Here is a 72,089-nt window from a genome sequence, read left to right as displayed (position 1 = left end):
CATTTGTTTGATGTAAACTCTTAGTCTTATCTGGAAATATTTAAAGCACCGTGTTCTTTGGGAGCACATGAGGAATAATATTTTAACACATAGCTTTTATTTTCACTGAGCTGACATTAAGCCAAGGTAATTTTGTTCCATGTTGTGTAATGTTCTCACTTGTGATTATTCCTGCAGGTTTCTCATTTTCTTTTTTTAATCACAACAACTAAAGGGCAACAAACAGCTGCTGGAGTTATGGTTGTCAGACATTTTAGGTAGTTTTTCCCTTTGCATCAAACAGTTTGTTGAAAACACTAAACTGTGTATATGTTGAGATTGCCACCCACTGGTGAAATAGAGAATTTCCATTTTAATGAGTAACTTAGGAAAACATTTGTTTTCTGCTTCTGGAGTATGAATTTATTTGTTTAGGTTTAAAAAATATTTTAAACTTCGCTAGAAGAATAAAGAATTTTATTATTATGGAACACTTTAGAGCTCTACTGGAAAAATTTTAAAAATCATCATTTTGAAATCATTTAAAAATCTTTATTTATATCTCTTATAGCCCCTACAAAGGGATGGAAAGAAAAAAAAATCTCAGAATTAAATATGCCTAAGTGTTATCGGTGGCTGCTGTTGAGTGCTAAGATTGAGTGGGATTAAAATAATTTTTTTCCTTTTTACACTTTTATTTAGTTACATTTTTTTTTCCTACGGAAAGCTTGTATTACTTTAAAAGAAAATATAAATATGAAGAGGAAAGATAACTATATGTGTGTATATAAGTGGAAATGTTAGTCTTATAATGGCACTTTATAGAGTGTTAAAAAAAAAAAACCACTACCCTAAATCAATGCCATATTTAACTAAAAAGATACAAAAGGAACAAAAGCCTGGAGGTTGAACTGCAGCTTTCATCACTCCACTAGCACAAATTTTAAATTCAAATGCATACATAAGAATTTATTATGTGATAAAGATGCCATTTCAAATTCATGTGCAAAGATGCTTGGTTACCTCACATCATTTACCAAATACATTCCAGATGTGAAAAATTAAAAATATACAATGAAATAAGTTAAAAATATGTAAGTTAATATTTAGGCTAAGCAAAAAAGCAAAGGAAAAATTATAAAGGAAAATATTGAAAACTTCTATGTTTATCACCAAAAAAAAAACAACAGATGATAAACTGGGAAAAATATCTATAGTATACAGGACTGACAAAATAAATAAGCCTTTTTAACAAAGGTCTGTGAGCATTTGAAAGAAAAGTTAACCTTATTACTAATCAGAGGATTATACATGTTTTTAAAAGTGAAAAATTTAGCTATAAAATTGGCCCAGATTTTAAAAATGTTATAATACTCAGTGTTTTCTGATAAATGTTTCCTTTTCTGATAAAGCTTTCACTGGCATGTTAAAAGTGTGCTCCCAGGTACGTGAAAGATGATACAGACAAAAGTACTCCACATTATAAAACTATTCTGCTATTTAACATCATTCCTTAAAAAGATATTTAATACCATGGGAGAACGCTCATATAGAATTTAGATTGCAAATAGGGCTTAAGTAATAATACAATTTTATTTATGTCTGTGTCTCCAGAAGGATATTATTCCAAAGTTTTAATAGGGATTATCTATACTACCGGAGTTATTGGTGATAATTTCCTTCTTCATTCATTTTTTTGAAAACAAAAAAATTGCAAATATGTAAAACTCTTATTCAGATTCTTTTAAAATTAGGGTACAAAATAATGCCTGTAGTTTGATTACTATTTTAATAAATATAAAATATGTTATATGTACATATGTATATTCATAATTCATACATGTAGATTAAAATTATTTGGGAGTTTAATAGTGGTTATTTGCATGGTTATTTCTATGATTATGTTTCCTAGTTAGCAGTGATTATTTTCTTTATCGTTCATTTTGTAATTTATTACTGATAAACGAAAATGTGCATTTCATATATGTATATGCACATATATACATAGTCTTTAGGAAGATATTTATTGATGTGGAGAAATATTCATGAAAACTTTAGTTAAAAAGATAGAAAACTATGCAGTATAAGCAGTTTGTTCACAAATTGATCGAAGTAGAATCTTATATCTATTTGATTTATACTTGTATATGAATAGATTTTTGAAAACTTGGAAAGGCATGTCCTAAAGTTTTAATTGTGATTATCGATAGTACAGTGAATATAGATGATAGTTTCCTTCTTTATTCATTTCTAATTTTTTAATCTAGAAACAATAAAGTATACACATATACATATCAAATATATACATTGATTTGTATACTTTAAATATGTGCAGTTTATTGTATATTGATTATACCTAGGTAGAACTGTTAAAAATATATAGTAAAAAACTGTGCTGTCCAATAAGAAATACATACAACTCTTTTCTTTCTAAAAAGAAATTTTAATATTTAAAAAATTCAGTGTTCATGTTTTACTAGCTCAATGTTTAGTCTGTGCATTTATAGGTGTATAGAATACCCAAGACATTTAAAAATATTTCTTCACTGGCATTTGGCACAGTAATTAATCAGCATTTCAAACCAGTTTACACAAATTTGGATTTGTACATTCTTTTCCAGGGTGGGAGGGTAGGGAGAGTGAGGTACAGTATTTCCACTTATCAAAATATGTTAGTCCCTAAAAGAAAATTAACATCACGTGCAGGGAGCTGACTACTTTGTAGAAAAATTCAACTATTATTTCATCAAAAGAAGGTAGTTTCTTATGATTAACAAACTTAAACAAACAAGCAAACATGATATGACTTTTCAGAAGGAAACTACTTACCCAGATATTAGAATATCTCATTAACACAAGCTTGGCTTCAGCAGTAATTTTATTGATTATGTGAACTGTTAAATAGTCCATCTGCAATGCAAATGAGACTTTAAAATTAAAAACCTGACATCAATTTATTTTCCTCAAGCAACTTTAGAACTAAATTAAATAAAACCCTTGATTTGATGCAGCCATCCTTTTCTGATAAAGCTTTCAAATATCTGGCATCCTAAAAGTGTGTTGCTAGATACATGAAAGATGATACAGACAAAGGAAAACACTGTCTCAATCATTTTTTAATAAAGGAAAATATACAGCTCTCCTGTGTAGCTGCACACTGCCTGACTGGCAGGCAATACTAATATATGTCCAGAGAAACAATGATGTATCTGCTAGTCTCGCTGAGCTGTGCAGAGACCTTTTGCACAGATGCTCCTGTGTGACAGTTGGGTGTGTAGTCTGTTCTGCCTTACTTGCAAGGCTCTCACTCTAAAACCCTAGCAGCTAATTTTAAAATAGTAATGCATGGCACAGGCCTAAAGAATGAATGAAAATACTTGTCCCTGAGGCATGTCATGAGTTGATTATAATAAAAATTGCTTAATTATTTATTAGTAGCTGCTTTATAAATTACTCACTCTGGTTTTGCTGAAGGGTATAAACTGTGAGATGGGAAAGAAGAGTTAGAGAGGTGAAATTGTCAGGGGACACCATGGTTAAGGGTTTCATATACCACACAGATGCCTTTTGACTTTATCCTGTGAGTACTGTGGAAACAGAAATCTTTTAACAGGGAATTGAAAGGTCAGATTCTTATTTTTTCTGTGTGATGGAAGATGGATTTGAGTGGGACAGGAAAAGAGGCAGGTAGTAGTTAAGATGAAAGACCGTGAAAGCCTGAAGTGAAAGGTTGCAGGACAGGTGAAGAGAGGAGAAAGAACCAAAATATTTAAAAGGTAAAGCATGTAGGAAAAACATTTAGAAGGATTTGGTAGTTGAGTGAATATGGGGGCCAGAGGTAAAGCAGAGGAAAGAATTGAGTTTTCTTCCTTATATAACTGGGTAGATAGTAACATTGTTAACTGATATTGAAATGACAGGTGCTGATGCTGATTAGAAGGGGAAACATAAGTGGCTGGTTGACCTACTTTCCTAATGGATACATACAGTCACTCAAAACTTTTACAAGAGCAAATTGTATGGACAGACATACAATAAACAATGACAGTAAAATGACAGACAAAATGCTCCGACTAAATCACAAAAAGCCAGGAAAACGTAAGAACCTTTTTATGATGCTGATGTCAGGGATGTGGACAAAGATGGAACAATTTAATTGCATTAATTGCGTTTGTTATGTTGCAATGAGAATGATTTTGCTTGCTGTAATAATGAGCTCTGTTATAATAGGCATTCGCCTTGCATCTCACCTATTCATTCATTAGAAGGTTTTATTTTTCTCCCTTTTACAAAGCAAATACACAATAAGATCAAATAAATTTTGATGATTGCCAACAGATGGTGAGGGGCTCAAACTCAGACCATCTGATCTTTCGCTTTTCAATTCTTTCCGGCTGTTCTTTCTACTTAATTACGTTCCCCTCACTTCCTAATCCCTTCCATGTAATTCTACACCAAGATGGGGTCTGGCACTCTCTATTAATTTTCTGCAGCCTATACTGCTTTCTGATAAGATATTTGGTCTTTGTAGCTGTGTTGCTAATGTATCTAAACAGTCTGGTTTTAGAAGAACCTTTCAATCCTACTTGAACCATGTCTTTGCTCAATTTATTAATTCAATTTAATGTTGAGAATTTAAAACTTATTCTTATAGTTTGACCTCATTTCACATCTGACACAATGGATCAACCACCAGTAATTTTACATAATCAAAGAACTATTTTAATTGACCTGTCTTTTAAATCCTTCTCATATGAGACATTTATTTTTTTCAATCACTGAAACAGCCTTGCTAGAGTGATATATGTTTCAGTAAGAAATTTCCTTTATTACATGAATGCATCTATGCATCTTTTATGAATGAAGGAGAGAAAGTATTGCTGTAATAGGTATTTTAATGATATTTTAGGGAAGCACAGAAAGGGTAGGAATTTATGGAAACTTGGAAGGCACCTCCTGTAGACTATGTATAGTTATATAATCCATGTTTAGATATAACTGTTCTTTTCTTTTGATAGGTACGTTTTAATGTCCAGTTCAAGATAAGGAGGCTGTTTTTGTGTTCTGTTCAATAGTCCCTAATAGCAGTGCTTTACTGAAGTAAACTAATAGAATTCTGTTGATTGAAATTCCTGCATTATAAATGTGTTCTTGTGTTTCTGTCATGGTTAGTAGTAGTTTAACCAAATGCTTGTTATTTGGATACAGAAATTGCACACAAAAAACTATATGTTGTTAAGCATTTGTAATAAGGCTTAGATTTAAAGATATGATCTATGTTTTTTGAATATCATTTAAAAATAGTCAGTTTTCTTCTGATAATGGAAGTATTAAATGTTCATTTACATTTCTTTGAAAAATTCAGAAAGATAAAGGCAAGAAACCTGACAATACTCATGTCTCATTAAAGGTGATGGCTATTAAAATTTTTACATATATCCTATCTGGATTTTTAAATGCATATCTTTATAAAATGAAAAACTTTAAATAAACTTGGACTTATATAATGATTTATGTAGCTAGTCACTACTTTTAACTTATGTGAATTTTAGTCTGCATGTGTGAGAGAGAAAACAATTTAAATAGATTTTTTTTAAAGTCCTGTTTATTTTGTTCATGAGTGTATGCCCTGGAATAAGCACAAAATAGGGGTTAGGAATTTGCTATTTCCTCAGTCAGTTTCAATTTCTCTGTCTCTTATAGTATGTACATCTTGCTACACTGACTATGATTCTAATGGTAAAAATATATATTTTTCCTACAACGTGGTCAAAACTTAAGCCAACTGCTTTGATGCTTAATCACAGAAACTATTATCTATTCTAATTCTAAAATGAAAAACTGTTGAAGTTATGGTATTTGATGTCCAAACTGGAGATTTTCAAGGGTAGTCTTAACCGTATGAGATTTTTTTTATCACATGCTGAGTTTTTAAAAAATTTTATTTATTTATTTATTATTTTTTTGGGAGTACACCAAGTTCAATCATCTGTTTTTATACACATATCCCCGTATTCCCTCCCTCCCTTGACTCCCCCCAACCTGCCCTCGAGTCCCCCGCACCCTCCCTGTCCCAGTCCTCTAAGGCATCTTCCATCCTCGAGTTGAACTCCCTTTGTTATACAGCAACTTCCCACTGGCTATCTATTTTACAGTTGGTAGTATATGTATGTCTGTGCTACTCTCTCGCTTCTGTATGAGATGTAAATTCACTGTAATCTACTTATTTTAGTATGTAGTTATTAGTTTTTTCTCATGTTATTAAGTATTCTTTGAGAACATTTTACTGCAATAAATTCTCTGAGAACAAATAACTGCAGTGCAATCCATTATATGGGTGTGCCATATCTACTTTAACCAATGCACTATTTTTTAGATATTTGATTACTTTCCAATGTTTTGCTGTAAATAAGACTATACCCAAGATATGATGTGATGGCCAGCCATTATTTTTACACATGTACTTCCTGCTGTGGTAGTGTCTTTTCTTCAGGCATTTTTAACAGTTTCATGCTGGTGAGATATAGAAGCTAGGGGAATGTGACTTCACAATAACCAATTGGAGATTGCCTTCAATGGAAGAGCAGGCAATAAAACATATATTTTAAATACAATCTTTGGTATTTTTTGGAGACTTCTTGCCATGACACTTCCTGTTCAGAGGGTTGGATTAACACTTATGTCACGTGAGCCAGTTCAAAGAGTGTATTTGCTGTGGCTTTTTTGAGAGCTGCAGTGTTCTGTTTTTTTTCTGTTGGCTTCATTCTGCAGATACTCATGGCATTTCTCAAAGACTTCTGTGGTTCATGTGCTTGTCTGTCAGATGGGCATAGCCCTGCCTCAAAGCTTAGGTTGCTCTGAACAGCTGTATTGAAGGATAGCTGTGTGTTTCTCTAACTTGGGCAGTAGAAAGAAAACCAGGGTCTCACAGCTTTATGAGAAACTCTTCATGTAGACTCTCCTTGTCCAAAAATCTTTAGAAAAATCAAGGATTCATTTCCTAGGAAACATTTCTAGATGTGAAATAATAACTTGTCAAAAGTATAAACATTTTTAAGACTTTTGATATATACTGATAAACTGCTCTCCAGAAATTTTGTACTGGTTTATATATGAGACTATATGTCATAGTCATATCATGTCATTATATATATTACTATATATATATCATGTCAACTATACATGAGGCTAATCTTTTGGCTAAAACATTATTTTCAAAAGAAGCCTTGCTATAGACCCAGTGAGGTTTTACTTTATATTTCTTTAATTGTTAGAGGAATTGAACTTTTTTTTTGCATGTTTAATGACCTTTGTCTCTTATTTTTTAACTCATGTTATTTGTCTCCTCTCCCACAAGGTTTTTGGTGCAAACATTTTTAAATAAAAACTCATGTGTAAGAACACTTTGTATTTAAAAACAATACTCAACCCACCTGAAATAAGATACGTGTTTTTCAGGAGGAAGAAGTGATAGAGTGTGAGAAGGTTAGATAGGCAACATACATTCAAGTAGAACGGCCTTTCACAGCTTTTCATGCTCTCACCCCCTTTAAAAATTGCCCCACCCATGACTTCTGATGCCTAGGTGGCCACGTGTTATATCACATAACTTTAATGCTCATAGTTGATGGGGTGTCTACTCAAAGGTCAAAGTTAATAGGCCGCCAAGGGATTTATGAACTGCACTGGAACGTCTCCCTAGGGAATTAGAATAGCAAGTAAAAAAAAAAAAAAAGATTGCCAGTTTAGATCTGAAAGGACAAACATGCAAAATATGAATGAACCAGATTAGTGGTAGAACTGTAGAGAAGAGTCACAAATTCCTGCTCCTGAGATCTCTAAAGCCACCTTAAATAGCCACATTCCAGCTCCAGTTTCAGCAAAGCTGTTTACCTTTCCTGCTCTCATTCCTCTAGCATCTCCCTGTTTCTTAAGCTTCCTTGAGTGGACCTCTATTATTTACATTTAAGTGAACCTGAAGGAACAATGATTCTGGGGAAGAGTACCTATGTACAGATTTAAAACTATCTTATTTACTACAACTCTATACATATCCTTTCATTTAACAATTTGTTCAACATAAAATCGTTGAGCATGTAGTCTATATTTGGTATTGGACTAGGTGCTAAAAGAGATACAGAGGCGAATCAGAATCTCTGTCATCTAGAGGCATATAGTTCAATCACACTTTTCTACATAGCATGGTCTTTCATTACTGCAGATTGTCAGATCAATGGTGACCAACTAGTTGCTAGGCAACTTGAAATACGGGAATACAGAAGTGATGCAGCTTCATTATGATATGAATTCTTCTTTGAAATGTTTATCAAGAATTGTGAAGGGTCTGAAATTTTCTCTCCTTTAAAGCTACGATGTTAGCTTGTCACAGTTTAATAGATGCTGGCACAAGTCATGTGACTTCAGGGTCAGAGACAAAGGACTTTATTACTCACAGCAAGGCAAGCTACATGAGCTTTATGTTTACTTCTGGTCCTCTTGCCCCCAAGTCCCATGGGGGCATGCAAGGCAACTCGGTGAATGTATCACAGCTGAGGAACACCAAGCATAGGGAACCCAAATCTTTTACACTGGACTATAAGCAAACCAGCCTGACGTTTGCCCTGTAGGGAAACATCTTTATTATACTGGATAGTAACTTGCCCTCCACTCTGGAGGGAGACACTACCTCTCTCTTCCAAGGCTGTTCACTATCACTGTACAAATATCCTTGAAAAGATAGTCCAAAACAAAGATAATCAGTGCTTTTGCTTGCAAGACATTTTGCAGAAACTCCACAAATCCACGGAGAATTGTATTCCAACAATGTTCTTTCTCTGGATACTTTTTAAAACCATTCATATCTTTGGTTCTTATTTCTATTAACTCTAAGTACCTACTTAGAATAAGTAAGGTTGTCCTGTATTTCCCCATTTTTACCATATTCTTTTTACTAGGCGTATTAATCAAAACTGTTTTTTTTTTGTTGTTTGTTTGTTTTACATAACAAACCAATTTTCTTTAACTTAAGCAAAAAAGAAAGTTACTAGAAGGATACCGGATTATTTCACAATTCAAAGAACAACCCCAAACTAGTGCTGTTCTGGGACCTCATCAGCAGAAGTTCAGCGTTGTCTCTGGAGTACTGTCATTAGCATGCCTCAACTTCAGTGGCTCTCAGTCTCTGTCATTCTCCACTCCAAGTTTTAAATTCTCGGCGGAGAGGAATGCAATGGCCCAGCTTGTCTAAGGCTCTGCCGCTATCTTTTCAATTATGCCCAAGGGGGAGGAGCCATAAAAGCACACAGACCTAGTAAATCTTGGCTGTTCCCAAGTTAGGAGAGAGTTTTTTGGCAGCTTTGGAAACCTCCCAATGGCTTTCTGCTATATCTAGATTTGTTTCGATTGATACTCCACTGCTCATAGAGAAGTACAGTTATTGTTTTGCACAGTATTCTCTTTTTTTAATCAATACAGTTTTGCTTTATGTGTCATTTTCTTAGCAATCTTCTGCCATTTCTCAATTTTGAAGGGGGGGAGTCATTTTGTTAACTGATCTTAGCCAATTTAGTGATTCAAGAGTTTTGGGTAAATATAGGTAGCCTCTGGTGGTTGAAAATAGATTGGACTATATGTCTTTTCTTGTCAATCTTGCTATTAAGTGGTATGCTATAAGCAGAGCAAGGCTTAGCTCAAATTTTGTTAATATTAAATATTTATTAGCTAGTCAAAATATCTACAAGACCTTTATGTCAACAATGAAAATTTATTTCTAACATCTTTTTTGCTAATTAATATATCCTCTGGTATAGATTTCAATAATGCTATTTGAAATACCAGAGTAGCCACTTCTAAAGCTGTGGATTTTCATGAATAGGGTATTTCCAAGATTACTTAATCAGCCCTGGAATGTGGGGTAATGTCACTTTATTACCTTTATGCACATGTATACATGAGACCTCCTATGGAAGTATTTTTCAAATGAATTACCAGAAAGACAATATAATAGGTCAAAATATAGGCATTTAGTCATGCACTCATGCTAATTTCCAAACTCCTTTGTAATTAACATTCCTCCTGACTGGATTAATTGGGTTTGCAATAAGTAATCACATTTATAATACTGCAACTGTTCCCAAATTAATTGCTCATGTGTTCAATGAGCCATTACATGTTCTCGTTTAAAGCAGCTTTGAGAGCCTATGATTTCAGAGCTGTGGTGCTAATAATTTTGGGGAGAGGGGCACAGTATCATCCAAGAATATGGCAATAATATGATGACAGCAGCAAACCAGTGGTTCCCAAAGTTTGAGAGTGCATGAGAATCACTCATTGAAAATACAGATACCTCGACTCCACCCCTAGCAATTCTGATTAGGTAGATATTATGTGGGGTCTGGAAAAACTTTGAGAAGTATTGTATACTTTCTTCCTAGAAAAAGGCACATATTCACATACTTCCAACTTTACCAAGTGATTTTACTGTGGCTTTAGTCTAGTACAATTTTTCTCAAGACTGGCTGCATATTACAATCACCAAGGGAGTTTTAAAACAATATTTCAAACCAATTAAATCATAATACGAGTGGTATAGGGTGACTAAACTGTCTGCATGTTTTTTTCCCCAACCTAGAATGAAGACTAGAGATTTTTCCCAATGTATCAATTTATTTTACTGAATTAGACTCACTTGACGGATACCTAGCAAAAATAATAATAAAAAGAGCTCAGTTACCCTATAAATCTTACAAAATACACAGTTTAATTTGTGTATTGGTGAGAAGGCACATCATTTTTGGCATTGATTTGTCTTTCTCTCTTCAAAGGTTCAAAGGATTTAGTAGACTTTGTACTCTGTTTGATAGATAGCCTTCCCAAGCTTGAGAGAAGAAAAGCATGGCTCTTCTTATAACTTATGATGTCAAGGTGAGTGTTTATTGTATTATTTTAGTCGAAGAAAATCCAAGAAAACATATGGCACTTCAAATTGACCATAAGTTCACTATAGTTTGATAGCATGACCAGCAATAACTAAAAGTAAATATTTGTTGTGAATAATCCAGGGAAATGGTTAAATGAGCAATTTTTTAGATGTTATCTGAAGAAGGTCTTTTTAAATTTTTTTGGTTAGGAACATATGATGAGCACAGTAGTAGATAGAAACTTTAGTTACATTGATAAAAGTTTTGAAATTATTTTAGACTTCTTTACTATAAAGGAAAGGAGGCCTATAATCAGCGATAGAAAAACCATGTTGGAAATAACTATAATCAAAGTTTCTTCTATGTTTCTTTGAAGTGGATCCACTAATATTACTCATATAGACATTCAGAATGCTGGCAATAATAGGTGATTTAATGATGTTTAAAGCCCTTGAGTAAATTTATGTAGGCTGAGACATTTCCCCAAGGACATAAATTTAATAATTATGATCATCTCTTGTGCTGATAACTCTTGAGTTAGGATTTCCACTGCCAGAGACAAAGTTTTAGAAAATCAAATTGTGAAAATTAAGTGTCAGAAGTTTGGATAATTCAGCATGTATGAGTTATAGCCTATTTGTGTAGAAAAGCTGCCTTCCAAGTAAGCAAAAGGGCAGTTTCTATGTTCAGAAACTTTCTCTTAAAAATTGGAAGCACCTAATGGCATAGGGCAGAGACCAGTTAGATGCCAATTTGTTCTGTCAGAAATTTTACGTTTTTTTTTTTTTTTACTGTCAGGGTAGAAATATTACTGTTTTTTGTTATAAAAAATTGAAAAGATTTTCAAGCTTTTAATAAAAATATTTTTAAAAATTGGACTGTGGAGAAGTATTCACCAGAATTGGGAGGGTTTGGAAGTTTTGCTGAAATCTATTCGTGGTAGAAAAAATTGAAGTTTAGTAGTTGAATTGTAGATGTGTTGTTTGAGGCCACTGCTGTCAGAGAAGACAGTACCTGTAGGAAGGTGATTGCTTTTCTTAGCAATGTAGTTAAAGTCTTTCAGGGGAGAGCCAGCCTTGTAGGGATAATGATAGCAACAGTGCTGAGTGCTTGCTCCACTCCAGCCTTGCAAGCTGCTGTGCATTCCTCTTTCCAGTCTTAACAGTCTGTTGGGTGGTGTCGTCATCATCACCATTTAATGGACGATGGAATGGCGGAGACAGGATTTACATCCAGATGGCTCTGCTTGCTAAGCTCCTGTTCTTTCTGTCCTCTTCTCCGTGTTCCAGAGAATCCCTAACCCCCCTTGCCTAAATCCTGAAGGATTACTCAATGGTATTTGGGGGCACTGTTTGCAGCATTGGACAGCTCTGCTCACCCAAAAGGCCATTCTCCTTTTGAGCTTTATGTTTGTCTCCTTGGGACTTCCATTTATTAGCTCAGTGGGAGAGATATTAAGGATAGATTAGAGAGGGTAAGGAAAAAAAGGGAACATTGAGGACATAAAGGTGGACCACTATGGACACTCTCTCTCCACCGTCTGGAGAGAAGGCTGTGAGTCTGGGGCAGACAGGAGATGAACACAGGAAGCTGTTCTATTTTCTCCTTCTAAATCTGAGTTTTCATTGTCTGATGGTGTACATGTGGCAGTGTTAAAAGACCCGGGTGTTCTATTATCCAGTCAGCAGGGGGAGCAGTGAACTTGAAGTGGCATCCCGTACGGAGAGAAAGGCCATCCACTCAGCACAGTGGTTTATGAGTTAGTGTCTTATCCTGCCTGGCATTAATAGATTCCATGAAAAAAAAATTGTTTCTGTTTTTTTCCCCATGCTGCTTATGGTTAATTAAGTCATCGGACACTGACAGAAATGCTGTAGCAGAAAAAATATTTACTTTAGCAGAAAAATACATTTAGTGTTTATGTTTAGTACTAGTACATCTTTAAATAGGTAGTGAATTGCAGTTTTAAAGATACCTTTCTAGAATCCATTCAGATTGCTCATTCTGGCCAAGATTACTCATCTACCCTGGACTCAGGACAGTAGCTCTGCTTGGGAGCAACCAGATGAAGAGGAGAAGTTTTGGTTCTATGAGGTGATTTGAGGGTCCCTGAAAAACATGTTCCTGTTATTGTCATTACAACATCTAATAGTGCCCAGATTTTTTAATCCCTTTTAGGTTAAAACTTCTTTATTTTTTAAAAAAATATATAACTGACATATGCACATTTTACCTAAAAGGAACAACTCATTAACTGATCTCCATTACTGACTTTGTTCTCATTTGAAAAAGTTCTGTGGACAGGTGCACGTTGATGTTGCAGAGTACAAGGCTGGGTCATAAAACATGTGCCAAGACTTGTTAAAGCACAGGATAGAGGGTCTATAGCAGGGAAGAGAAAGAATGAATGACAAACCTCTATTTTAATTTAGGCCATTGTTGGTTCATTCTCTCTTGGGTCTTAGGATAGGAGAAGCAATGTGTTGAGTATGAGATCCAAGATGAGATATGAAAGTCATAGTTCAGAAAAGTCCAGGTTTAATGAAGTGAGTAGTACTTCCTTCTGTTAGTGGTTTATAATATCTTTTTGGTCACGGACCCCTTAGAGTAGCTGAAGAAAGTTGTGGACCCTTTTCCAATAAATATGCACACACACACACACTCACAATTTAGCACTCTATTTGAGGAGTTCATTGATCTGCCCTCACCTGGAGCCCACCATGAATCCTTATTTAGAGCAAGAGTCTCTGAAATGGCGGGGGGTGGGGGCGGGGGTGGGGTGGGGTAGGTGATGCACGCCAAGGTGTGTGCCAGATGATCCAATGGAATGTGGAATTTTCTATTTGTAATTGTTTTCTGTCTTTTAACATTTTTTTTCCATGTAGGTTTTATATTGCACATAATACATTAGTACCATAGTACATGTATAGCATTTATATTTAAATATATTAACAAAATTAGTTGTAAGAGCTCACATTTTTACTGATAGGGAGACACAACTCAGAATTGGTAGACTACCAGTTTAGAGAATGGTGCTAATTAAATTTAAATTCTAGTCTCTCCTCTCTCTACATTGGAGGGCCAGGGTTAGGAACTTAAATCAAGAGGTGACTACAAGTGACTGGAAGTTTTGGACCTAATGATGACAGGTAACATTTGCCTACACTTCATTAAGCAGTTTCACACATGCCGCATTTGGTCCCCCCAGTGATTCTGTGAGATAGGCAGAGTAGGCATGCTAATGGAAATCTCTGAGAGCAAGTATGTTAACCAAATTCTCAGAAAACTTAAGAGAATTTCCCAAGGGCCCTTAGCTAGTCAGTGGTGGAGCTGGTTCTCATAACCTTGGCTGCCGTCCATAAATTATATGCTCATTTCACTGAACTGCAGGGATAGGTCAATCATTATGGGCTGCCTATGGCCCCATTGTTGCAGTTACTGGTGCTCCCCAAGGACACTGAGTTGTTGAATCCCTGGCTAATCCAGGCACAGGGATAGAAAACATATTTAGCTACTTGATCAGAGGGCCAGGAAGCTGAGCTAACAATTCAGCATTAGCTCTCTCCTGTTGGTACTGTAATACCAACATATTTCAAAACAGATAGAGGGCTCTGGAAGGGTTTAGATACATCTATGTACAAAAAAGATTTACAATGGGTTATTAAATGGGAGTTTTGAGTCTGGCTTCATGGGAAGTGCCAACGACTCTTTCTCCCAAATTTCCCCTGGTGCCACTGTCAAAGGCAAAGTACTCATCTAGATGGATTGTTGCTTTGACCCAAAATGACATTTCCAACTTTTCTTATATATAATCCAATTTCTGAACTTCCTTTTCAGTGATATTAAGTGGAATAGCATAAAAAAGGCTTCTGGTGTTAAAGATAATAAATGTGTTCAGCATTGCTCAGGTGTCTTTGCTCTCTGCCAGTGCGTTAGCTGTATTGATTTTAGAATTTTAAGTGACCCTTTTTTACCAGACTTGATTAATATCTCTTCCCCTCATCTTGGCTACCTAGCTCCTCACTCTCTCACGTGCAATCTTCTTTCCTCTCACATTCACACAAGTTAGAGGCAGCCAACCTTCACATGACCAAGGGTCAGGAGATGTTGTGAGGAGGGTCCCTTGAGTCTGGTGATTAGCCTCTGAAGAGGGACATACTGCTCAAGGGTCAAGCCTTCAGCACCTTCCCCAGGCCCTGGGAACACTAACAGTGGACCTCCTGGCTTGGTAAGTACCAGAATGTTCTAATACGTGGCTTCCAGAGAAGAAACATTTAGCCAGACAGAAGACTAGAAGGTGAAATGAGCTGGCCAGCTCAATCCAAATATCACTTGTTACTGAATGAGGCTAAGATCAGTTTCCTGAGATTCCATCTCATTAATTAATAGTGTCCTCTGCTATCCTCGGAGGACACTTCATTTAAAATTGTCTACACACATTATTTTATCCTCTCTCTGCAACTGAACCGTGAGATCCCTGAGGATGCTGCTACCTGGTATGGTTTTGTACGCCCCTCCCCAGTGTCCCTCAGGATGGCTGGGACATGGTGAATGATGACTCTTAGGTTAGGATTTTTCTTCTCTTTCAGAGAGTAGGTGGGCGGGAGGATGACCACCCTTCCCCTGGAGTTGGCCCCTCCTCAACCAAGACTGTTTTCACTTGTGACTGCTTATTTCTTTTTTTTTTTTGGCACACGGGCTTAGTTGCTCCGCGGCATGTGGGATCTTCCTGGAGCTGGGATCGAACCCGTGACCTCTGCATTGGCAGGCGGATTCTTAACCACTGCGCCACCTAGGAAGCCCATGACTGCTTATTTCTTTTCATGGTATTTTATGAGTAAATTTGTTGTAAATGATAAAAGTAATATAGCTACATTACAGCAAATTTGGATAATTTAAACATAAATATCATTTCTATCGTTACTACATAAATGTAGCTACTCTTAGTATTTTTACATGTATTTACAATAGTTTTAATGACAGTGTACTTGAATATTATATTTTAAAGATTGTATTCTATTACATTTTTTTCTTTTAATTATCCTTGGAAATATTATTGTGATACAAAAATTTATTTCACTATTTTCCTGTTATTATCTGTTAGATATATCATTATTTTTTCCTCATTGGTATTTATTAGATATTCTCTCATTTATTTCCTTACTGTTGCCTATCAGATACGCCCTTATTTAACTACTTTCCTATGCTGGTCTCATTTGGATGATGAATGATTGTTAAGTGACTGCTGTCTTAGGAAATCTGCCTGTTTGGATACGGTCTGACAGAAGTCATTATTATCAGGTAGCATAGTTTTGGCTCATAGTTGGTATTCAATAAATGTTGGTTTTCTTCCTTCTTCTCTTTCTCCCTTCCTTATACCAACTTTATGGTTGTTTCTTATATTGTGAGCCTGCGGGTACAGCATATATTTAATCCAGAGATTTCTAACTGGTTATTACGTAAGTTTGCTGTGGCTATTTCAATTAGTAATTTGTGGGGAATGCTAGTACTCTGATCCCAGAGGTTCAGTTTTCTTTATGCTGCTTAGCCAGGTATATTGATTCATTCTTGCCAGACATAAAATGTTAAAACTACCAAGGATTGTTGAAATCACCTTATCCAATGGTTTCCCAATTGGTGCATGTCAAAATTTTTCAAGGTGCTTAAAAGAATAGTGATTCCTTACTACATCTTAATTTGGTGGGTGAGGGTTGGGAATCTGCATTTTAATAAGCCTCCCAGGGTTCTGATGTAGGTGGTAGAAGGACCATACTTTGAAGTTACCATTTGGTTAATAGACCTTACTAACTGTTTAGAGTTAATTTTAGATTTTTATCATGTTCAGTCTTTTGCTTTAAAAACTAATTGAATCTTGAGATGACTTATAACAGGAGGCAAATATTACAATCACAATTATGTTCTGCAACAGGAAATAAGCTCTAAATGAATCTTAACATTTTACTTGACACATTACTATGTTTAAGTGTATTAAAGATGTCATTGAAAGGTGCAGGGGAGGAAAATGAACTTGATTTGGCAGGTAGGTGTTCATGGTACTATTATCCACAACTGTCTGTGCTGATTGACAGCATACACATTACCTCTTAACAGGCATTGTACTCAGTTGCATCAGATTTAAGTGTATGGCATTTTTGCTGAATATTTGAAACTGTTTTAGTTAATAGTATTAATTGTGCATAGACCAACTTTCAGCCACTGTTTCAAAGTGCTTAATGGATTATAAACCAAAAGGTTCTATGGGCCTCTACTTAGAATAAACTTAGGTCAACAATTGCCGTGTTGCTTAGGTATTATGTATTTTGAGTAGGGCAAATGTTAACAGTTCAGAGAAGGAATCATCCCCATGTTATAGATAAACTGAAACTCAGAAAGCTGAAGTGCTCAAGGTCATTTAGCCAGAAGTAGCCAAGCCAGAATTGGAGCTCAGATCTCCAGGGTCCTTGTTCTCTGCTCTTTCTACCATACCAACCTGCCCTTTTTGCATAGTTCCTACCTAATGAGAAACACTTGGTCTAATGGCTGGTTAGAGATGCTATAATCCATATTTATATTGCAAAGAGCATTGAAGCAAGGAATTCTACTCAGTATTTTCTTTGGAAAACCAAACATGCTTTATTTCATTTTTTGCACAATTTATTTAAACATCTCACATATACAAAATAGGTACAATTTAATTTTTCTGCTTGTTCGAGAAACAAGGCTTCTTTGGAACCATGGGAGAGGATGAAAATGAGACTGGCAAAGAACAAATGCTGAATTTAAAGAAGAGGACAATGTTGGGCAAATGATCCACTTACTTTTATTCAGGAATAAGATGTAAAGTACTGATGTTAAATCAAATGAAAAAAAATACACAATACAACTCAACACAGAGGAGTATTTCTTCTCAGATTCTCCTAGCACCATCAACATTCTTCAAGTATTTGAAATACTATTAATTAGCACCTTTGTATTTTGAACAAAAAACAAATACCTCAGTTCAACTCTGTTTAGGTCAGCACCTAATGGTGTGGATCACACTCACAGGAAAGTGTTTTGAGGTAGTTTACACCTTTGGAAGTTTGGGTTTTAAACTTCCCTCTGTGGAAGATATTCAAAAGCCACAAGTGGTGCAGATGTTCATGGTTTTTATTTTATTTTTCAATTTTTATTTTAGTTTTCTTACAAAGGTTGACATTTTCCACAACAAGTTTAAGAGTTGAAAAAAATTCCAAATCTCTCGGAGAGGGGGAAAGGGAGAGGGAATTAATTAAATTCGTATTGCACAATGCTCTGATCAATCCTTCTCCTTCTCTTTTGCCCACAATTTAAGCAAGTAGATGTGCAGAAGAAATGGAAGGATTCAGCTTTCAGTTAAGAAAGAAGAAAAAGAAATGGCCAAGAGAGAAAATTTTCAGATTTCCTTTGTCTTTAATTTAGGTTGAGTTCATTTATTTGAAACAGACTGGGCCAATGTTCAATCTGATTTCTTGGTCAGCGCCACCGATGTCCAAAGGTGCAATATCAAGGATAGGCAGGCGAGATGGCTTATTTGTTTTATATTCAATGATTGTCTTGCTCCATTCATTCGTCTTTTTCTGTTTAAAAAGAGAAGAAAAATATACATAAAGCAGTACTACTACAGAATCGAATCGTCTTGTATAATATTATATAATTATATATTACATACAATTGTGTTATATAATGTATAATTATATAGAACATATATTTATATATATTATATATTATATAATATCTTAGATATTTATATATAATTATATATTATTAATATACTAGATATTCTAATAACCACTTTTTGGCTCATGTCCTTCCAAAGATGTGTGTCTCAGTTCAACAAGTTTATCTTTGAAACAGTAGCATCAGGGCTGTCTCTACAGGTAGAGGTTTCCCACCAGTCCAGTTTTATAGAAAAAATTCCAGTGCATGTTCCAAGTGGTTTATTTCTACATTATCATTTTCAGGATGTGTGTGGTAGGAAGAGTTGGGTGGCTATGCAGTTCTACTATTAGTGAATTTTAAATTTTCTTCAATTTATAGCATATTACAGAGAAAGCATAAAGAAAAATTAAATGCAGGCCATACTAATAAGTAAAATAAAATACATATAACTATAAATTATAGCTTGAGCCCTTTTAACCTCAAGTAATTTTAAGTTATGGGTATACATCATCATTTAAGAAACTCATATTAAAAGACAAATAACTAATACATGGAACATAGTATATATTTCAGTATTTCAGAAAATTTCAGAAGGCAAGATCTGATAAGAATACTCTGGATTTACCATCTGAATTTAAACAAGTACATTTATGAAAGAAAAATCAAATAAGTTAGGTCTCTCATTCATCTGTTCATTTAATGGTCTATGCTCCATTATCCCACTTCCCAAATAAATGTTCCCATATTTCACTATTACTTACAGAGCAGCCATCTACAAGAACAGTGTAAGTGAATCTGCTATTGCCCTCGGCAACAAGTTCAACATCATTGGATCCTTGCAGAATGACAGCCTTTTTCAGGTTGCCAGACTCCTCATCCATGTATGCAATGCTGTTCTTGCAGTGGTAGGTGATGTTTTGAGAGGCATGGTTGGCCAGCAGGCGCATGAAGGCAAGTTGGGTAGCCATTTCCTTGGTGGTTACTCCTTCAACATTATATTCAAACTACAGGGAATAAGATGGTCATTCCAGTTAAATGGAGGACTCAGATACTAAGAGTCAAATTTAAAAAAATAGTCTGGTATAGAGAGGAATAATGGACTCAGATCTGAACTTGTACTTTTAAAGGAAACTCATATAGGCCTATATGTATGTGTGTATATATACAGACACAAACGTGTGTGTGTGTGTGTGTTTCTTTTTTAAAATAAGAGAGCAAGGAGGTAGAGATTTAGACCCCTTTATTTTTCTGTAATTCCCACCAATAAAGTTGATGAAGACTTTTAATTAGAAATTCAGAATAGCTCATATCTTGAAAATACATGTGGCATGGGATGAGTACTGGACCACATGCTGGCCAGTACTCCTTCACACTAAATGACATTAGTCAGTTTCTCCAGTGATTATCAGTTAAGTCACATGTGAATAATAACTTCTGAATTGTGTCTTTAATGTGCGATCCAGGATATAACTGAACCCCAAAACAGAGCAGGTTCTTTTAAGAAGCCCATTTTGGTAAAGGGCTAAAAAGCAAATAACCCTAACAAGATATTATTTAGTAGGAGAAAGAATGTTTGTAGGATTCCTTACCTGGGTACCACCATTGATAGTTTCTCCAACCCAGACATGCTTGCTGGCCTTGGAATTTCTGTACCAGTTCTTGACTGGGATGTCTTCAGGTTGAGCCCGGATGCAGGTTTCACCAGTAGAGAAATCACAGTATACTTTGATAGCATCCATAGTACACCCTTGGTTAGGGTCAATCCAGTAGTAACCTTTTAAAAAAACAAGACCCAGATCATAAAACTTCTCATTCAGTGGAACGCAGGTTCTAATAATTGCTAGTCAAAAATTCTGATTCCCATAAGTAACATTTTTGATTGTACTGTTATATTGTCTACTCCACATTAACAGAAATAGGGTGGCTATTTTCAAAATTAGACAGTTCCTCCTCTCCTCTCCATGAAAATCAAATCAGGGTACATATTAGCATGAAAAGGGCAAAAATATTTATCAAGACAATCTTCTCTCCCAGCACTTGGGAGAAGAAAATGTTTGGGAGAAGAAAATGTTTTATTAAGCGGGTATGATTTCACATAATACAATTTTTACCTAAATACCTTTTTATTTTAAATATCAATGGGAACTGATTTTGAAAAGCCCAGCTTGTGAGAAGCGTCATTCTGGTTGGACATCTCAACCTACCACTGCTCCATTCTGGGTGGCTGAGTCTCAAGTCACGGCATGTGCGAGCCGGGTTCTTCCTAGAGCCTTCTGGAGTAAGAAGAGTCTCAATCTGGTTGTTGAGAGATTTCAGAGTAGCATCAACTTCATAATCCTTGGGTCTGAGAGAAGGTGGTGAGCGAGGCTGGTCAGCCCTGTAGAAGTCTCCTTCAAAACCAAAGTCATAACCACCACCACTTGGGCCAGGAGGTCCGGGAGGGCCAGGAGGACCAGGAGGGCCCTGCAAAAGTGTAAGTAAGAAAGAGGAAGCTTTGCATTTGGTTATAGTGAGAGACAATGACAACAGGTTTTCCACTGAGATTCACACAAAAGCATGTTCTAATAAGTAAAAAAGAATCAAGTTCATTAAAAAACAGCTTGCTCCCTGGCATACTTGCAGGGATGGGCTTAAAGAGCTCATTACATACAGACAATTTTTATATATTTTAGAAAACATATGGAAGTGGGGGACTACTTTTAATGTGTTGTTGTAATTGTCTTGGTTTAGTCTAAAGAAGATATTCCCTTAGGTCAGTGATGCCCTACATTATTTCCCAAAATCATACTTACAGCAGGACCTTGGCTACCCTGAGAGCCACGAATGCCAGCAGGTCCGACTGCACCAGGATGTCCAGTGCGACCATCTTTGCCAACAGGGCCAGAAGGACCAGCAGGGCCCTAGGAAAGAAGGACACCAAGTGTATGTGAGCCAGCGAAAACCCCATAAGGGAGAAGAGGTCCGGGGCTCACTGCCTGCCATAGGCTCTTTTCAGAGATAAGCATCTCTTAGTTGACCTACCCTAGGACCAGCGGGACCCACAGAGCCAGGAGCACCTTGATCGCCGTGATGACCCTTTAAAGAGAGAACAGGAAAATCACACTTTCAGAACACGTGTTGATAAATAGATTTCAAAAAATTGAATGGAAAACTTTAGTTTCAGTGGACTCTGGATTGAGAAAATTGCAAATATAAAATGGGGCTCTTTTCTTTCATTATGTCTATTATATTCAATTATTTTTTTTCTACAAGTTATTTCAGAAGTGCAATATTAGTCATTCCCCTAATTATATTTATTTTAAGTGGGGTTGAAGGACATTGTTACCAGGAGATTTTAATATATGTATATTTCTGTCTCCTCTAACCATCACCTTTTCATGTTGGGATGAAATAGCACTATCTCTGAGCTATGGAGTTAGCCAGAGAATGGGAAATGAATATGATGTAGGACATTTTAGAACAATAGTAGTGAAATTTTGAGGAAGTTCATTCTGAGTTGAAGGACTTTAAGATCTGTACACATGCTGGATATCCACATTGTACTTACAGCAAGACCAGGAAGACCTTGCAATCCATTGTGTCCCTTTAAGCCAGGAAGACCTCTGGGCCCCTTATCACCAGGTTCTCCCTTATCACCTCGAATACCTTGTGGGCCCTATAAAGAAAAAGAGGGACAGGACATTTACCTTTAAAAAATGATGCTCACTTCTCTACAAATATTGCTTAATCTGTTTACAAAGATAATTGAAGACAAGCAAATGTCTAAAAGCCGTGTGGGTGCTACTTCCATCTCTTTCCTTAATCTGCTTTAGTTGAGTTGTTTGTAAAGTGGCTAAGTGTTGTGATTATTTAATACAAAAAAAGAAGAGATTTGAAATAGAGATTAAAAGGTATTTGTAGCAACTCTCAACATGGACTAAATTTTTTTAAAAATATAAAGTCTAGTCTGTGTATTATTTATCTTCTTAATGGACAGTGTGGACTGATCCTAAATGTTGTACAGAAATCTTCACCATGTACATACACTAGGACCTCTTGGACCAACAGCACCAGTGGGACCAACGACACCGGCAGGACCCTGTGAATTGGGAAAGAAAAACACAACTGATCAGCCAAGCCCAAGATCCTCCTCCCTAGGCCCCCACAGTTCCCCAGTGTGGGGAGGTTAGAGGTAAAGCCTGTTGAGGATGACAGCATTAAGGGACTGGTATTTATGAACTTACAGGTTCACCACGGTTTCCATGTTTGCCAGTGGGACCCACGGGGCCTTGAGGACCAGGTGCACCCGCAGCACCAACAGAACCAGCGTTACCAGGGTAACCACGCTCTCCCTATCAACGGTAAAAATGAAGCTTAGCATCAATCTGGCCTGTATTTTAGTCCCTTTTAAGCTAGAGAACAACGATGAGACGTACTGACCTTGTGTCCAGACTGACCATCACGGCCTGGGGGGCCATCACTCCCAGGGTTGCCCTGTGAAGACACCACACCAGTTAAGGCAGTTAGGGAGGCTCTGTAGCCCACTGGCCCCCTACAGTTCAGCCATCCACTGTCATCACTCCCAGTGCCCGATAGAGAACCCCCTTTCAGACTGTTAAAAAACAGGAACGAGAACTTGCCAACCTAGAGTTTTTTTAGGTTTTTGTTTTTTGTTTTTAAATATTTTGACCAACTTGAAGGATGCTGCTTAAAGACTCATTCCCCAGCCCAAGTCATTTTTAGTTGTTTCAATACTGGGAGTGGTTAGTAGATGTAGACCTCAGCTCAGGATACAAAGGTGCACACAATGCAGTACTGCTAGGTTATATTTTACAAACCAAATGCTGGACTCACATCACGACCAGCTTCACCAGGAGCACCATTGACGCCAGGATTACCCACAGCACCAGGGGGACCACGGGCCCCAGGTGGGCCTGAAATGCCGAGAGGGCCAGGTTCACCCTAAAGAGGCAGAGAAGACAACATTTCTCTCATTGGATTGAGTACCACTCTCACTCTCCCAAAGCAATCCTAGCCAGGGGTTCCAGTTTTAAGAGAGAAGGTAAATTGGAAGTGAGGGGGCCACAGAATCGTAAGAAGTGTCATTGGTGTCATCCTTGCCCTCCTCCTACACACTTAGATGGCTAGCCTTTGGAATGTTGTACTTTTGGAATGTTGCTCTGTACAAGGTGAGCCTAGTTTCATCTGATATTCCAAATAAAATGAATTCATAAAGTTGAGAGAGTTTATGGAGATTAGATGGTTCCTAGTTGCTGTCACGTATTAGGCTTAATGGAATGATTCAGAACTTCCAGAGTTTCATTCTTCCTACAGGATAAATGATGCTAGCATTTCATATTGCAGAGGAGTAAATGCAATTAGAGCTTATATCGTTTTTCAGCATGTAAAGAGAACAAAAATTGTTCTGCATAATGTTAAGCTGTGTCTTTATAGCATGTGTCTAAGTAAGGTGGTATTAAAGCTTCTTAGATAAGTGACATGTGATCTGTATAAAGAAAATGCCATGAATAAAAAATCTTAAGTGGAGTTATTCAGTGATCAATCTGTCACAGTTGAAGTGGCAGCTTTTAAATCTTTTATTATGTTAATAAGAATGAGAATGGTGTCAAACACTCACCACAGATCCAGCAACACCTGGTAGACCACGTTCACCTCTAGAGCCAGGGAGACCCAGAAAACCAGGAGCACCAAGAAGACCTTGAGGACCTGGAGTGCCAGGAGGTCCCTAAACAACAGTAAAAATACTGAGTATTACTGTAAGACCCTGGGAGATAACACAGGTTTGAGGTTGAGGATTCTGAGAATGAGTTTATCTTTAGTTTAGAAAAAGGCTAATGACCTCCTGTTAGTAGAACATATCTTTGGCTATCTTTTCTCTAGTGGAGACAATGAGTTTACATCTTAGCATGTATATTTCTTTGTATCTGGTTCCTCCTTGAGACCAATGAAACAACATTTAAAAATATGTGGTTGGGATTAATGAAGCCATTTTGGAGTGAGGGAATAGAGTTCTTACAGAATTTATGCTGGGAAGCAGATGTTGACCTTGGCCTCTAACTGCACCAGGTCTAGTAAAGCCACATGTCAGAGTAGCAATAATACTGCATATTGCATGTTTAAAACATTGGTAGCTTACTGAGATTGATTAATTTACAGTAGAGCGATCACAGCAATGGGATTCTGTTCTAATTGTAGTACCAGTAAGGTACCCTCAACAGCTTAAAGGTATTGATAAAACAGTGAGTTCCCTCACTCATCGTTGTCTCCATCAAGTGCCTTCTGAGCATCTGCTGAAGTCTTGACACCTCAATATCTGTTGGATAGATTTCCTGGCTCAGTTGAGCTCTATTTGAAAGCCTGCGTTACTTATCAACAAATATATGCCACCTGAAGATTTGTGTAAGGGATTTATATTAATTCAACACAAGGTATTAAGAGGGAGGAGTTTGAAATCACTTACAGCAGTACCAGGCTCTCCAGAGGGACCCTTCTCACCAGCAAAGCCAGGAGGGCCAGAAGCACCTGTTTCTCCACTTCGACCAACTGGACCTTGGTCACCACGAGGCCCACGAAGTCCCTCTTTTCCAGCAGGACCAGGGGGACCAGGGGGACCAGAGATACCCTGTGAGCAAATATATGAGGTTATTTACTTTCTGTTAATCGTCATGGACCTGGGAGAGAGCAGCTGAGGTTCTAAATGTTAAGATGCAGACAATTTGAAGCAACAAAATAATATCCTGGTCATTTTGGAGAAATGTTTAGAATTTTTAGCAACCTTTCTTGTAGAAGGAAGCAACTTTCATCTTCCTCTCCTGAGACTGTAATAAAGTGAACAACTGAGGCAAAGGCTATGGCAAATGTCTGTGAGGAAAAGCAGTGCTGTGCTACCAGTCACCTGGCATATTGGAACCAGAACTATGTGGAGTTATATGAGTTAGCTGTAAATGAGTGGGACTTTGGGTTTTGGAGGACTCTGCTTGTTTCTTTTTGAAGAAAACCAATACAGGCATTTTGTTCATAATTGAGGAATCACATATGCTCTCAACTAGGTTTAATTAAATGCCTACAGGGAATGAAGATTTTTCTGTTATGAACCTGTGAAAGGATTCCAAGAAATCAACATCTTTGCTATTTTTTTTCCTTGAAACCTTAACCGGAAGACTTAATCCTTGGTAATTAATTAAATTCTCTTGAGTCCTGACAGGAGAGTCTGAATCAGAATTAAATTAGAGGCCAAACCACCTTTAAATTCAGGAACAATTACACTTTAACAACGGAGGCAGAATGTTGGCCATAAAGGGTAATTAGATATAGAAATATCTGATATGTGACTAGAACTGTTCTGTTTTTTATTTTTAACAAAGAGACCATGCCCCTAAAAGGGAACAAGGGGACTTCTGTTCACATGAATAAAAGCCTCTTAAACTGATATTAGAAAATATGATTTCTGATGATTTTGCCTTAATGATTCAGAAAAACTGATTTCAGATTAGGAAAGTAATAGCAAAATATTAGTAGCATGTTTGTCATAGAGTTTCTTACCAGTTTCCTACTAGAGGCCAGGAATTTGGCTAGAGTTAATAAATGAAGACACATTTTGAAGTGATTTACTTACAGAGGGTCCAGGAGGACCAGTCCGTCCAGCAGCACCAGGGAAACCAGTAGCACCCTAAGAACCAAGTACATTAAAATTCCATAGTCAGCACCAACTCCAGGAATCTGAATAAGATGGAAATTTCTCCCTTGGAAAATCCTCAATACATGTGACCAAGAATGGACCAAAGAGTAGGTAGTGACAGCCTCAGATAGGGTACTATTTAACCAGGACCACAAAGATCCATCTCTACACGTCTTCCTGACCAGCATGCCCCCAGTTGCAGTGCTTGTATTTTGCATTAAGGCTCTGATAGTTCTTTTTATAATGCTAACATATTACCTGATGGTTGTAAAAGCAAGAAGACAAGACACTATACCATTATTATACATTGATGCATATATATTAATAACTCTTAACCACCTGGCTGGGTGCTAAGGGAATGGACACTAAGTAATTTTGTTTACAGAGGAAGGTATAATAAAAAAACCAAGGGTATTAACTGCTGTCCAGTGAGAGGAGGGAGGAGTCAGTGGAGTTCATTCCTGGGGAGCATTGGGTCTCTAGGGAGTCAGTGTAACAGCACTGGACACCAAGGGAAAGGACTTGATCAGGCAGAAGAAGGGGGGAATCAACAAAAGGATAAAAGGTACCAAAGAAATATTTCACCCATTTCACAAACTACCTGGGGTAACCTTTGGTTATTACTACCTCAAGTGAAGTGGTAGCCACATATAGTGCACTGAGTTCCAGCTGGGATTAAGTTAACATTCCATGAATCTGATCTTAACTTCAATATCAGAATTTCTTTAAATAAAATTAGCTTGAATCTCAAGACTCTCATTACAGTCCAAATTACCAAAAATTTCCAGACTTTCAAGTTGTCCGTAATAGATTCTGAAGAAAGAAAAATTATCAAAATACATTGTAAATACTCACAGGGGGGCCTCCATCACCACGACTTCCAGCAGGACCAGGGGGACCACTTGGACCCTAAATGGAAACAAAAAAAAGATGGTCAAATCAGAAAACAATCTTTATAAATGTTACTCTTTTCTTCAAGTGGATCATTCCCATGTCTATTAGAATCAAATCTAGAAATGTAAAATGAATATCTGTGTTATATAAAATAAATGTCCTTACTTCAGTATTACCACTTTTAAGGGTAATCAAAGAGGTAAGATAAAACAATATTTATGAAACTTTTATAATGTGTAAAGTGGTATGCAATTGTTAACTCTTATTTTGAAATTGTCTTCCATCTGGTATGTTCCCTGATGAATAGTAGGCACTCGATTGATTTGTGTTGAGTTATAAGATTTCATGGGTAACTGCACAGGCTGTGTTGACCATCAGTGAATTCAACTTACAGCTGGGCCAGCAGCTCCAACGGGGCCTGTGGGACCAACAGGACCAATTTCACCCTTGGGTCCTTTGGTTCCTCTCTCTCCTTTAGCACCAGGTTGACCAGCAGCGCCCTGTTGGGAAGCAACAGTTATAGTTCAGGTATTCCAACTCACTCTACTTGCTAACGGGGGGTGTTTTCAGATTAACCTTCATTACATGATACTCACAGCAGGACCAGCAAATCCATTGGGACCAGCGGGACCAACCTCACCACGTTCACCCTAGGTGGGAGGAGGAATTGTAAAATGTCTCAGCAATCTTAGAGTCATCTATGCCTATATGTTATGAGTGTCTAAAATGACCCAGGTTTCTACTTACAGGGCTACCACGAGGACCAGCAGGACCAGCGGGACCAGCAGGACCAGATTCACCCTGTAAGGAGACCAAAAATGAGTTTGTCAGTGTTCCTCACACAGATGCTCAAAGAGGTAGGAGGGAGAGGGAACAGAGGTGGACAGTGGGCTCTTGTCAGGGTTTGCAGTTGTATCCAAAGAGGTGATGAACTCACATCTCACAGAGAAAAATGAAATGGATTCTTACTCTGCGTACCATTGTATTCATTTTGGAGGGTGGCATGCTATTGGCCAAACACTTACAAAAACACTATAAATCGGTGCCCACAATACTAGGAGGAGGACATTCTAATTTTTAGGTGGACACGGGGCTGATCTATTTGCTGCAATTTGTGCAACAATAAATAAGGTCTATTTTAAGTGGACTGTTCGATGTGAAATGGGTACACTGTGTATTTTATTGATTTTTTTTTCACAATTGAAGGTTTCAAGAAGGCTCAGTGCATTAGGATATTGTTAATGGTTAACAGGCAACCCCAAAAGACTTTAAAACAAATGATAGGGATTAAAGTATAGATCAGATAACTGGCACGTCTATAGAAAGGGAAAGAGAACTTTAAACACACAGCATTTGTTTCTTGCTGCCCCATAACAGATATGTTTTTAAATAAATGGGCTTTATACCAAGCCATAAAAATGAATTGCTGGGGCCCTTTAGGGCCAGGGTGGCAGGGAATTTTAGATACCGCTATCGGTTCAGAGAGCTGCCACTCAGTGAAAATGCGTACTTACCCGGTCCCCGTTGGCTCCAGCCGGACCAGGGGCACCTACGGCACCAGGAGCACCCTAGTACCAAAAAGAGAACAAGTCTTATTAATAACACCCCCATACCGCCAAAAATGACCCTTGCCGTTTCCCCTTGCTGTGCTTATACAGTGACTGAACACTGGACACTCTGGGTGGACATCAAGAAAGCCTTGGATACATTTCAGTTCTAATGATCAAGACTATTAGAAGTTCCTCTCAGGAGGAGAGTACCCTGGTGGTGAAGTCTCAGTACCCTAGTGGAAATGTCTAAGTCATAGGCAGGTTAGGAACTGGGAAGATAAAATTCCTTGGAGAGTAGCAAATGACTGGCCTTGCTAAGAACTGTTAGGGCTGTGTGATTCAGAGAAAGGACTGTGATGGATGTGCCACACGGAGTTATCAGCACTGAAGGGGAGGTGAGAAGAGCCAAAGTGGCTTATGGCCCGGATGATGTCAACAGTCTAGGTAGGATTATTATACCTTTATGGGATTATTGTTGGCATCTCCATGGCATTAACAGTTTATCTTTGGGGCTGCTCTTTGAGTGATAAATTCTTAGGGTATACATTTGAATAAATAGGACCTTATTAGAGGTTCTGGCTTCTTAAAGTGTAAGAATTATTAGCCCTATGATAACTTAATCTATTAAACCTAGAGATTTTGGATTCTAGTTTGTACTTGGTATAGTTAACACTAAGGAAGGTAGAAAATTCCGGCTATGATTTTCAAGGGGATGAGTCCTCTTCTGAATTTTTTTTTGGAACATGTAAAATGATATTCTTAGTCACAGATCCAGGAAGGTGTGGAATACTCTTTTACGAAAGTTGAATCCCTCTTTTGTCAGTTCAGTTTTGGAAAGCTTCTCAACTCGAATTGAGTGAAATGTAAAACAAAACAAAACAAAACAATCCGAGTACAAACAGAATTCTACTCACACGAGCACCATCTCTGCCTGGGCTACCAGCATCACCTCTGAGACCAGCTTCACCCTGAAGGTATAAAGCAAGAGCAACTTTTTGTTTTCCAGCCAAATTTTTGAATTGAAGTTAATCTGCAGTGTTTTTACAAAAGATGCTAAAATAACTTTATTCATTTAAGATCTTTAGTAATGTTTTGATTCCCTACCATTGTGTAAAATATTGAATGAGGAAAAAAAAGGAAAAAATAATTCAAGACTCTTTCCAGATTAGTATTAAATATTCTCTTCTAATTTCCATACACCCTCCTGAAGCATAATCAAGCAAGGTACAAATTGATGTGGACAGAATTATAAGGCAACACCACAATGGGCTTCAGTGCCTGATCACTCTTATGGCATAACTAATGCAGCAGCACGGTTGACAGCTGTTCAATATAGCTTCTTCCCATTAATTAGGGCAGGCTGAGGCATTATTGTTAGTGGCATTAAAATGAGCCTCATGTATTACTCAACACCATCTGTTTGCATGAAATTCCATGGTAGCAAGGAATTTTGCCAGATTAGTGAGTTTAGACATGCGTAGGTGCTAGGTGGCAGAGGGAAATGTATATACATAGATATCAAAATGCTACCAGACCACCTGCCAAGAATTGTAAAAAAAAAAAAAAAGGTTAACCTTGTGCAGCCTTCTTTGCTAGAGTTCACCAACAACATATATTAAGGTCCAAGAGTGAGAGGGTACCTTTTCTCCCTTGCCTCCAGGTATGCCAGCAGTACCCCTCTCTCCTGGGAGTCCGCTAGGACCAGATGGGCCCGCAGTGCCGGGAGCACCAACCACACCCGGTTCGCCCTTGAGTCAAACACATGTGAAATCAGTTATTTCTGTGGTAAAAGAAGAAAATGAAGCGCCAAACTCTTGAGGAATTCCAATTTAAACATTTAATGGATAGCTTTCTTGTCTGCTTAGATACACAAAGGAGGCCTCCTGAAAGGAGGGAGACTACAACTGAGGGAGACGCTGTTAATGACACGGTGACTAAAGAGAAGAGGGTAGTGGGAGTGGGTGCCTGTGATTCTTCTATAACCTGCTCCCAATCCTCTTAAGGAAGGCAGGCATGGGAAAGGAGAGGGTAGGACAATGAGAGACAGAGAGTGAAAAATGTTTGTGGGCAAAACATTTCTCAAGGTTAAGTCTCTTAGCCCAGACAGGAAACGTGGAAAGAGACCTCATCAACGGGGGAGATGTTTACATTTTAATCTTCTTAAGAGTGGGGACTATAGGTTCCATTTTTCTATAAAACCTTACAATTCCACATACTTAAAACCTGTTGACTAGCTTCTGAGATAAAACCCTTTGAAAGTACTTTCTTACGGAACCAATATTTCCTTTCTTACTTCCTCTCTCCCTCTTACCTTATTTTTATTTTTTTCCAATATCCTTCCATATACCAAAATAGCTTTTTATAGTGAATCTTTACCCCTTAAAGGAAGAATCAGAAGTAATATAAGTTGCCTTCTCTTTATTGTGGCTGAAGTAATCTGTTTTTCAGAAATGTGTAATTCCATCTATTTTAAGATCTAAGCCACAGATTCTCTTGTGAAACACAAGTTTTCAGGCCTGTGTTTTGGGGATGAATGTACTGTCCAGTTAGTTTTTATCATCATAAAATTCTCTTATTATTAAAATTTAGGTTACTTTTTGAAATTTTACTCTCTGAAGTAGGATGTTGGGAAAGTAAAAGTTTATTCTCAAAAAGAGTTCACTCTAGATTAAGACAAAAGTATGCATAGAGTGATGAGAAAAGAGTGAAAACCCATACTAATTCATTTATGTGTTTAGAACACTGGGGTTTTGCTTCTTTTGGAATAGTGCAGGTCTATTGGAGTCAGATTGTTATTTACTGAGGTGGAAATCATCACAGAACTGGAAGTAAATTAAAAAAATCTGAGAAACAATTCATTTACTATTGTAAAGGATTTACTTATTCTGAAGCCTCCTGGGCCAAACCAGCAATATGTAGCATAAAGTTTTACCTTGTTCCCATCGGGCCCTGCGGGTCCAGAAGGACCTCGGTTTCCAATTGCACCGGTAGGACCAGCAGCACCGCTTTCACCTGGGGGACCGCGCTCCCCCTGTGAAAAAGGGATTAGGAGAAGTTCATCACTTTCAGAGATACCATTTTACCCATCAGAGTTCACACCTGTTTAGCTTTTGAATCCTGCTTCTGCCATTTATTAGCAAATTACAATTATGTTTTCCTTAATTTTTCTACTAGTAAAATGAAAGGATGGGATGAGAGAATCTCTAAGGGCTAGTTCAGTTCTAATATTCTATGGCTACAACTCCAAAATATATTGCTTCTAGAGTATAGTATTCAACTTTTGGAATTCATTTCCTTTTTTGGTGATAGATCCATAGGTAAAAATAGATGCCAGTTATGCACGGTATTCGAAGGGAAAGATTACATCATTTTAGGTGAATAGCAATGCCAGATGTAAATAAGATTAGATATTTCATATCTATGCTCTCTTTTTTACAACCGCTTGCAATAATGATGTAACAGCTCTAATATAGTTACACAGAGAATATATATATGAAGATGTGTGTATTTGTATATGTGTCTATCTTTCTATCTATCTCCCAATTTGCATGTAAATATCACTACAACATAGCATTCTATGGCCCAGAATATTTAACACGTAAGTCCACATTGCAACTGTTTCAAAGACCCTTATTATAATTTGGTTCTATGGTACTGTGGTTCTACCACACTAAATTTGTTTGGGTATCCTAGCTATGTGGTAACTAGCCACATAACAAGACACTTTAGGGGCCAGCTAATCTTTCCAGTTATTCTAATGACCACAGACAAACTACATCAATTTGTTTAATTTTTAAAATAAAAGTATGATTTCCGCTTTTAGACTCTGAACACCAACACACTGCAAAAATTGACTTTAAATCTTAGTAAGATGTTACTTTTCCTTAGCTCAGGTTGAGCCACTCTCATAAATATATTATACTTGTCTGTATAAATCACTGAATATAATACATATATTAGTTCATTTATGTTTCTGATAATCCTGTGGTTTTTGAATAAGTATGAGCAATTACATAAAAAAGTCTACTATCAATTTAGAAATCGAATGTTCTCTTTAGATTATGTTTGACTACAGAAGTGTCAGGAATTTGTTATAAAGTCATCAGTAGTTTTTAAGAGAAAGCACTATTTGTTTTAAAAACACTGCCAGAAATTTATGAAAGTTTAAGTAACACTTACTCTTGGACCAGCAGGACCAGGGAGACCAAATTCACCAGGGATACCCTAGGCAAAACATAAGAATAAATAAAGTGTGAAATTTATGTATGTTCTCTGAATCCACTTGTGTTTGTAATATTTAGTAACATTTTGAGAGTGAAATAAAGCCAGATAGACTCTATCCACATGAGTGTATAAGTACACAGGCTATTAGGAACAAGAGAGCTTTCAGTAGTGTATGGAAAAATTTTAAAAAGTGAGAATGCCACTGATATTAAATATATATCTATCCTAGAACCTGGTATCAGAAAATTTTAGTTTCTCATTATTTAGTTTATTGCCTTTTAAAAAGTGACAAAAGACTATCTCCTCTGATACTATAACAAATAATAATGATGAACGGTATCAGACATTGCCTATTTTTGGTTACATAACAGACTGCTTTCTTAATAGAAATGATCATATTCTGCACATTACCTAGTTCATTGTATACCCAAGTGTATCTCCTTTATTACTGACCAGCTGTCTCCTTAATGTGCCCCACTGTTGACAAAGGAGAGCAGGCCACAGAATGTAACTGAATTGGGGCACATTCATCACAATTACAGATAAAATGACTCAGAACTCATGCCCTGATTGTGAATAGCAGTGTCATGTCTGAATGCCAAGAAAAACATTAAAAGCAATCTTTCAGGGTCTAGTTTGATGGAAAATCAGTGCATTTATTTTTTCACTATGGGGAGGGAAATAATTTGTATTTTAACATTACCAAGAACAATACCAAAAGTAAGGCTATTAAATGGAATGGTCATGATATATTCTACTTCCATAATGTGAGGTTTCTTTCAATCCTTAAAACAAAGTAATTTGAATGAAAATGAGTAAGTTGGCTCATTCTCTCCATCAGAACCAACATATGTAGAACCCTATCATTAACATATGAAATATGACGTTTCCTTTTGCATATTATAATTGCACTGCCTTAGGGCTTTACAGAGAGGGAAAGTCCCAAGTTTAGGCGCATTTACTATCACTTGTCTTACTCACCCTTTCTCCTGGTTTGCCAGCTTCACCAGCTGTACCTGCAGGGCCAGGCAGACCCTGGAAGAAAAAAATACAAGCCTCAATCTTTATGGCTATATTTGGGGGATTTTCTAATCATTGGTTTTTGGGGGAACTATCTGATATCAACAGGATCACGAACCATTGTGTGTTATTAAAGGATTACAGAAAAGTCTGTCTCGAGAAAAATGTATCCTTCTTTGCTGCAGATCTGAAATCATGTTCTCTGTGGTGGGGGAGAGTGTTGTAGTGATTTACAGCTGGATAGTCTGACCAAAAGTAGTAGTCCGTGTGTTTTAGCTGACCTACCTGGAAGCCTGGAGGACCAGCGGGACCCTGTTCACCTTTTCCACCTTGGACACCCTGAAAGTGATAGGAAAGATTACATAAATAGAGATATATGCCACCATTGCTATCTAGCTGCGTAACTTTTAGACTGGAAGAAAAGAGATGGCCATTTTGTGGGACTGGATTCATTTTCGTGCAGAATAGAACAAGAGTGGGAGAAATACTCACCTGTGGTCCAGGAGGTCCCTGAGCACCATTGTTTCCATCAGCACCTGGAGCACCCTAAAATGTTTAACAGAAAGGCTCAGAGTTAGTTACCTGTGAGTCAGACAATTTAAGTTGCCCCAAAGCCTCCCTCGTGTGTCACTCCCTGAAAACAAAGCTTGTCATTTTAGCATGAATTAAACACATTGTGGGTCCCCAGCCAAGGCCCAAATACTACCTACTAACTACTGATATGGCTCATGGGAAGTCCACGGATGAAGGCAATTTATGAAAGTCATAGAAATGCTACTAGCATATTCATAGCCTTTGAATCACAAAATGAATGAAATAACAACCAAATGTAGCCATAAATATTTTTGATTTAATATACGTTCTGATTTGTTATAGCTCACTGCCTTGTAAGTGTGGTTAAAGAGAAAAGACATTCTGTGATGGTAAAAGGAACCTTGGGGATGCCATCTTAGAAAGAAAGTGATGGAATGATATCAGATGGCCTCAAAAGATGTGTATCCTACGTGAATGCTACATGCATAGAGCCGCATAGAAGTTAGCACCTACCCGAGAACCAGCAAGACCAGCATGACCTTTTTCACCACTTTTGCCAGGATCACCCTAAAATAAACATTAAAAAAAATACATTTAATGTCAAATTAATCATGACAATTTTGAAATGTGAATTTCTTGCCCTTTTCCCCCTCCTTTTTAGATTCCTAGTCCTTGAATTCTGTTGTTTAAGGCATGATCCACCATCATGCAGCTCCAGATACAATAAAGGACACTAATGTCTGCAGGAGCACATAACTCAGGATGTGGATTTTCAGCAGAAGCACAATAATACACTGGAGGTCAACTTTTATTGTGGTAAGTGGCTTGCAGTTTTCTTGTGCAGTTTTCTTGTCCTTTTTTGAAAGGACCCCCCTTGAGATAGAGTGGACTGAGGCAGGAGAGAAATGATAGAGTTTTGGTGAAATGTGGCAAAAAAGTGCTGAGGGAGAGGAGGTCGTGGTGATTCTTACAGTGGGGCCTTTAGGTCCAGGGAATCCGATGTTACCAGCCTCTCCTCTTGCTCCAGCTGGGCCAGTTGGTCCAGGCCTGCCATCAATACCAGGGAGACCCTGAAACCAGAGTTTATTTAAGGTTTACTCAACATCAACAGGATCTCACCACCTCAAGCTTGTGAGGCTGCCGTGGGATGAAACAGAATTATTTTCTGAATGTATAGCGCTTCCTGTATAAAGTGTCAAACTTTCCTTTTCTAAATAGGATGTTGGTACACACACAGCCAAGTCAATCTCATATGAACACAATTCCCTCTCTCTCCTCTCTTTTCATATCCTTGTCACCCTCTCCAATATTCCCCTGCTGTGTTTCTCTTTTTCCTTCTCTCCTTTTGCTCCTGTGTTCATTCGGACTCTGTAATTACAATCTACTACTTTGCATTCCCCGATACGTATGTAGCTGACATTTATTTTCAATGTGTTCACGTATAAATAAGCTACAGAATAGACTTGATAAAGGTGTAATGTGTCCTTGAAAATACAAGCGATACTTACCACGGGACCTTCTTTACCAGCTGGGCCAATATTTCCAGGGGAACCAGGAAAACCCTATAAAACAAATGAGGATGCTTTCCTATTGGCACTTTAACACATATACTCAAGGCTACAATTAACTGAAATCTCACAAAAGCACTTTTCTCCCACTTCTTGTTTGTTGTCTAGGGCAAAACATTAGGGGTATTAGCCACTAGCTGGGAGGTATGAAAGAGCTCTGAAAACTTTCTCCTTTCTAGTTTTAATGCCTTTCCTTTTATTGAATTTTAGTGCAACTGATCCCATTTAAAGATATCTCAAGAAGCTGTTGAGCAATGTACTATATGGGCAAAATGTATATGTTTTTTACCTTATAATAGAAAAACAAATACTTTTAGTAAGCAATTTTCAAAGTGGCTTTTTTTAATTGCTATATTTGGTGTCTTTATTACTTGTTTATAGTACAGTGACAGTTGATACTCATCCGTAAGAGATAATGGAGGCAAAAATTACTCTATTGCTATGGATTAGAGTGTGTACGGATCTAAAGGTCATTTCTCCATAGCTAGTGTGATGCTGAATACATTATAGCACTTTGTGATCACTGGAAAAATGATTCACTTATGAATCTAATAAACTGATAATGTATAGTCCTAATACATTTCATGAACACCTTATATAAAACTCACAAATTGAGATAAAAGATTCATGCTGATAGGAGAACCAACCTAATTTGGATATATTAAAATAAATCTATTCTTCCAAAAACCTCATAGCCATTGTATCAAGTAATAAACAGGAAATTTATGAAATAAATTTGTCAAAATATCTACTGGGCTTTGATAAAGTTAAATTAAAAAGGGAACTATCAGCAAGTCTACTAACGAATTAACTTTTGATTTTTTTTATTGCTGCCTTCAAATATTATCCCTTTAAAAAAGGAAACAGTGCTAGGTGTGACTTGCTCAAAATCCATCTGAAACTTACTCGGGGTCCCATAAGGCCAGGCTCTCCAGGGCGACCAGAATCTCCACTGGGACCTCGGACACCAGCAGGGCCAGTTGCACCACGACTACCAGGAAGGCCCTATTAAAAAGAAAAGGGAGGAGAGAAGTTGTTAACGCCAATGACATACCCACTACCAGAAGCATCCAGTTCCTTCCCAGGATATGAGTAATAGACAACTTACCATGACACCAGCTCTGCCATCAGCTCCAGGAAGACCACGAGAACCAGGATTTCCCTGTAAGAAAATACATGAAACAGAAGAGAATTGGAGAAAATCCTCATATCAGGCAGGGCAGAATTTATTGAAATGTGGCATGCATACAAGAAATCTTGATGCCCTTAAGGGAGAGATACAATTACAAACCAAGCCAAAAAACTTCATCCAAAGCCCAAAGGAATGTGTGGAGGAAACATTCTGCAAAAGTAGGTCAACATTGTTTCCAGACCCATTTTATAACATATCAAATTAAAAGTCAGTGATTTAATAAAGCAAATGGAAAGCAGATGTTTCCTTCATCTAGAAAACGTACTTGGTAATTCTGACCAATTCCCAATGAATGGGTACTTCTGGTGTGTCTGGGTGTCAAGAGCATTTGGAACCTACTCTCAGGCCAGGAGGTCCTGGGGGGCCAGCGGGTCCAATTTCACCAGTGGAGCCTCTCTTTCCTTCTTCACCACTAGGACCAGGAGGACCTGGGGCCCCAACAGCACCCTATTTAATGAAAAAAACAAAAGAGAGGGACACAGGAAAAATAAAGTTTGTGTTCATATGTAGCTAGAATAAAAACTAATAACTTAAAAAAAGTAAAAGTATTACTTTTTGGATTGAAAAAGTAGTAACTCCATAAAATTGTGATTATAAAACTACTTACAGGCTCGCCTTTGTTTCCGCTCTCTCCTTTGGAACCAGCTGGACCAGGCTCACCCTAGGGTCCAATACAAAACAGTGGTCAAATGACAAACATTTGTCATAACTCTCTGGAAAACAAACATCAGGGACTATTTATGAATCAAGGTAAAGAGACCTTTAGTTCTCTAAGAAATATGCTCAATTCGTATTTAAATGATCTACAGGGGAATGGTCTTGGTCGAAAGGACAAGACTCATATAATAGAAATGTGCTTCACTGACCTTTGGGTAATGTTCTGGATAGCAGGAGGAGTATGTCTGTCTGTGTGTGTGTGTGTGTGTGTGTGCGCATGCGCGTGTGTGTAAGAAAGTATACACACATGTGCATGAACTTATAGAAGAAATACAAACTAAAACTGCTAAGGAAGAAATAAGGAAGAGAGGACAACAAGAGGAAGTCTAGATGGGGATGAAATGATGGTACAGCTGGTATTTCAGAATGGTGAAAGCATCAGCCATGACCACTTACAACAAGTCCTCTGGCACCAGTAGCACCAGCAGCACCAACAGGGCCAGGAATACCCCGGGGTCCAGGGAGGCCAGGAGCCCCAGCAACACCAGGAAGGCCCTGGGAAAGAAATGCAACATGGTCCATCATGAGGCAGTTGGCAGGAGAGACAGCATTCATTAAAATACCTTTAAAACCACAGCAGCCCATTTTAGCCATATACTCACAGCAGCACCCTTAGCACCAGGAAGGCCATTGGCTCCAGGGTTGCCCTGTGAGGAAAAGGAAGGGAGAAAGATATGGTTCGTAGGCGTATTTCTGTTCTTCTTGGACCTCACCTTCACTCTTTTTGTTTTCTTCCTTGTGCTCAATGAGGTTAACAACAGTGGCTACTCACAGGAGGTCCAACAGGGCCAGAAACACCGGGAAGACCCACTTCACCACGGGGACCCGCGGGGCCAGCGGGACCAGTGTTACCAACAGGTCCAAGTTCACCCTAAAAGCAGGAAGGACACCGAGGCATTAGTCAGCAAATAATGAAATAGCGTATTTCTGTTTCTAGGTCACCAAGTTTTATGAGATTTCTCCAGAATTGCAGTCATTTCCTTTATCTGATCTAGTACCATGGATTTGGGTTTGTCTTCCTATTTTCCCAGCCTGGTTCTGCCATCTTGGCTATCATTGCTGTCTTCACCTACCTCTGTCTCTCTTGGTAGAGACTCTGGCTCTCAGCTAGTCAGACCCAACTAGTTTGGGAGTATATCCCAGAGGAGTCCCAGGGGATCAGTTTCTGTGTTGTCATCTCTATCTGTGCTCATAGTACTCAGGTACAGAGAGATCATCTATTTCAAGTTTAGAGGGAGAAAACTGGTCATTCTGTATCCATTTTGAAGGAGGGACTAATTAAGCTACCTGTACTGTAATTATCTATATGCAAACACAGTCCTTATCTTTTACATCATGATAAAATGTTTATCAAGGTAATGACAAGGGTCACCAGTGGTTTTTACCTTGGGTCCGGGCGCACCTGGGAAGCCTGGAGGGCCAGCAGACCCAAGAGGACCCTGAAATCAAAGGAGAAGGTGGTAAGAAGTTGCCCCCCAGTAAATTAACAAAACAACAACAGAGGACTGAAGTGGCTTGGAGTGACATGACCTTATTTAATGTTGGCAAAGAGAAAACTGACAGCTTGTCTGTTGTCATTGGTATGTTATTGAAGGGGAGACGTTGCAGGTATCCCAGGTGAGGTAGATTTTACTTTATACATCAGTTACAAGCCTCAGGGATAGTAGTTCTTATAAATAGAACCTTCCGATGACCGCGTAGAACGTTTGGTAAGGTGTCTAAAATGTATTCTTTCATAGGGAATTAATAAAGAAGACAGCTCCCATCCCACACTCTCAATCCCTTCCAAATTCTTCAGGGTCACAACTTACAGCAGGACCCACAGGACCCACGCTTCCATCACTTCCACGGGCACCCTATGAAGGAAATAAAGAAAAAAGTCACGTGGAAAGTTAAATGGCACATATTAGAAGATTTTGAAAAAGTGGAAGCACTCACAGCTGGGCCAGGGGCACCGACTCGTCCTCTCTCACCAGGAAGCCCACGAGCTCCCTAGAAGCAGAAATATTTCCCATGAAATCCAGAATGCTAATTTAAGAAAAAGTTACAGGCATCATTTGCTTTTTCCAATTTCCAACATGTGCAAGAATCCACTAGAAATAAATAGGTCTTGTTCTAATTCCAACTAAAAGGTAATGGATTTCAATTAACTATGCAGAAGGCTATTAGAAAAATATCAAAGAATACAATGCCAAGGGAAATGGTAATTAGCAAAAACATTAAAGAAGTTCCAGCTTGCAAAGAGTGTACACATTTTCAATTTACAATAAAGTAATCAATACTTACTGTTTGACCTGGAGTTCCATTTTCGCCAGGGGCACCAGATTCACCCTACATGGAAAAGGATTGAGTTTTGGTTCATTATATGTATCAATTATTTTCTTTCTGATTGGGTAATTTTTACACTATGACTTCAATTTCAACTATTCATATATTTTATAACATTTCTTACATAGACTGTTTCTCAATGATGCTAATCACATATATTTTAAACATTTATAAGATATGGGCTTTTATTTAGATAATACCAAATATCACAGTATTAGGGACATGCGGTCGAGTGTTATTTACCCTTTCCTCAATTTTCCCCTTAGATTTTGGATATCGTTTAGACTAGGCTCATATATTAGGAATGATAACATAAAAAGAGATAAGATAAACCACTTTCAACATAACCATATTTACCGTCTTTAAAGTTATTCTGAACACTCCATGTTTTTATTTTTATAAAATATGCATGAACATTTAAAGCTTCATAATATTTTATAGAACGGTCTTATTTATTTCCAATCTACATTCTTATCTCAAGTAAAAACCATGTTGGTGAGGGTAGTGGTGGTAACTTAATACAACGGCACATGAAAAGGAACGTTCCTTCAAGGTCATCTAATTTAGATGTAGAAGAAACCTGGTTTGCGAGACCATTTAAGGACCCTTCACGTCTAGGAGTCTGTCTGAAGTGGATTCTCTGCAAGTAAGTGCTAGAGTGGAGGTCAGCAGTTCTAGCCTGTGCCCTACTAACCACTAGATGTGTGACTTCGGGCAAGTCACTCGCTCTCTCTAAGCCCCTCAGTGTCCCCCATCTGCAAAATGAGAGCGTCTCCAAAGCACCTTGTAGTCCCAACATTTTATGATGCTGTGATTGGTAGTCTGAGCTATTATCTTAGGCTCTAGGGAGAATGAGTGTGACCTTATCCATTTGTGTGGCAGCTGGAACGTTAGAACAGATTCTCCATATTCATGTTCATTTCTGGTCCCACGAGTATTCGTTACTCATTAATTTGTAATTACGTTGGTATTCACTTTAATATCACATGATCTCCTTAATAGGAGAGAGAACATTTTATCGTTGAAAACTGTCAGAGAAGAGCCCAGCCAAGAGATAACACACTTCTGAGACTTTAATTACCTAATTAAAAATGTTTTGAGTGTGCACAGATAAATCACAGGAAAGAGGTTGAAAAGTGTATTGTGACGTGAATGTACCTATCTAATTAGTGCATGGCAAAGGAGAATTTACAGTTTAAAATAATATAGTGTTCTAATATCTGATTATATGTTTATTTACTTTTATTTGGGCTGCAGAGATTGACTGAAATTATAGAAGGAAAGGAAATGGAGGAAGAAACTACTGATATTATTTTTTATCTCAGTTGTTTAATAGATATTGAATTAAATAAATATTATTAATAATTGGCCTTTCGTTACGGAATCCCATAGTCCTCACCACGGAGGGATTTAAAGTACTGAAGAGGAAATAAGATACGATTCAGAACATGAGTAGCCTTCAGTAAAAATAAACTTTTTGATGGTGATAGTAAATTACTATCAATTGTTTTAAAAACTTGCTTCTGATTTAGTGTTTACCTTTACACCTGGAGCACCGGGCTGTCCCTTCAACCCATCCAGACCGTTGTGACCCTGAAAGGCAAATTCTTATTATTAAAACACTATTCCATTACAGTGTTTGGTCAACTCAAACATCTTATACCTTTTCAGTTAATATCCCCTGGGTGAATCTTGTGACTGCTTCAGTAGAATGGAGTCCCAGTGCCCCAGCTCACAACAAACTCCCTCTGTTGCCCTAGGTAAGTCACTAAACTTCCCTGCACTTGAAAGGGAAAGATAAAGAACTAGATGCTCTCTCACGTACTTTCCATCATTAATAATTTTATGATCTTCAGAGGGTTTTAAACACCTCTTAAGTTATACCCATTTTATACCATTTTCTCTGCAGGGATCCTCGTTTCGTGGAAGCTATGAACAAACAAACAAACAAAAAAACAAACTACACCCCACTTTACTTTCCGGCCACTTTCCTCTTTAACTCGCTCTCCACTCTGGCAAATTCCAGGAATTTGGAAGCAAATATGCGTCATCCAGGAGTTTAAATATAGTTGAGGTTTTTACTAAAAATAATCAGCATTTTCTCTTCTGTGGGTAAAGAATGTGCTCACCCTAATGCCCTTGAAGCCGGGGAGTCCAGGAGTTCCAGGGAAACCACGAGCACCCTTAAAAAGAAACACAGAAGACAACGAATGACGTTTTTATCCTAAATAAAAAGATGATGATTTCTTCCCTCCAAGATGTTTCTTCTCATCAAAGTCCAAGCTCGGAATCAAAGACTAGTATATGTGTAAGCACAGAGCAGCAAATACATTGCTCTAATTTGAGTAACTAAGACTATGGTACTCGTAGAACACACAATTTAGTTGTTTACAGTATGCTTACCATCATTAATATTACATTTTTGCATTAATAGAAACTGTATGCATTGTTAACTAGCTTCTTTATTTGTTAGAGGCCTTCAGTGAGTGTTGTAAGTGTGACATCTGTGTTGCCACTTAGTCTGATTCTAGTTTTAGCAACTATCTTACATATGAGATAACTCTGATGCTTGGACTGTATACTGCTGTGAAAAAAATCTCACCTGTGGTCCAACGACTCCTCTCTCACCAGATCGTCCAGGTTTTCCAGGGTGACCCTAAAACATGAAGCATCATAGGGTAAACCTTTCCTTGGTAAACTATCAGATGGAAGTGGGGGCATCTCAGTTTCTACAACAGGGGAAAAGGCATCATATAAAAATGTGGATCCAAATATATATTTAGTTAACAATTATATTTTCTTAAATATAAGAAAATTAATCATTATTTCATTAAAATGTTATTTTCCATAGGGGGAGAATTATGTCAGGCATATTCAGCTTTTGGCAGAATACTTAATTTGAATCTAGAAATTCTGTTGATGCAGGAGTGTTTTAAATGGCATTTGGAAATGCTTAACAGTAAATACTTACATCCTCACCAGCCTTGCCAGGAGGGCCGGGTGGACCACGGGAACCTGCAGGACCCTAGGAAAATGGGAGACCCATTGTTTTGTTAATGCCTATATTAAGAAACTTCTTGAAGAAAAAAATTTTATCACAAAGGGGGAAAAGTACTCACGGTTTGACCAGGTTCACCAGGCTCACCAGGAGGTCCTTGGAAACCTTGAGGGCCCTAAGGAAAAACAGTATGTAACACTCCAAGCCTTTATTTAATTCTCTGTCTTTTTACATAAGAGAGATTACAAGCTTTCGGTACTTACAGGGGCTCCCGATGCACCAGGAGGGCCTCTAGGTCCCATCAAACCCTGTAAAGAGGACAGATATAGTTAGCACTGACAAGTCATCATGGCCTAGGGCTGGGTTAGACAGGACTAGCTTAATAGTGCTGTAGACATTTTGTGATGGACAAACGAACAGAATTGTCCTGGTTTAATTTCATAGTTTTTGTTCCTCTCAAGGATCCAAGTTTCCTCCACTGTTTCTCTGCCTTTGCTTTCACCTTTGCTCCTCCTAATCCAGATCAGAACTTGGTGAGATGAGGTGGCCACAGGTTCCTTAAAGTTGTGCACAACTGGGCATATTGAGATTGCTCTGATGCAATGAAATGACTCAGTCTTTGCACAGTACAGAACATACAACTGCTGTTCATGCAGCTGACAAAGCATTTCCATGTGGATTCCTTGATCACATGTCATCACCTCATATCGTACTTAGCTAAGAAATTGATATTTTTATTGCCACAAGGGGCATAAATTGAAAAGGATCAAAAGTCTTTCTCAGTGATGAGAGGGAGGTTTGTTATAACCTTATAGCTCCTTTAAGGGCTATTGGTGACTGATGAAAATGTCAAACAAAAGTGGATGTAGTAAGGGGTGAAGGAAAAATAAAATATTATTGAAACATCCTATTGGAAGAATCTATTACATGCTACTATTATTGAAAATATGGCCCAAATGACAGCAGGTTGTTCTCCCATTTGTTCTTCATTCTGTGGCACACAGAGTGTTACTAGTTTGGGCGCCAAATACATATTGTGACTCCCCTTCGCAATGCCTGTGCAAACTCTTCTGTAGGGGCCATTCCTACAGCAAATATTGCACAGACAAGTCTCAGGTAATTTGTTCATGACACATCAACTATGGGGACTCTGCAGCCAAGTCTGCCCTACTGTATTAATGCCTAGGGTGAGATAATACTGATTTTATTAAAAAGCACATCATCTTAATTATACGAATTATTTATTTGGTTTTAGAAATTGCTGCAACGTTAAAAGAAACTGTCACTTTTCAATCAAGATAATATTTTTAAGCGTACAGTAAAACATAATTTTCCTTGACAGCATGAATTTTTAATTATATTTATTCATTTTTCCATGTATTTGCAACAATTTCATTTACATAAAAGGTAGTTTATTTTGTGGAGGCTGTGAGACGGATGATGATTACTCATTAATTCAGAGAAGAACCCTGTGGGGTTTTATAGTTATTGATTTTCCAACATGGAAATTTATTTTAATGCTTTATTGCTGCCTATCTCTCCTATTTGTGAAACATCTATCTGTTGATTACATATGTCTGTGAATGTGTGTGGATGTGCAAGCTTAAATTATATTTCACTGATATTTAAAAGTAAAACACTCTGCTTTATGCCCCCCAGAGAGATGTTCCAAAGTCAGGGGAATCTGAAATCCATATTAATTTTCCAGGCTTATGTAGGCTCTTTTTTTTATTAATGCTTTACTTTTTTTTTCTTTTTAGCTTCCTCTTGAGATGTAGTTACTGCTTTAAAACTGACTAATGTCCAGCATTAGCTGAAATGGCTAATTTCAAATATCCAACATAAACAAAGCCAAAAGAAAATCTCTACCTCTTCATTTCAGATATGAATGTTTTAAATTACCATGCAAAATCAGGAAATTGGAAATCATCAATTAAAAGCATATTACTTCTCAAGTGAGAGTTTTAATTTACAGAAAATATTGTCTTGCCCTTACAGTATATTAGCTTATTGCGGACCATTAGCTCCAGCAGAACATCTTTTGAAGACAGAGCACTGAATGCACTGTCCAGGTAAAATTTATATTTTAAAGACCATCTTAACTTGGGGAGATAAATACCTTTGTTTGCAAACAATCAAAAATCGCTAAATTATATGTGGGTATGTACTAAAACTGCAGTTTAATCAGCTTAACATTTTTACTTCCAGCAATTTTCCCCTCTATTTTTTACATACTAGTATATATTTTGCATGCTCCTATCAGTTTTTTTTCCCCTAACACATCTCACTGATGCTTGTTAGAAGGTTCACTTGTTAAAGACAGACCATCATCATCATAGTCATATCCTCTCCTATACTGATTTTTAATTAATCAGACTTTAAAAAAGAATTTTTTATCAAAATGGATAAAAAGAAACATTTCCTACATTGTTAAATCCTTGAGGGAGGGTGAGAATCTGTCATATTCACTGCTGTGTTCCAAATGCATAATATAGTTTGGGTCTTTTCGAAGACAAATGGTAAATACTTGTTAAATAAAGTAATGTTTTATTCAAGTAGTGGATACATGAGCCATGATGTTGAATATCAGACATCTTGCCTGGCATTCTGTCATTAACCACATGTTTGACCTTGGGAAAGGGCTTAAACTCTGTACCTAGAAAATGATCGGGCTAGACTAGAACTTGCTGATCCTTTCCAGCAAGTTCATAGAACTTACTAGTTCTGGATCTCTATGGGTTGCTTCAAATTCTAGGCAATGTTAAAGGATGTAAAAAAAATTAATCAGATTACTCCTCTGAATTAAATCGGTTTACCTAAATTCTGATTACTATGTCCAGAGATTATTTCTTAGTTATAAATATCTGATCTATCCTAAGGAGGCATGCTTGTGGAGAAAATTGAACCCCCTAACCTAGGCTTAGATTTTTATAGATTTGAATACAAAAAGAGCTTCTGCTTTTATGTGATCTGAGTATTAAGTATTAAACTAGGTAGCTAAGTAAATGGCAATGTGAAATTTAACATAAAGTAAATTCTCTATTCAGTAATTTTTTGGCTAAGATAAAAAGAGAGAAGCATACCATTGGTCCAGGGCCAAGTCCAACTCCTTTTCCATCATACTGAGCAGCGAAGTTCTATATGGGAGGGAAAAAAAAAAAAATATATATATATATATATATATAATAACTATTGGCCATGTAGTTCATTTCCTCATTCTACTTCTAAAGATTTTTCTATTGTTGTTTAAAAGGGAGCAGTGTTTCTGACATAATTATTAGTTTAGATGTCCATATTGAGCTAAATTTCTAAAAATTCAGGAGACATACAAGTTTAAATTTTAGTCCACACCTAGTTTGAAATAGGGAGCTTCCCTACTTTATTTTTGAAACTTTTCCTGACCTGTTAACCCTCTAACTCAAATTGCCCTCACCCCACCCCCAACTTGTACATAGAGGAAGAGAGCTTTCTAAACTTTAAGTCAGTGAGGGCCCCTGGTAAACTGAACAGAAACCAAGAGAACAACTTTGCATTTCTACCTGTTGCCCTGCTCCTCCAGAACTACACAAAATGACTAAGAGACCTTCTTCTTGCTGTAGTTTCAAAAAGGATATAAAGAATTTTCAGGTTTAGAGGAAAATTAAATTAAAATGCCCCTTGGAAGATTAAACTTTTAAAAAATAGTTCACAGTAATAGCTTTACTGTTAAAGATCCCTCTCATAGTGGTAGATCTATTAAGAAAGGTGCTTTTTAATGCACTCAGTAGATAAGCAATCATAATAAGATCTTTGGGGGAGAAAGGTCTTATTTTACTGGCATACAGTTGGGTATTAGAATCAGGCTTCTGATTCACAGTGCTAACCAATTAAGCAAATATGTTTTCCTTCCTGCAGTGAGGCCATTTGGCGCTCATACCATTGTTAAAGCATAAAGCTAAAAGAAGATATTAATGAAAAAGGGAAATGTACTTTTCTCAAATTAGTTTCAAGCAAATTAAACCAAAAACTGCTTTGAATGTTGGTTCAGTGGACTTCATGCCAAGAAGAATAAAAAGAGAAGATGTTTGTGAAATTGCTTAAGATCAGGGATTTCATTTATAATTCAATCTAATCAAACTTTTTCATAATACAACATCTCTTATTTGTGCCCTACTGATAAAAGATATTAAATTCCCAAATTAAATAATGGTTGCGAGGGCTGCAGCTACCTTCAGTGAACACAAAGACCTGTCCTGTAATTGACAAGGACTCACAAAGAGATCGGGCAAAGCAGAATCTTGAATGAAGAAACCAAAGAAACTAAATAAAATACTATACTAAAATCCAAGTCGCAGACTCTCCCTTAAAACCACTAAAAATACATTCCACAGTGAATCTTCCTCTAATACAGGTATGAGAAACTGAAGTTAGCTAATAGTTAACAATACTTAAGACACCTTACCCCACCAAGACCAGGGGGACCAGGAGGACCAGGTGGACCAGGGGGGCCTGGGATACCATCATCCCCATCTCTGCCTGGTGGGCCCGGTGGACCCTGTGATGTAAAAAGTGAATTAAGTCAGGGTGAGACAGAGTGCATAGAAACCTATACTTCAAAAAGGAGACCTCAGAATACATGTGGTAAGATCAGTTGGTCAGAATGTACAAGTGGTGTGGAAATTTAAAATGCCATATTTGTCACTATTGACATGGGTCTATTTTAGAAGGAGGTTTAGTAGCTGGTGTCTGAAAAAGACACAATACAGGATAGTTCCCCTTGGAAGAGGACTGTGTCAGCCATTGGATATGAATTCACAAGGGAGTCCGGTATTCAAATAAAGATGAAAATTATAGCTAAAATGTATAGCTATAAATTCATATGGTTAACAGTGCACAGTGATGTGCTATGTATATTGACTGTCCGTTTCTGATGAACTTACTCAATTGTTTTGGTATGTTATGTGTGAAAAGTAGATTAATAGATATGATAATTAGTAGTTATTTTATCACAGCGTAGAAAATCCTGCAGGTTTCCTACCATTAACACTATTTATGTTGTTAAAGTAATTTTCTGACATAATCCTACCTCTAATAGATTGCTTGAGTGGAATACATTTAAGTCTGCACTTCTCGATGGATACAAGGTATAGGTATTTATATATTGAGGAAAGAGTCATATAATGGAAACCATGTGGTCACACATGCCACATGAGCCTAGCAGGAGATCTAGGGATACCATGAATGAAATGCAAGCCTAACTTGTATGTTTATTAATTTAGACAAAAACATGTTGTTGGCTGCTGTTTCACTGTTATTCCCAGCCTACATAAGAAATCTTACTTGAAAAGCACACAAAACATGTTAAAAAGAGAAGGGCCATGTGGTGGTAGGTATGTACGTTTCCATTATGTATGTGTTGGACAGGTCAACTAAAAACAAAGAAAGAGACCTTGCAAAGAATATGGCTGTCTGTAATAGTTCTGCTTTCTTAAAGGATAATCTTGACCTAAAAAGAATATTGATTATATATAATAATGCTCATTCACTTTGTGTAAGGCATTATCTGCTTAAAAGGTAGACAATTATCTGGATACATAATATTCTTATAAATTGTCAGTCTGCTGTAGTTTCTAATATGTAGTTATTAAAATATGTGCCAAAGCCCTTTAATAGTTCAAAAATTACACACCCTTTCTCCACGTGGTCCTCTATCTCCAGTTGGGCCCTACAAGGAAGATACAAACAGCACAGTAATAAATGTCTAAGCAATTTCCAGTGAGTGAACAAAGCATTCTCGATAATGATTAGTTGGTAAGGCTGATATAACCATAATGTTATTAGACAGTAGCTATAAAAATGGCACAATACAATAGATAAAAGTATATTGTTTTTATTATAATTACATGTAATTTTTTTAAACTGGGAGATTGGAGGCCATAGTCTCCAGCATTAGGCCAATATTGTGACCACTATTTTTAGAAAGATGATTTCTATGGATAAAATTATCATTTTGTAACATTGATAACAGCATATTTATATAGTCAAAGCCCTTTAAAACAAACTTGTCTATCACCTATAGTTAACATAATACTCATTCCATCGCCAGAATAAAAACAAGTCTTTTCTTTTCCTTTAGTATGTAAATCACCAGTTGTATAATATAAATATAATTAGAGATGCCCCTGGAAGATAATAAAGCTTTGTTATCTTACACATCAAAGCTACTTTATTTTGGTTTAGCTAATGCATATTCATGTGGGCAAAATCTTGACAAAGTATTTTCCTTCTGTAGTGTACCATAAATTTAGTTAAAAGTGATCTCTGATCATTTCAAATATTATGGAGAAGTACTGGACTCTTACCTTTCTTGCAGTTGCCTAGAAAAGAATAAGTAAAGGATGATTATGAGGAAAATTGTATACATTTTAAAATGGCTCCCATTTCTGAGTAGTATACAAACATACCTACAGATTATACATACTGTGCATTACTATATTCTTAATATTTCAAAGTAACATTTTAAATTTTACCAAGAAATAAAATAAAATATGTACAGAACCCAGATATATACTTATCTGTAATTATGCCTCAAATTCAATTCATGAGCTAAGGATTTGTTCATATTAATCTTGCAAATGATTCCAAGGGAGTGACGAAATTCTCTAGCTCGGGGAAGTCTCCTACTTCGTAGCAGCTGATGCTAAATCCCAAACTTCCACTGGATTATTTACTCTCTTTTCTTATGGCGTTCGTTTTAGGGTGGTCTTATTCAGTAGTCCCGCCCATTTTGGAAATTGGGGTGGGTACCTTCTAAGGCAGCCAGCAAAGTTTGACTACCATAACTCTTGATGATTTTTTTTTTTTTGAAATTTGGGTTGGTCAACACCAGTACAGCCTCCTTCCTTCCCCAGAGAAGACGTTACTGTTGCCAAGGCAATCAAAGTCTAAAAAAACAAATTCTAAAAATAATTTTACTCACCTCTTGTAAAGCTATAGAGGAAAGGGGAAAGAAAGAAAGAATTATTAGTATTATTTCATTGATCACTAGCAGTGATTAACAAATGGGTATATTAGTCTATAAAATTGACTTACCTAATTAAAGGACCAATTATATTTTTTATTAAGAATATTCTAATGACTTAGGAATTATGCAGGTCAAAATTATGACAGGGATCAGCAGGGTTATTTGTTTTCAATATTAATATGTAAATATATTTTGAATTAAATTGTTAATTATTTACTATTTTATAAATGCTTGAAATATTAATGTGTCTAAAGGATACTTCTAATGTTTAGTAATTAAGATGGTAAATTGTGCAGGTGAATCACTGAATGAGCAAAACCAGTAGATTGATGAGGAAATAATTTGTATTAGTTTAGATAATTTTCGATACTTAAAAATTTAAAAAGGGGGACATTTAGGAAAGTACGTTACCATAAGTAGACAGTTTTTTATAAAACATTAATGTTATGACGTTTGTACCATTCTTAATGTCCTTTTTCAAAAGGTCTAATTTGCAAGTTAGTCACCCCGAAAATGGATTCATTTGGACATCTGAAATTTTGCTTTAAATAGGTTCATTTAAATTAGGTAAAGTCATTTTTACCAATATGTATCACTTTTGTCCCTGAGAAAGAATTGCTCTGTATAAATGGAAAAACTGTGGATTAAAGATCTAGAAAAATAATGGGAAAAATACACTAAAATAATATCCTCCCCCTTTGCCATAATTGCTGTAAGTCCATAAGGACTGAATTCCTCTCCTACGGTATAAAAATTATAGGTTAACACAGGATATAAGTGTAGCCAAGCTGGCAACAAAATGAATCACCCCTAAAAATTGCTTTAATTAGGTGGCCAAGAAGTGTGTCACTTGGAGTGAGAACATCTGTTGCAACAGTCACAATTCAGGAGGGTGGACCACATCCAGCACTGACATTTAAGGGCAATTTAAGAGAATTACTTTTAAATTAGGAAAATGATGTGTTTACTTCATTGTGTTCATCAGTAGGAAGAATAATTATGCCTGGACTTGATTAACGGAAGTCCTTATGGTTCTGGAAATTTGCCTTTTAATTATTCAGACTGAGCCATTTTGAAGAATGTGTGTTTGGTAACTTTTATTCACACTGTGGTTGGATGTTGATCAGAAGGTGAATTGCCCTTGGTACCTTCAAACTTCCCTAGGTCTATTTTCATCTTTTCTCTAGGAGACAACTCTTTCCCCCTGCCACCCTCAGATCTCATAAAAAAAGTTGGTAATATGCATTTGTTCAATGCAATTATTCCTTAGTATTCACAGTGTGTATACTAAAAGTGGATGTAGGGAGAACACACACACACACACCAATGCATCAGTAGTGATGCAATGGTAGACACCGTGGCATGTGGGTGGAGCAAACTTTTGGAGTGCTGGGTGTGGCCAGATCCCCCTCTTATCCCATCAAGTCACTATCTTTGTCTGGTAATTAGCCATTTTCAAGACAAAACCAGACTGATTTTCTTCATTCTATCCTGACATGGAAATCTGGTCATAAAACCTACAGCTGGAAAGCAGCCTTTGGAGTCCATCCAATTTCTATCCTGCATTTTAGAAAAGGCTCAGTTTGACTTGCCCAAGGTCATATGATAAATTAGTGGCAGAGTCATGGGAAAAACCCGGGTCTCCTGAATCTCAGATCAGTTTTGATATTTCCCAACTTGCTATGTTCAGAATGCCTGTCATTGGGAACATGTTAAAGAAATAATTCTCAGGCTCAACAAAAGGCAGGGTAGATTTTAGCTGCATAATGTTACCATTTCCATGACCAGCTAATGAAATGAGAAGCTAATTTTACTTTTCAGAATGTATCCATTTTTCTTCCCAAGATACCTGTCTAGCTATTGGGACTGACTTCAATGAGAAGTGCAGATCATTCTCTGTATAAATCTGTGGAAGTCTAAACGGGGATTCCATTAACCTTAAGTCCTGGTGCCCTGTGCTCTCATTGTCCTCCCTCCAGAGGGCGCCTCATGGTCATCATCATCCAGACTAGTCTTAAAACACCCAGAAGAGAAAAGCCTTTAGGGGGTGAGTTGTTTTTTTTATTACTAAATTAAAGGGCTTTCTAAACCAGGCCTCAAGTTTCACAGGGTGGGCATCAGTGCAGTTATGGGGCCTTTTAGGTGGAGGCCTTTGCCTTCCTGCATCACGTCAGTTAATATCTCATCCTTAAGCAAAAGACTGTATGCTGCCTTTGAGCTTCACTAACTGGAGGATCAAGTTAACAGTCTCACCCTGAGCTGAGAGAAAATTTCCTAACTTTTGGCGAGAGTCGAGCCTTTTATATTTTCATTTCTAAAATATTTTCCATGTTTCTCATAAATGCCAGCGTTTCTCCACATGCCAGAGAGCCTTCCCTCCAAGCTGTACCTAGAACTCTGTTAGGTTTTCCTTTTCAGGGTGCCCACCCATCTAACCTCTTTCCCGAGCTGCCCGAAACAAGCTGAAGGCACTTACATTGGCATGTTGCTAGGCACGAAGTTACTGCAAGCAGCAACAAAGTCCGCGTATCCACAAAGCTGAGCATGTCTACCACTTAGACATGCAGACTCCTTGTGTCGCAGAGCCCCTGGGTCACCGGCGGAGGTATCACCTGGCGGGCGCAGGCATGCAGTCGTGGCCAGTACCTCCAACTTAGCCGAAACCTCCTGCCGCCTTGGTGCTAAAATAATAAAGCCCGGATCTGCCCTATTTATACGGCCAAAGTTTCTCTGGCCCGAGGGTGCCTCCAAAAGCGCTTCCACCAATGGGAGGGCTGGGGCTGGGGGCCCGGGCAGCCACAGCTGGGAGGAGACTGCGGGGGCGCAGAGGAGGGAGCGGAGGGGGGAGGGACGTGGCCACGGGGCTGGCTTCTTAAATTGGTTCCATTCTTTTTGAGGACGTGGACACTTTTGAGGCTTTCAAGGGGAAACTCTGACTCGCTGTCTGCATACCTCCGCCCTCCCCATCCCCCCGGCCCTCCCCCGCCCTTTCCAAGTTTGGAAACACTTATGGACACGTCGGAGAGCTCTGCTGACACCGACGTGGGCAGAGTTTACAGATCTCGGGGCAGCCGGGCAGCTGCAGAAGGGACGGGAGCCCAGAGATCAAAGCAGGAGCTGTCCAGCCCTGCCTACCTTGTGCCCTGCGGGCCACCTGCAGGGTGGAGGGCTGGCGGGCGCGGAGGGGGCAGGGGCCCAGGGAGCCGGATCCGACAGCGTGGCGCAGCCCGAGGCCGCCCTCCCTCCGCCCCCTCCACCCCGCCCCCCACCCCCGCCCAGCTTTTCTCCAGCTTTGGGGCGTGCGTGCGCCCACTTTTTCAGCAGTAACGCTCCCTCTCTCTTCTGGCTCCGGGAAAGGATGAGAGGGGGATTCTGTCTGTGGAGCGCTGACTGGGAGTCCGAGGAGGCCCACTCTTGGGAGGGTGAGGAGGGAAGCGGGCTAGGGGCGGCGTGACATCCAGCACCAGGGAGGATGTGCTTTGCGCATACCAGACTAGACCAAGCCATCGGAGACATCAGACGACCTCCTCGCTTCCCTCTGCTGAGGCTGATTCTAAACCGAGGCTTGGGGATTATCTGGCCCTGCGAAGTGACTGCAGCTGACCGACATGGACTCCTCTCTTACTCCGCAGTCTCTTTCTGAGGTTGCGGTGGAAAGTCCACCCCTCCCCTTCAGATTTCCAGTCTCCCCCTCCTCCTCTCCACAGACTCCTTGTCTGGGTTTACCAGCTCCATCCTGAGCCCAGACTCAGATAAGCCTCCAGTGACCACCATTCCCCCCCGCCCAATCCTTTTTGTCCTCTCTGCCCATTCACTGACCCCCACACTTACATGAACAGCCCAAGCACCTCCCAGCTCCTCTTCACACCTCGGAGAAAACGCCTAGGCCATCTAGGGGGACTTCTAATTTGAGTTTGGGATACAGGCTGTCTTTTCTGGTAACACTTCAAGCAGAGCTCCCACCAGCTTGGATGTTAGCTCTCTCCCCAACATGCAACCTCCTTCTCCCCTTGCAGACCCTTCCCACTCTCTGCTTCCCACCAGGGAGAGGAGAGGATCCTGAGGCATTGGAAGTGAGAGGCTGGAACTCTTGAGGATCCAGAATACTCAGTGCAGTCAACTTCCTTGAATGGCCCTTTCCCCAACCCTTTTGAGATGTCATTCCAGGCCCAGAGGAAAGGCAATTGGTCCGGCCCCAATGAGGCAGCCATTCTTTCCCAGAAGTCAGCGCAAAAGGGGCATCTTTAGGTCAGTTCTGTCTCCACCAAACAGAAATGAGTGGGCTGTAGTTCCTTGCTAAACTTTTTTCCTTTCTTCCCCCCATCTCCTCCCCGCCCCCTTTCCCCCTGTACTTCAGAGAAGAATTTCTACCCAAGTTAACTCTATCAGCAGCTGCTATAAACCAAAGGGGTTGAATATTCTTAAACTGGTTGCTTCCTCTAAGCTTAAAAACAAACAAATAACAAAGTTAATGGAAATAAAAGAGAACAACCCAAAACTATAAAAAACTATTCTTTTATTCTGTCTTGGGAGATAACTTTAGAAGACTTTTTGAAATTGTAGTACATTTTTTGGAAACATGATTATAATTTCCCTTTTAGCATAACAAAATGGTCAGCAAGTTTTTGAGAATTCAAGAAATTCAAGCACACATTTATAAACTAAAGGAAAAATATCCCTGCAGAGTAAACTGATAACTGGAAAAGCATTCCTGGAAACTGATGCAAATACCAAACGCTGCCGGGCTCCCTCCCTGCTGATGTGGCAGGGTTTGAAGCCGGCAGTCGTCAGCGTTTGGTGGGAGGCCCTGGATCTAGAGGAAACAATGAAAATGGAGAAAACTGAAGGGGAATTTTTCTTTTTTAAGTGGGAGACAAACTTTTGTTCCAGCAGTTTTTACACATTATTTTGACCTTCTCTTTCTCTTACTCATCACTTATTGGGGAAGATAGTTAATTAAACGTTTGTGTTATTGGAGGAGTTCTTTAATGCTTACATTTAGGTCTCTGTTAAATATTTTGTGCCTCCAAACAAAATGAGAAGCTTTGTGAGTGGATAGGAGTGGGGCTGGGAAGAGAGCTGACCGAAAGCCTAAACTGAGTGTCCTGGAGATGGCTGTGGTGATGTGTGTGAGTGTAGGGGAAGCCTCAGTGACTGGGTGGGGGAGAATGGAGACTGAGCAGGAGGGAAAAGAGGAAGGGAGTAAAGTGGGGTAAAGGCTGAGAGTGGAGGGGTGGAAAGAAGGAAGAAGGGAGGAAGAGATTAAAGGCCTCTACATTTTGCTGTTAGACAATTAATACCTGGCTTCCTATTCCTAAATCATTCTCTGTTGAAAAAAGGATGATCACTTCAGCTCCCTACAGCCCACAGATTACAAACTGGGACACATCCTAAAGTTTGGCAAGAGGAGGATGGAGAGTCTCACTGACTGAAAAAAAATCCAGAACAGCCTGATAAGACTATGCAGTCTTATGCTTTTATTCCTCTCTTTTCTTTGATCAAGCATCAGACTGACATCTTTCAAACATTTTTGAGGACCCACTCTGTGGAAAGCACCAATACTATCTTATTCTAGTTCTACTTGAGTTGGTTTTTTGTGAAGAAGTTATTAGCTGATAATTAAGATGGTAGCTGAGAAGGTTTGAGGGCTGACTCCTCTTTGTAATGTTTGTTTGGAAGACACGGAGATTCCTGCCCTGCATCACATCAGTTGGGTCATTCAATTCTCGCTGATTATTTAAATAAGACCAGATGAAATTCACTCAAGTACTGTTTAGTGTTGTACCAGGCATTGTGCTAATTGGTGGGTATATAACATGGTTATTGTCCTTAGGGGCCACAAAGTCTGTTGGAAATTAAGAGTGCATGGAGTACTGCGATGGGGGAGCACAGGGTGCTTATGTGTTTATGGGAGGTTTAGATGGACACCTAATCTAGATTTAGGTGGTTGGAATCAAAGACGGCTTCATGGAGGATGCAAGAAGCTTGAGCCTTAGATGTGAATAGGATTAGAAGTGATGAGGGAGAGGTCCAGGCACAGAGGCATTAGAAAATTTGGCAATTCTGAGGAATGGAAGCATTTCAGCATGGTGGGTTGTGGAGGGAAGCAGGGAGAGCAGCGGAAGGAGCTGGAGATGAGATTGGTGGATTTAGCAGGAACCAGATCAAAAAGCACCCTTTCAGCTGTGTTCTGGTGTTTGTGTTTTCTTTACTCTGCTATGGGGAGTGTTTAGATTATTTTAAGCAGAAAAACTGTGTAATGAGAGAGTGCTTTTTAAAAAGATGACTGTGGCTGCAGTGTAGGGAAATGATTAGAAGGAAAACACAGTGGAGACAAAGAAACCAGTTAGGAGGCAGCAGTAATTCTGAAGGAAAATGGTGGTGGCCTAGGGTAGCACTGGTAGAGTTGGAGAAAAGTTGGCAGACTTTGGAAATATTTTGGGAGTAGAAGAAAAAGACTGGTGTTTTGTTGTGGGGGGAGAGGGAGAAGGATTTGGAGAGTACGGCGGCGGCGGGGGGGGGGGGGGGGGGGGAGGCGCGGGTGGAGATTCTTCACCAAGCAACTGGCTACCTGGAGGTATCAGCCATCGATCAGGGAAACATTTGAGGAGGGGAAGACTTGGGGTGAGGGAGGGGAGGATAAAGAAGTCCAATCTGGGTATGTTCGATTTTAGGTGATTGTGGACCATCCAAGTAGATAGGTCTCCTAGATGATTAGATATCTAGGCCTAAATTCCAAAATGTGTACTTCGCCTAGATTTATCATTAAGGGAGTCAGCAGATTCCTGATGTCATGGGAGTGGATGAAATCCCCCAGGTTGTACATGTAAATGGAAGTTGACAATAATAAAACCTAAGACAAAAGCGTGAAGAACTCTGGCAGGTAAGCAGTGGACAGTACAAGAGGAAAATTCATGAAGGTGACTGAGAAGGAACAACTATGTGGGATGGAGGAAAACCATAGTGTCTCCATCACAGAAGGCAAGGAAATAAGTTGTTTAGGGGAGGAGAGCAAGAGAGGTCAAATAAGACTAAAAAGATGACATAAGTTAGCAAATGGGAGATCACTGGTGACCTTGGTGAGGGTGATTTCAATGGAATGAAATGCTACTGAGAGGAAGTGGAAGAGTGAGGAAATAAATACATCTACAGTTGAATTTAAGTTAGGTCAGGAGTATAACAGGAGTTGGGAGAGAGCTGGGGTATAGTTTAAGGGTGATGTTAGGATTAATATGGAAGAGAATTATGTGTGTTAGAGTGAGACTATCCGAAGCAGATTTTTTTTTCCCTTTAGGTCTTTATTGCTGTATAATTGCTTTACAATATTGTGCCAGTTTCCACTGTATAACAAAGTGAATCAGCTGTATTTATACATATATCCCCATATCCCCTCCCTTTTGAGCCTCCCTCCCACCCTCCCTATCCCACCCCTCTAAGTCATCACTAGTCATCGAGTTGATCTCCCTGTGTTAGGCAGCAGCTTCCCACTAGCTATCTGTTTTACATTTGCTGGTGTATATATGTCAATGCTACTCTCTCACTTCATCCCAGCCTCCCCCCATCCCCCCCCCCCCGCCACATCCTCAAGTCCGCGTTCTCTACATCTGTGTCTTCATTCTTGCCCTGCCACTAGGTTCATCAGTACCATTTTTCTAGATTCCATATATATGCATTAGCATATGGTATTTGTTTTTCTCTTTCTGACTTACTTCACACTGTATGAGAGACTCTAGGTCCATCCACCTCACTACGATAGCTCAATTTCGTTCCTTTTAATGGCTGAGTAATATTCCATTGTATATATGTTGAAGCAGATGTTTAATCTTGACACAAACCCCATTTTAAAGCCTCCATTGAAATGTTCTTCTCCTTCCTTAGGTCTCCTACATTATATTTCTCCTAATTGGCTTTTTAGTATTGAAGCAAGGAGCACTTAAGTGCTTGCAGATTTTTTTTTTAATTTGGTAGTGAATGATCAATTTTTTTTTCAGGAGATCTCTTTAAAATGTGTAGCCAGAATCAATTTCTTTCATGGGTTTTGAATCCCAGTTTATTCTGGGGGATTCCTCTAGGATTCGGTGCCCCATTTTTCATGTTTAGAAATTTAAAATAGGCAACCACTTCTTTACTATAGCACAACTCTGAGTATTCTACAGTGTACAGATTGTATGGATATAGGTGTTTTGTGGTATCTTGTTATTGAGTATTCCAAGCCCGGTAATTCAGAGGGATATATTAGGGCACACAGATTTCAGCTTTTAAGTCCACCTTTGAGAAGATGCTGATTACGTTTCTTCAGCTACTTGAAATCCATCCTTAAACTGAAGAGCACCAGAATGCTAACGCTTTCCAAAAGTCCACTGTGGCTTATTGGGACTTTGGTTGGCTTCGTTTCCAGACTTATATTTTTCAGTTCTTTTCAAGTGGCTAAAAGAAATATAGAGACTTTTGCTTCAATTGCAACTGAATATTCTGGGTGTTGGTAATTGACTGATTCACCCATTAACTTGAATTATAAAGACTTAATGACATATGATACCATATTTAGAATGTATATAATTTATATTTCATCTTTTAAAAATAACAAGCAAATTAAGTTAATGGTATTACTGACAAACTCTTTAGAGTTTAAATTTGATTTTGACCTTTAGAATTCTCTACTTGCATAGATAATCTTCCAGTTAGTTAATGTGACATCATAACTATCTATTATAAAGTGTAAGTACTGTGCTTAATTTTCCATAAATTATCTCAAACCTCCAAAAATCATTATCTAAATCTTGGTGGGGTATGTTTTTTTGTTTGTTTGTTTTTTTAAATTCTTTTATTTTATTTATTTATTTTTTATTTTTTTGTTTTTTAAATTTTATTTCTTTATTATTTTTTTGGGGGTACACCAAGTTCAATCATCTGTTTTTATACACATATCCCCATATTCCCTCCCTCCCTTGACTACCCCCCCACCCTCCCCGTCCCAGTCCTCTAAGGCATCTTCCATCCTCGAGTTGAACTCCCTTTGTTATACAACAACTTCCCACTGGCTATCTATTTTACAGTTGCTAGTATATATATGTCTGTGCTACTCTCTCACTTCGTCTCAGCTTCCCCTTCACCCCCCGCCCCCCCCCCAAACCTCGAGTTCTCCAGTCCATTCTCTGCATCTGCGTCCTTGTTCTTGTCACTGAGTTCATCAGTACCATTTTTAGATTCCGTATATATGAGTTAGCATACAACATGTGACTTTCTCTTTCTGACTTACTTCACTCTGTATGACAGACTGTAGGTCTATCCACCTCATTACATATAACTCCATCTCATCCCTTTTTATAGCTGAGTAATATTCCATTATATATATATGCCACATCTTCTTTATCCATTCATTTGTTGATGGGCATTTAGGATGCTTCCATGTCCTGGCTATTGTAAATAGTGCTGCAATAAACATTATGGTACATGTTTCTTTTGGGATTATAGTTTTCTTTGGGTATATGCCCAGGAGTGGGATGACTGGATCATATGGTAGTTCTATTTGTAGTTTTTTAAGGAACCTCCAAATTGTTTTCCATAGTGGCTGGACCAACTTACGTTCCCACCAAGAGTGCAGGAGAGTTCCCTTTTCTCCACACCCTCTCCAACATTTATTGTTTCCAGATTTTGTGATGATGGCCATTCTGATCAGTGTGAGGTGATTCCTCATTGTGGCTTTGACTTGCATTTCTCTGATGATTAGTGATTTGAGCATCTTTTCATGTGTTTGTTGGCCATCTGTATGTCTTCTTTGGAGAAATGTCTATTTAGGTCTTCTGCCCATTTGTGGATTGGGTTATTTGCTTTTTTAGTATTAAGATGCATGAGCTGCTTGTATATTTTGGAGGTTAATCCTTTGTCCGTTGTTTCATAGGCAACTATTTTTTCCCATTCTGAGGGTTGCCTTTTAGTCTTGTTTATGGTTTCTTTTGCTGTGCAAAAGCTTTTAAGTTTCATGAGATCCCATTTGTTTATTCTTGATTTTATTTCCATGATTCTAGGAGGTGGGTCAAAAAGGATCTTGCTTTGATGGATGTCATAGAGTGTTCTGCCTATGTTTTCCTCGAGGAGTTTTATAGTGTCTGGCCTTCCATGTAGGTCTTTAATCCATTTGGAGTTGATTTTTGTGTATGGTGTTAGGAAGTGTTCTAATTTCATTCTTTTACATGTTGCTGTCCAATTTTCCCAGCACCACTTATTGAAGAGGCTGTCTTGTTTCCATTGTATATTCGTGCCTCCTTTGTCAAAGATAAGGTGCCCAGATGTGTTTGGGCTTACTTCTGAGTTCTCTATTCTATTCCATTGATCTTCCTTTCTATTTTTGTGCCAGTACCATACTGTCTTGATCACTATGGCCTTGTAGTATAGTTTGAAGTCAGGAAGCCTGATTCCACCAACTCCATTTTTCCTTCTCAAGATTGCTTTGGCTATTCGGGGTCTTTTGCGTTTCCATACAAATTGTAAGATTTCTTGCTCTAGTTCTGTGAAAAATGCCATTGGTAATTTGATCGGGATTGCATTAAATCTGTAAATTGCTTTGGGTAGTACAGTCATTTTCACGATGTTGAGTCTTCCAATCCAGGAACATGGTATGTCCCTCCATCTGTTTGTGTCGTCTTTGATTTCTTTCATCAATGTCTTAAAGTTTTCTGCATACAGATCTTTTGCCTCCTTAGGCAGGTTTATTCCTAGGTATTTTATTCTTTTGGTTGCAATGGTGAATGGGAGAGTTTCCTTAATTTCTCTTTCTGCTCTTCTGTTGTTAGTGTATAGGAATGCAAGAGATTTCTGTGCATTAATTTTGTATCCTGCTACTTTACTAAACTCATCAATGAGTGCTAGCAGTTTTCTGGTAGAGTCTTTAGGGTTTTCTATATATAATATCATGTCACCTGCAAAGAGTGACAATTTTGCTTCTTTCCAATTTGGATTCCTTTTATTTCTTTTTCTTCTCTGATTGCTGTGGCTAAAACTTCCAAAACTATGTTGAATAATAATGGTGAGAGTGGACACCCTTGTCTTGTTCCTGTTCTTAGAGGGAATTCTTTCAGTTTTTCCCCATTTAGAACGATGTTGGCTTTTGGTTTCTCATATATGGCTTTGATTATGTTGAGGTAATTTCCTTCTATGCCCATTTTCTGGAGAGCTTTTCTCATAAATGGATGTTGAACTTTGTCAAAAGCTTTTTCTGCATCTATTGAGATGATCATATGATTTTTATCCTTCAATTTGTTGATATGATGTATCACGTTGATTGATTTGCGTATATTGAAGAATCCTTGCATCCCAGGGATAAACCCCACTGGATCATGGTGTATGATTTTTTTAATGTGCTGTTGGAGTCTGTTAGCTAGTATTTTGTTGAGGAGTTTTGCATCTATATTCATCAGTGATATTGGTCTGTAATTTTCTTTTTTTGTGACATCTTTGCCTGGTTTTGGTATCAGGGTGATGGTGGCCTCGTAGAATGAGTTTGGGAGTGATTCTCCTTCTGCAATATTTTGGAAGAGTTTGAGAAGGATAGGTGTTAGCTCTTCTCTAAATGTTTGATGGAATTCACCCGTGAAGCCATCTGGTCCTGGTCTTTTGTGTGTTGGGAGATTTTTAATCACAGACTCAATTTCCGTACTTGTGATTGGTCTGTTCATAGTTTCTAGTTCTTCCTGATTCAGTCTTGGAAGATTGTATTTTTCTAAGAATGTATCCATTTCTTCCAGGTTATCCAATTGATTGGCATAGAGTTGCTTGTAGTAGTCTCTCATGATGTTTTGTATTTCTGAGGTGTCCGTTGTGACTTCTCCTTTTTCATTTCTAATTCTGTTGATTTGCATCTTCTCCCTTTTTTTCTTGATGAGTCTGGCTAATGGTTTATCAATTTTGTTAATCTTCTCAAAGAACCAGCTTTTAGTTTTATTAATTTTTGCTATTGCTTCCTTCCTTTCTTTTTCATTTATTTATGCTCTGATCTTTATGATTTCTTTCCTTCTGCTCCCTTTGGGGTTTCTTTGTTCTTCTTTTTCTAATTGTTTTAGGTGTAAGGTTAGGTTGTTTATTCAATAATTTTCTTGTTGGTGGGGTATGTTTTATATTCCCAAGTTTACGAGTAAAAAAAACTGAGGCTTAGAGAGGTGAAATGACTTGTCTAAGGCTTCCCAGATATGCTAGAATGGATCAAGTCCATTCTTGGGCTTGGATCTGTTGCCTGTTGTACATTTTCAAATGCCTTGTACTTCTAATATCTAGTATCTATCACAATGATAATTGATTAGTTAATTAAAGGAGTTAATTGTTCATTGATTGGCTTCATTTGGATGTGAGATCTTTAATGACAGAGACAATCAATGCCTATTTTATTCCCACTTCCAACTCTAGATCCTAGTACAGTGCCTGCTGAATAAAAGATGCTCAACAAATATTCACTCAACAAATGAAGACTGATTTGGCATGACGTAACTGGAGAACATGGAACTAAATGTAAATTCTGGTTTTCTTCTTCTTCACTGATGGCTTACCATTTATCCCACACACTTAAAAATTTATTTTTATTAATAGGTAAGAGTGGCAATCAATACATGAAATTTACTTGAATAATACGTGAATATATTTTAGCCAACTCACCTGATAATAACACCTAATTATTCATTGATATCTCATAAAGATTTTATTTTATTAAGTCAAATTTATGAAAGACAAAGTGATTGAAAAATAGGAAAAAGCTAATTTTGTTAATGATAAAGCCACACAATTTTAGAGTTGGAAGATAATTTAGATATCATCCAAGTCATAATTATAGTGTGTGGAGTCAGAATTTGTTTTTCTACCATATTTCTAATGTCTGGCAGATATCAGGTACATATCAGGTATTCAATAAGTTTTCGTTGTTTGAATTAAGACATTTTATAAGTAAGAAAACATGCCTAGAGAGGTTATGTGACTGGCAGCTTATGGTAGACCTGTAACCAAGGGTCTACTGATTCCCAGTCTCCTGCTCTTTTATTTATATTAAAATAACATCTAGCATTTGTCTGGAATATTTTGCAATATTTAACCTTTACAACAATCTGAAGATTAGTTATTATTTTACAGAGGATAAATTGAGGCTCAACAAAGTTAAAGATCAGTAGTTCTCAAAGTGTGGTCCCTGGACCATCACCTTAGAACTTGTTAGAGAGAAAAATTGCATGCCCCATCTCAGACCTACTAAATCAGACACTCGGGATGTGGGTTAGCAGCAATCTGTGTTTTAACAGCCCTCCAGGTGATTTAGTATTGAGGATTGTGACTATTAGGTTAAACTTGAATTAGATAGATCTGAATCTAGTATCATGGAGAATAGACGTGAGCATGACAGGACAGAAGAGCACGAAAGTCCAGTTAAGAAAATGTTAATTCCTTTTCTCTATATTCCTTCACTCCAAAGAGTCTCCTCCACATCTATTTTTGCTAATATATCTGTCTTTTCTTGATTCTCCTTTGTTCAAAAGGGTGGGTAGCTGAATATTCTGAAAGGCTATTAATTGTTTATTCACAGTATTTTTTAACCTCAAAGAAGACTGTTTTTATCCTTTTTTTTTGTTTTTTTTTGCTGATCCAAACTTTATTTAAGGCTGAGTAACAACATTTACAGTGGAAAAATGTGTGTTGAAGGATATACCTTAGCTCTTGAAGAAAGCTGAGTGTGATTGGCCTCATGGTTAGAACTTGGTGCTGATAAAGTCTGGTTTACAGCATCAGTTCCTCTCTGGACTAAATAACTTCTCCCTATGACAGTACCTTGGAATTCACCACTCTGTGGACCTGGGGTGTAATTCCCTGGGTAATTAAATAGTTCAGGTGAGGCAGGAAAGTTTCATGGTTTACTGCAAATCCATTACTCATTCTAGAAAATGCCCCCCAAAGCCCATGCGATGTTCTGAAACATTTTATTTCTATATTGACATCACAGACATATACTCCTATTGCCTGTAGTTCCCATGCCATGTTTTGGTACTTGAATTAACATGGCACTCCAGAGCCTTAAAAAATGGATTTTCCTTCTGAAGCACCCAAGAGAGTAAGTAAGAGGGTAGATCTTCCTATCCAGAACTTCAGAATGTGCAATATGCTGGACTAAAACAATCACAGAAGTCATTGTTTTTGCCTGTGGGTCCCTGCTGGGTTTTCTGACAGACGCCTTACTTTACAACTGTAGCCACTTAGGCACAACTGCAAACCCAGTCCTGCCCCAGACTCTGGAAACAGGCCCTGTCCTTGTACATGATGAATTGAAGAAGCTCCAGTTCTAGAATTTTCTAACTGCCATTCATTGGATTTGACTCTGTGGCACTCTTCTTTTATCTGGGCTTCATGTATCTGAAACCCAGGCTACACGTTAAGCCCATTCTTACAACACGTCTTTATTTTTTCTTCTTGCACCTGAGTTCCTCTTTTGATAACGTGCTTGTTTCCTCACTGATTGGTTTTATTCACTCATTCTTGCATTCATTCATTTAGTAAACCTACTGTCTATGCAAGATACAATGTTGGAAACCGGACCTGAGATATGATCTTGGCAACCATACCTTTTCGGACACCCTGGAGACTGGACTCCTACCCCTAAACTTCAGCACCATGTCTCCACATTCATGTCTGTTACTGTTGCAGATCTACCTGCCTGGATCTGCTTCTTTAGGACTCTCTATTCCAGCAACTGTTGCGACACCTGCATTCCTTCTTCAGGGCCTCACTGATGGCACTCCTGGCTTGGCCCAGTGCGTACTAGTTGTCTCTGTGCTTTCCCTGCTTCTGACTTCCAGCTCTTGCCTGCAGCTGAGTCCATTGCTGCAGTACCTGCTTCCAACCTCCACTTTTCTCTCAGAATCTCCATCTGAGAGACAAGGATGGGTTTTACCAGTTCCTCTAGCCACATCTTGTTTTGGATTGCATACTCAGCAATCAGTGATGGAGTTCCAATTATGTGCCAGGTGCACTTGCAGGGATAGAGGGAAAGATACAGATTCCAGTCTCAGGAGACACCACAGATACAGTAAATCCTCCCCAGTTGTGAGGGGAAGGACATATTTTAGTTTGAGGTACATAAAATTTTAGGGGGAAAATAAGGTTATAGAGGGACTAAAGGCAAGCCCTTATAAATCTTAGTATCATCTCTAAAGCATCAAGACAGCATGCTAAATGAAGAGAGTATCAGTGACATTTTTCACGTCTTAAATTACTAATAATGGTTATGGTACAATTGCGTTCCATTTACCATCTCTTGCTGAATAGAAATTTCTTAGGGTCTTTCTCCCCTGCCATTTCAATGAAATGCCCATAAATTTGCTTTGCTTTGCTGAAGATAATATGCATGTGAAAGGATTTTTCCCCCTGTATCTCTTTCTCTATCCAAATATGCAATGCCTTTCAGATTTCATGATTTCGAATTGTTGACTCCTGCATGCTCAGTCCCAGAGATAACTCTCCAAAGCACATGCCATCAGACCCCTCTCACACAAATATCACTTTCCTCCTTCCTTGCAGCTGCAGGAGTGCCATTTTAAGGTCCTGGTTTATGTCTCCTCAGATTCCCTTATTTCCTAAAGCCTCAAGGCAAAACCCTCTGTTACTGCCATGCCATCTGCTTTACTTCACTTTTTTATTCCCAACACCCAATTTCTTCTTTTTCTAATTATCCCCAACAGGAGTGACTCATAATTCTTATATACTGGAACTAAAATTCTTGTGGTTGGGAAAAAGTATGCAAAACTAAATCTGCGTATACTGAAATCCCTTGTTTACTAAAATTTGAAGTAAGGGCCGTTCACTAATAGGGAGGCATTACTTTACCTAACTGGAGAAAATAAGACATTATCTCATTAGAACAAAGATGTTTTGGATGTATTCAGTGAACAATGTATTAACAAGGTCTAAGGGAGTCCATAAGGAGGATCAAAGAGCAGGAAGTAACTGATTCTACTTGGGAAGGTTGAGCAGGGAAAGGGAATGTTGAAATTGACTCTTGGAGGAATTCATCAAGCAGAAAAGAAGGAAAACCCTTTCTAGGGAGATGGTACAACACGCGTAGAGGCAGGTGACATTTATGATAATTTGTGCTCAAAAATGATGAATCTTATAACAATTATTATTAACAAGATGTGTGGTACACTACTGGTTTCTAGTGGACAGAGACCAGGGATGCTGCTGAATATCGTACAGTACATAGGACAGATTCCATAACATGTCATCATCCACCTCAAATGTCAACATTGCCTCTGCTCTATAAGGTAAGTCCCATGAGAGCTGGAACCTAGCCCGTCTTATTCACCCCCGTGTCAACAGGAGTTAGCATGCTTTGAGGCAGAGATAGTACTCATTTAACATTCGTTAAGTGAATTGAGGCATGAAGGAGAAGGGAAAATGTTTGGGGAGGGAAAATACATATTCAGAGTTAGAAATTAGGGTATAGTTAAGGAGCAGTGGGAAAATAAGTCTATCTTAAGGAGTCTTCTTTTAATGTATAGTCCATGGAGAACTGCTCTAAGGAGGGTTTTAAGCGGAAGACTTATACCATCTGGTTTATGTTTTGGTGGGATGACCAAGCAGCGAGGAAAGAGCCTGGAGGCTGGGCAGTCACTTCGAAAGGCATTGTAATAGTGCCAGGATGATGAGGGCCTAACCTAAGGCAGGAGAAGTTTCTGCCTTGGGCTGCTAAGTGGATGTTGGTATCATTACTTGAGCTGAGGAAGATAGGAGGAGAAGCAGAATTTGTGTGTGCGTGTGCATGCGTGCATGCATGTGTGTGTGTGTGTTTGTGTCTGTGTGTATGTATGAACTTGTCTCTGTATATTCACTATAACATTAGCTTATATCAGTTCACTCAGCAGACTTTTGATTAACCAATTTCCCAGGCACTAAAGGTATCAAGGTAAACAATTCCAGGTTGTTTTTTTTTTAAGCTCTTTATTGGAATATAATTGCTTTACACTCTTGTACCAGCTTATGAGGTACACCAAAGTGAATCAGCTGTATTTATACACATATCCCCATATCCCCTCCCTCCCGCGACTCCCCCCCACCCTCCCTGTCCCAGCCCTCTAAGGCATCACCCATCATCGAGTTGATCTCCCTTTGTTAAACAGCAACTCCCCACTAGCTCTCTATTTTACAGTTGGTAGTATATATGTGCTACTCTCTCACTTCGTATACAATGGAATATTACTCAGCTATAAAAAGGAATGAAATGGAGCTATATGTAATGAGGTGGATAGACCTAGAATCTGTCATACAGAGTCAAGTAAGCCAGAAAGAGAAAAACAAATATAGTATGCTAACTCATATATACAGAATCTAAAAAAAAAAAAAAAATGGTACTGATGAACCCAGTGGCAGGACAAGAATAAGGATGCAGATGCAGAGAATGGACTGGAGGACGTGGGGTTGGGGGGGCAGGGGGCGAAGGGAAAGCTGGGACGAAGTGAGAGAGTAGCAATTCCAGTTTTTAAGAAGCTAACATGTTCATAGCAGAACTATTCACAATAACCAAAAGGTGGGGACAACCAAATGTCCATCAACAGATGAGTGGATTAACAAAATGTGGTATATCCATACAACGGAATTTTGTTCAGCCATAGAAAAAATGAAATAATAACACTTTCTTTAACACAGATGAACATCCAAAATATTATGCTAAGTGAAGGCAGCCAGACACCAGAGGTTGTATAATGTATGATTACATTGTTTGAGATACCCGGAATAGGTAAATCTATAGAGGCAGAAGACATACTAGTGGTGGCAATGGAGGATGACTTCTTAATGGGTTTGGGGTCTCCTCTGATGATGATGGAAATGGAAGTATATATAGTAGTTATAGTTGCATATACTGTGGATGTACCACCTGAATTTTATACTATAAGGTGGTTAATTTTATGTTATGTGAATTTCACCTCAATAATTTTTTTAAAGGAAGCTCGCAGTCTCATGAGATAGACTAGTAAAAAATATGGCAAATCAATGTGAGCCATCTATAATCGTCTCAAATAATACAAAATGTTCTTCAAGCTGAAGAAACTGTCCAGAAAAAAGCCTGAGTGGCTATGAAAGCTCATGGCAGGAGCAGGGAGCAAGAAGGGACTGAAGAGACCATTTGCTCTATTTTTATAGTCCTAATTGCTGCACTTCATGTAAGGCATAATGGAGATATTCCAGAGACATAAAGTGGTTCTATCAATGTCTGGTGACCAGTCAGTGGCAGAGGTCTGAAACAGTACAGCTCATCAGTTCTTGGGACTTTAATCTTTTCTTTCTGTAGACTTTGTCTCCAAAATATTTGTTGAAAGTAAAGTCAGAGAATGATAGCGATAATGTTGAAGGATTACGAATACAAAAATCACTGAGAAAGAGTAGTGGGCACTCATGACACAACGTAAAATTGAATGGCCTTTAATGTTTTAGACAAATTTCCCGAAGAATATTAAGGAATCTCCACTACTTAAGTTGTTTTTAAAAATAAAGAGTGGGCTAAGAGGTGTACTGTAGTGAAAAATAAGGAACTGGCAGAGTGGTCTCACTGTTAACTAAGGTGTTTTCCTAATGTAAAATTACTATATCTACACCCTTATTTTCTACACATCTTTTAAAAAATAGAATGTTGTTCTGTATATGTTTATAATACCTTCCAGGAATGGTAATGAACAACTGGAATCAGTTAATAGTTAGGATAGCTCCATCCTTAATATTGGAAGAAATATTACTTGACCTACCTCCTTCTCAAGTGAATCATTTGTCCATTCATTCAGCAAACATGTGTTGAATGAGAGGCACTGAGGAGAGAAGGAAGTTTCAGATGATAATTGCCTTCAAGTTGCTCATAATTTAGTGGGGATGTGTGAGAGAGAAACAAAACAATGAGATAGAGGTCTTTTTGTGGGAAAATAGAAATGAGGTATCCAACTTTGCCTGAGAATATTAAGGTGAATCCCTAAGAGGAGATGGTGAGTCTTGATGGGTTAAGGTTTGTTAGGTTGGCACTGCATGAAATAAACAGGAATATGTAAAAATATAGCAGCATGGTTCAATTGAGTTATTCATTCACTTATTAAATACTCTGTCTCAGGCACTGTGACAGGCATTGATAATCTAAGGTGAGAGAGTTCCTGCTTCATAATCTTATAGGTCAGCAGAAAAGACAGGCATTAAGCATGTCTGCATAATAAACTAATGAATCCTCTGACAGAAAATATGTGGGGTGCTATGGGAGTACATGGCAGGGGCCCTGACCTAGCCAAGGGACACAGGGAAGAGCTCTTCAGAAAATGACAGACTCAGAACTAGAATGGTGTCTTGGTCAGCATGGGCTGCCATAACAAAATACTATGACTGGGGACTTAAAAAACAGACATTTATTTCTCACAGTTTGGGAGGCTAGGAAGTCCAAAGTCAAGGTGCCTGAAGATTTGGTTCCTGGCGAGAACCCTTTTCTGGCTCACAGATGGCTGCCTTCTTGCTGTGTCCTCACATGGAAGAGAAAGAGAGAGTTCTGGTCTCTCTTCCTCTTCTTAAAAGGACACTAATCTCCTCATGAAGGCCTTACCCTCATCTAAACCTAATAGATCTCATCTATTCTAAACCTTTAGACCTCATCTAAACCTAATTACTTCCTCAAAGTCTTACCTCCAAATACCATCACACCGGGGGTTAGGATTTCAACATTTGAAACTTTTTTTGGTGGGGGGGACACAAATATTCAGTCCATAAACAATAGGTGCCATGTAGCCAAAGGAAGGGAGGTGGGTGAGGTAGGGGTTGGGTTCATAGAGGGATATTCCAGGTTATCCAGAGGACAATCAGGGAGGGCCTTGAAAGGTACCTTCAGGAATTTGTCCTAGCGGCAGTGGGAATCTACTGGAGAGTGTTAAAACCTAGCCCAAATATTAACCCTAACCCCTCACTCTAATGCTAACCCTGATCAGATTTTGTTTAGAAGGATAACTCTGCCTGTGGTCTAGAGAGTGGATTTGAGAGAGGAGACTGGAACATGACCCTTTAAGAGACTCTTCCAGATAAGAGATGAATGGTAGTGGGGTCTGAGGTGATAACATCAAGTGAGAAGAGAATTAGGTGGATTTGGGATGTGAGAATCAGAAACAGGTATACCTACCAGATTTCTGCCTTGTTGTGGTGACTTTTCTGAGGTAGAAGAGTGGATCTGAGCTTGTGAAAATTATAGATTCTTTTTCAGGCATGTTGTGTTTGAAATACCTGAATATAATTTCCCATGTCCGGAACTTGTGGGCTGCTTACTGTAAAGAATCAAAAGAGAAGAGAAGAGGTAGGCAGTATCCATGTTATGGAGGACAAGATATATCTTGTAAGGAATGAGGAATCATTGAGTGCTTCTCAGTAGGGCACTTTTTTGTTTTAGAACAATTATTCTGGCAACAGGAAGAATGGATCATAGGGAGTTGATCCTGGAGGCAGGCAGTTAGAAAGCAACTGTATCACATGATATAGTGGTGGTAAGCTGGATAGGAGAAAGAAGAGGAGAGTCATATTTCAATGACAGGTTAATAGAATTTGTTGCAGGAATATCAGGATTAAGGAAAGAATTGTGAATGATTCCTAAATGTCCTTTGGAACACTGAGTGGATGATGATGTCAGAAAAGTAGGGGGAATAGCAGAGTTGTGAATTTGAACTTAGATTTGCACGTGGTATCTTCAAGGTGGTGCAGGATGTCCACCTGCTGCTGACTATCAGGCAACAGCTGCTAGTTTCTGTGACATCACTACTGGTAGCCTTACTAATACTGGCTCATTTCAGTTTCCCTCCGTAACTCCTTTCTTTCTCGGTCTGTAAAGATGAGCCGCTTCTTCTCTCTGTACACTGTTTCTCTGAGAAGACCTTTTATCAAGGAGATAACCAAATATCATCACTCTAATGTAAGCACTACACTAAAAGTTGGCTCTTGTTCTGTGAATGCAACATCAGCCTTATATATACAACTAGTTCTAGTTATTTCTATTTGGATGTTTTGTCCTTTTCTCAATTCAACATACTCACGTCTAAGCTTTCCAAAATTCTTTTACTATGTCCAGAATCCATATCATTTTTCCTGAATCTCTTTATGTGCTAATTCCTCCTAGTCATACACATCTAAAACCTCAGGATCATCCCTGGTTCTTCCATAGTCTTTGTTCTCCAAATTCAGTCAATCATAAACCCCTATTTTTTTCCTTTATGCTACTTGTTTCAGTTTTGCTTATATTGTTATCCCCAATGTTCCAGTTGATAAAAAGAAAAAAAAAACATTTATTAAGGCCCTACTGTGTGCCAGGTAATGAAAGGTGCTCAGAGTGTAGTATCACTGGAGAAGAAAATACGTAAACCAACAAATACCAGTTAATATGATATGGAATCATTGCTGAGTGCAATGTATAGTGGAGGCCCTAATAACTCATTCAAACTATGAAAATCAAGGAAACATTTACAAGAGAAGAAAAACCCTAGCTGAGTCTTGAATAGGAATGGCATGGTAGAGAAGCAGAGAAAGATGTAGCAGTAGGGAGCAGAGCATGAACAAGAGAGTTGAAGTTTAGGAAAGGTATGCCATGTGGAAGATACCCTCCATAGTTAGTATGGCTAGAATACAAATTATGCAGTAGAAAGTGGTAGGAAATAAGGCTCAAGAGGGACCAGATCAATCATCCCAAGTAAGGAATGCATCACCCTACATCCAGATTGCTGTCCCAACTTTCGAGCTGCTTTTGATGCCTCTAGTCTCTCCCTCATGTGACTGACAAAAATTT

General features: G+C 38.3%; 1 protein-coding gene across 1 annotated transcript; it reads right to left on the bottom strand.

Moving 5' to 3' along the window:
- Window positions 1-17,506: 17,506 nt before the first annotated feature.
- COL1A2 (collagen type I alpha 2 chain) lies at window positions 17,507-52,975 on the bottom strand. The gene is made up of 52 exons (XM_057731089.1): window positions 52,761-52,975; window positions 50,240-50,250; window positions 49,623-49,637; window positions 48,950-48,985; window positions 47,723-47,815; window positions 46,365-46,418; window positions 43,545-43,589; window positions 43,403-43,456; window positions 43,255-43,308; window positions 42,886-42,939; window positions 42,413-42,466; window positions 41,823-41,876; window positions 40,242-40,286; window positions 39,894-39,947; window positions 39,767-39,811; window positions 39,341-39,394; window positions 38,728-38,826; window positions 38,558-38,602; window positions 38,352-38,450; window positions 37,846-37,899; window positions 37,578-37,685; window positions 37,155-37,208; window positions 36,953-37,051; window positions 35,987-36,040; window positions 35,450-35,548; window positions 34,992-35,045; window positions 34,437-34,490; window positions 34,230-34,283; window positions 33,906-33,959; window positions 32,880-32,924; window positions 31,633-31,731; window positions 30,341-30,448; window positions 29,615-29,668; window positions 28,665-28,718; window positions 27,898-27,951; window positions 27,747-27,800; window positions 27,543-27,650; window positions 27,112-27,165; window positions 26,194-26,247; window positions 25,039-25,200; window positions 24,196-24,303; window positions 23,412-23,519; window positions 22,998-23,051; window positions 22,802-22,909; window positions 22,603-22,656; window positions 22,126-22,233; window positions 21,600-21,653; window positions 21,371-21,478; window positions 20,783-21,041; window positions 20,168-20,352; window positions 19,340-19,582; window positions 17,507-18,496 (listed from the first exon to the last, which is right to left on the bottom strand). The coding sequence occupies exons 1-52, from the start codon at window positions 52,828-52,830 to the stop codon at window positions 18,350-18,352; spliced, it is 4,101 nt and encodes a 1,366-aa protein (XP_057587072.1). The 5' UTR covers window positions 52,831-52,975; the 3' UTR covers window positions 17,507-18,349.
- Window positions 52,976-72,089: the final 19,114 nt, after the last annotated feature.

Source organism: Hippopotamus amphibius, chromosome 4 (assembly GCF_030028045.1).
Source record: "Hippopotamus amphibius kiboko isolate mHipAmp2 chromosome 4, mHipAmp2.hap2, whole genome shotgun sequence".
Lineage (NCBI taxonomy): Eukaryota > Metazoa > Chordata > Mammalia > Artiodactyla > Hippopotamidae > Hippopotamus > Hippopotamus amphibius.
This window is presented reverse-complemented; position numbering and strand designations above follow the sequence as displayed.

Bases quoted from the DNA above. Each gene is read 5' to 3' on its own strand.
- COL1A2 (XM_057731089.1), bottom strand. From the start codon at position 52,830: ATGCTCAGCTTTGTGGATACGCGGACTTTGTTGCTGCTTGCAGTAACT. The intron at 39,948-40,241 runs GTAAGTATTGAT...TTCTGCTTCTAG, and splicing joins ATGGAACTCCAGGTCAAACA to GGAGCTCGTGGGCTTCCTGG. The intron at 22,910-22,997 runs GTCAGTACGTCT...TACCGTTGATAG, and splicing joins ATGGTCAGTCTGGACACAAG to GGAGAGCGTGGTTACCCTGG.